The 72089-nt window shown below is 35.5% G+C and overlaps 2 protein-coding genes, 2 long non-coding RNA genes and 2 pseudogenes across 5 annotated transcripts; 3 read left to right on the top strand and 3 right to left on the bottom strand.

Moving 5' to 3' along the window:
- Window positions 1–12823: 12823 nt before the first annotated feature.
- LOC114406243 lies at window positions 12824–15204 on the top strand (annotated as a pseudogene).
- A 1298-nt stretch (window positions 15205–16502) lies between these two features.
- Window positions 16503–23064, bottom strand: LOC114405429. The gene is made up of 3 exons (XR_003665217.1): window positions 23032–23064; window positions 16855–16960; window positions 16503–16753 (listed from the first exon to the last, which is right to left on the bottom strand). It is a non-coding gene; the product is annotated as an uncharacterized LOC114405429 (long non-coding RNA).
- Window positions 23065–24167: 1103 nt separating this feature from the next.
- LOC114406242 lies at window positions 24168–31211 on the bottom strand. The gene is made up of 3 exons (XR_003665394.1): window positions 31170–31211; window positions 30747–30992; window positions 24168–24198 (listed from the first exon to the last, which is right to left on the bottom strand). It is a non-coding gene; the product is annotated as an uncharacterized LOC114406242 (long non-coding RNA).
- Window positions 31212–35874: 4663 nt separating this feature from the next.
- LOC114406241 (7-deoxyloganetic acid glucosyltransferase-like) lies at window positions 35875–49627 on the top strand. 2 transcript variants are annotated; one of them, XM_028368888.1, is made up of 3 exons: window positions 35875–36062; window positions 45725–46278; window positions 48607–49627. In XM_028368888.1, the coding sequence occupies exons 1-3, from the start codon at window positions 35956–35958 to the stop codon at window positions 49503–49505; spliced, it is 1560 nt and encodes a 519-aa protein (XP_028224689.1). In that variant the 5' UTR covers window positions 35875–35955; the 3' UTR covers window positions 49506–49627. The 2 variants fall into 2 exon arrangements, with proteins under 2 accessions (XP_028224689.1, XP_028224690.1); XM_028368889.1 differs by having other exon boundaries at window positions 35896–36033.
- LOC114406240 lies at window positions 36075–39184 on the top strand (annotated as a pseudogene).
- Window positions 49628–57304: 7677 nt separating the features above from the next.
- LOC114405004 (uncharacterized mitochondrial protein AtMg00810-like) lies at window positions 57305–58828 on the bottom strand. The gene is made up of 4 exons (XM_028367707.1): window positions 58817–58828; window positions 58050–58724; window positions 57821–57941; window positions 57305–57375 (listed from the first exon to the last, which is right to left on the bottom strand). The coding sequence occupies exons 1-4, from the start codon at window positions 58826–58828 to the stop codon at window positions 57305–57307; spliced, it is 879 nt and encodes a 292-aa protein (XP_028223508.1).
- Window positions 58829–72089: the final 13261 nt, after the last annotated feature.

Here is a 72089-nt window from a genome sequence, read left to right as displayed (position 1 = left end):
CGGTTACGGCGTGAAAGATCGGTTGAATTTTATTTTAACAGGGATTAAACGATATTACAACTCAAATGATCGGTGGAAATTCATTTTACTACTTGATTAGGTGAGAAAACGGCTTAAATAAATGGTTAAAGCATGTCAAAAGGGGGTACGAAAAACAAACGAAATGAAAGTAAAAGCATGCGAAACAAGTGGGGACCACTAAGGGCACATAGAATGAATTGAAAGGTTCGATTTTGGGAACTTACCGGTTGAAGACCGAAGAACGAAAAAGAACGATGAAGAACGGTGAAGAATCTTCACGAAATCGCTCACGGAAACATCTCGGAAGCGTTATGGAAGCACTTCGGCTTGGATTTTCTTCATGGAAAAAATTTTTCTCACTAATTTCAAGAGAATCCTAAATACCAGAAGGGCTGAACGAAATTACTCTGGCCTTTTTCCCCTATTTATAAGGGAAAAGAGGTGTCTTCTGGTGGAACATCCTGGAAGGTCCAAGTGGGCCTGGTTGCTATTTGCACCCCCTTTTTACTAAATACATCCCCTTTTGCCTTTTTTGCTGATTCTTTTTTCGTAACGTTACAGAACTTTATGGATTATGTAACGACACTCATTTTCTTTCCGTAATGTCGCGAAACCTTACAGATTGCGCAATAATCCCTTTTTTGACCTTTGGAATGTTGCGAAACTTTACGGATTGCGCGACAATGCTCCCTTTCGACTTCTGGCATGTCGCAGAACTTCACGTATTACCTAACAATAAGTGTTAAGTACCTCGAAGCGGTCAAGCAAAGGTTGCAGGCTATCAAACAATGATCCCCAGAGGAAATTAGGGTATGACAATCATCATGAATCAATCTTGATTCATCATCATGAAGCAATGAAGCTTGCTTCTACAATCTTCCCCTTTTTGATGATGACAACCCTGAAATCAAGAAACACATACACACACTCTTTCCTAGTTCACTTAATTTTCCATATTCTCCCCCCTTTGTTTTTGAGTTTATGCTTCACTTGAAATTAAGTTAAGTACTGATGTGAGTTCTTGATTTAATCCCTATTTCTCTCCCCCTTTGGCATCAACAAAAAGCCAAAGTGCATAACAAATATAAAATATACATACATTACTAATCATTCACAAGACATTCATTGAAAAATATAAACCAATCATCAAGCAAGAAACATGAATAGATCAAATATATATAAAAAAACCACATAGTCATATAACATAATTCATAATTGTTCAGTCATACTAAGCAAATAAAAGAAATACTAGATTTTTCAAATGTCATAATAATATAGATCATTTAGATAAGTCACTAGCATCTAGTGGTCCTAATTCTCTTCTAATAGTGTAGAAAGAATCTTTGTTTAGTGGTTTTGTGAAGATGTCTGCAAGTTTATTTTTTGTATCTACATATTCTAAGACAACATCACCTTTTAGGACATGATCTCTAATAAAATGATGCCTAATTTCTATATGCTTGGTTCTAGAGTGAAGGACTGGATTTTTAGATATGTTTATGGCACTTGTGTTATCACATTTTATGGGAATGTGATCTAATACAATTCCATAATCAGATAGTTGTTGTTTCATCCACAGAATCTATGCACAACAACTACCAGCAGAAATGTATTATGCTTCTGCTGTGGACAATGCTACACTATTTTGCTTCTTGTTATTCCAAGAAACAAGAGTAGACCCTATGAATTGACATGTTCCACTAGTGCTTTTCCTATCTGTTTTTGATCCAACAAAATCTGAATCTGAGTATCCTACTAAATTGCACAAAGAATTCTTAGGGTACCATAATCCTAAGTTAACTGTTCCTAATATATATCTTATGATTCTTTTTACTGCCATTAGATGTGAGTATCTTGGATTTGATTGAAATCTTGCACACATACATACACTAAACATAATATCTGGCCTACTTGCAGATGAGTAGAGTAGAGATCCAATCATACCTCTGTATTGCTTTGCATCAACAGGTTGACCGGATTCATCTTTGTCAAGATAACAACTGGTACTCATAGGAGTAGCCAAGTGTTTTGAGTTTTCCATTCCAAATCTCTTGATGAGTTCTTTGCAATACTGTGCTTGGTTGACAAAGATCCCATCATTTGTTTGTTTGATTTGTAGTCCAAGAAAGTAATTTAACTCACCCATCATGGACATCTCAAACTCACTTTGCATATCAATAGAAAACTCCTTGCACAAAGATTCATTAGTAGATCCAAAAATTATATCATCAACATAAATTTGTACCAATAAGATATCATTATCCTTTCTTTTTATGAATAAGGTGGTATCTACCTTCCCTCGAGTAAAATTCTTTTCTAATAGGTATTTACTTAATCTTTCATACCAAGCCCTAGGTGCTTGTTTTAAACCATAGAGTGCTTTCTTTAATCTATAGACATGATCTAATTTTTGTGAGTCTTCAAACCCAGGATGTTGTTCTACATATACTTCCTCTTGAATTAGACCATTTAAGAAAGCACTCTTGACATCCATTTGATATAGTTTAAAATTCATAATAGATGCATAAGCTAAGAGCATCCTAATGGCTTCTAATCTGGCTACGGGTGCAAAGGTTTCTTCATAATCTATACCTTCTTCTTGGTTATATCCTTTTGCTACAAGTCTAGCTTTATTTCTAACTACTATACCATTTTCATCCAATTTATTTCTAAATACCCACTTAGTTCCTATGATTGGATAGTTTGAAGGTTTCTCTACTAATTCCCATACATCATTTCTTTCAAATTGATTTAATTCTTCTTGCATAGCTATTATCCAATGATCATCTATAATGGCTTCCTTAAAGTTTTTAGGTTCTATTAATGAAACAAAAGCCATATTATTGCATAAATCTTAGAGAGAGTGTCTAGTTGTTACCCCTTTTGAGATATCTCTGATGATGTTGTCAAGAGGATGATTTCTTAAAGTTTTCCATTCTTTGGGAAGATTATCATCTTCTTGGGCTGTGTCATTTTGATCATCCTTGTTTTCTTCATCTCTCTTCCTTTTTAGATTTCTTTCTTCATTGTATGTATCTTCCAAAGAATCTGCAATATCATCAAGAAATTCCTTTCTCGAAGAGGTAATATTAGTTTCATCAAAAGTAACATGTATTGACTCCTTAATTGTCATGGTTCTTTTGTTGTATATCCTAAAGACTTTGCTATGTAAGGAATACCCAAGGAATATGCCCTCATCTGCCTTAGCATCAAATTTTCCTAGGCTTTCTTTACCATTGTTTAGGACAAATGCCATTGTTAATATCTTCCGTTAAATCCCCGTGTAAGAAAGCATTGTTAATATCTAGCTGCTCCAAATGCCATTCTTTGACTGAAGATAAATCCAGTACAATACGAATTGTAGTCATCCTGGCCACAGGGGAGAAGGTCTCCATGTAATCAATACCCTCAATTTGAGAGAACCCTTTTGCAACAAGTCGTGCCTTGTAGAGTTGTGACGTGAATCTTACGGGGTGGAACGTTTGATACAAGAGTGTTGACGAAGAGGGACACCACTTCCAGAGATGGAATATAAGTAACGGTGACGCCACAAGGAATCAACCTTGATAAGTCAGAATTTGGTTCAACAGAAACCCTGTGAGAAGCTTTCTCACATATTTGAAAAGAATGCCAAAAGTTCCTTCATTCATTTTGACGAAAATATATATAGTTCACCAAACCCTAAAACGAAATAAACTGGTGCAGTTGAAAAGGCATAGGTTTCAGTCACAACCACCAATTTATTTATTTAATTGCAATAATTGAATAATAATAAAATAAAATTAAAAATTATGGAAACATGGGCCTTCAATCATCATCAATGGCAGCTATACAAATGACTAGCCTTATCTCTATGACGTGTTGGGCCTGTTTAAGTTTGCCTCTGGTCATAGGCCCTTCAAGTGCTTCATGGTCCTTGCCCTTAGTTGTGTCCTCATCACTATGTTGGGCCTTTTTAAGTATGCCTCTGGTCATGGGCCCTTCAAGTTCTTCATGGTCCTTGCCCTTAGTTGTGTCCTCATCACGTTGAATACTACCATTAGCTCTGCGCATGATCTTGTAAACCCATTTGCATGGGATGAGCACACTTGGAAGATGGTTGCTCTGACAAAGTACTGATGGTTGCTACAAACAAAGTCATGAAGATGAGTGGATGGCTGAGGGATTTAAGTTGAATGTCGTGCTGGAGGAACGGATGGAGTGGATGAACGGATTGGGCTATGATTGCTGGTCGTGGACGAACTGGGCGAGGTGAGATGTGTATCGGGTGTTGATGTGTTAGATGAGGATGGCATGGTTGGTGCTAGAGGATTAAAATGTGAGGCGGACGGATTAGGTAAAACATCTAGAGAAATTGGGTCCGTATGAAGGTAAACTATTTGGGAAAAAGGTGTGGATGGTGTTGCAGGAACATATGAGGTGATGTTAGGAGAGAGGGAAATAGGCTTCTTGAAAGGCAAGATGGTTTCATGAAGGATGACATTTCTTGATAGGAAAATTTCTCTAGAGTCGATATCCAAGATAATATACCCCTTTGTTCCATTTTGAAACCCCAGGAAATTACACGTCTATATTGTGGGTCAAATTTTTTGAGAGGATGATGGGTGGAGGAATAACAGAGGGATCCAAAAACCTTAATAATGGAAAAATTAGGTTTTTGATTGAATAGTAATTCAAAGGGTGTGTTATTTTTTATAACGGGTAAGGGTATCCAATTTATGAGAAAGACAACATGTTTAATGGCATAGGACCAAAAATTATTTGGAATTTCAGATTGGAACATAAGAGCACGGGTAACATTAAGAATATGTTGGTGTTTATGTTCAACTCTACCATTTTGTTGAGGTGTGTAAGGACAACTTGTTTGGTGAATAATACCTTTGGAGGCATAAAAATTCTTTAAAGAAAATTCAGGACCATTGTCAGAACGAAGAATTTTTACTTTGGAATCAAATTGTGTTTCAACTAAGGCAATGAAATTTTGAACATTAATTTGAACTTCCGCTTTTGTTTTTAATAGAACAACCCAGGTAAATCGACTAAAATCGTCAACAATTGTAAGAAAATACTTGTGGCCATGAATGGAAACTTTAGAGAATGGGCCCCAAATATCCATGTGAATGAGATCAAATATTTTTGAAGCTCTACTATTACTAATAGAATAGGAAAAATGCTTTGTTTTAGCTAAGTGACAAACATCACATGATTCATTAGTATACTTTGAAATAAAAGGGAATTACTCATGTAAAACATTGAGTCTTTTGTCTGAAAAGTGTCCCAAACGAAAATGCCAAAGGTTGTTGTTGTTGATGGTAGAAAGGGAAATGTGGTTGAAAGAAGAGAGATAAGGAGTGAGGCTAGAATTGTCTTGAGTGACTAGGTGATAGAGACCTTGTTGTAACTTAGCCAAACCAACCATCTTCATTGTGCTCACCTCTTGTATTTGGCATAGAAATCCTGCGAAGGTTAATTTATGATTGTGACTTGAAAGAAATTTTGAAATGGAAAAAAGGTTGAATCTAAAATCTGGGACATGAAGCACATTGTAAATAATGAAATCTGGAGCAAAATGGACAGTGCCAGAATAATGTGAAGTGACTATAGCTCCATTGGGTAAATGAATACTGATGGGTTCTATTTTAGAAAATACTTGAAAATTTTTTAGAGAGCAACTAATATGATCAGTGGCTCCTGAATCTACAATCCAAGAGGAAGAATTATTTAATGAATTTAAAGAGAAGACATGAGAAGTTTGTGATGTGACATTAGGAAAAATAAAAGACATGTTACCATTGGGCCCAGAAAAATTGCTTGGGCCTTGTTGGATGAGGTTAGCCCAAGTAGGAGGCTGAGAATCATTACTGTTGGTAGTACCCAAAGCTTGTTGTGGTAAAGACAATAAATGTTGATATTGGGCTTGATTAAAATTCAGAGTTGATCCATGTTGTTGTGGTCCAGAATGCTGTGGCAGAGAAATTTGATCATCAGTAGTGATGGTGTAGTTAACAGAGGAATAACCGGAAGAAGAACCATTGTTAGGATTATGAAAACGTGGGTGGCCTGGGTATCGTGGGTGCCCGAGAGGATAGCCATGCTTGCTATAGCAAACATCAACAGTATGTCTTATTCTTCTATAATACACGCATACCTTCGTAGATTTGGGTTGCTGAACTCTGCCACCATCGTGAGTCTCACCAATGGATAAACATATGTCAGTGGTTTTAACTGAAGAAGAAACCTTGGAATCAATATTATTTGCAAATTCATTTGGTGCATCAAGAGGTGAAGCAGCAACAACATGTTGTCGTTCATTCTGAATGACCATAGAAAAGACCCTGTTAACAGAGGGCAAAGGATCCATTAGCAAGATTTGAGATTGAACAACATGAAATCTATCATCGAGGCCCTTGAGAAAATGAATGATAAAATCCTGTTCATGGTAGAGACGAGCTTGACAATTACAAGGTGTGAGGGGATGAAAATTGTCGAGCTCTTCCCAGGTGGCTTTCAAATTAGTGAAGAAATCAGTGATGGTGAGCGAACCTTGCTTCAGCACATAAATCTCCCCCTAGAGCTCCGCAATACATAGAATATCACTTTGAGAAAAGCGTTCTTGCAGATCATTCCAAACATCAATGGTCCAGTCCAAATAAATAATACTTTGCACAATCGAACGTGAAACAGAATTTATGAGTCAAGACACTAATAAGGTGTTGCAACGCTCCCATGAAGAATATGTGGGATCATCAGGAGTGGGAATAGGGATAACACCAGTGAGGAACCCAATTTTGTTTTTAGAGATGAGTGCCATGCGAAATGAACGAGACCAAGAGTGGTAGTTACCACCAGAAAGGACAGGTGAGACTAAAATAGAGGAAGGGTTCTCATTAGGGTGTATGTAGAGAGGGCTAGAGGGATTTTGGCTAGGATCATTAAAAGGATTAAAAGGGGATGGGTTTGAGACGTGGTCACTGCGAGGGGACTATGATTCAGGGTTGTCAGTCATGGTAGCAGGAAAAGAATATCAGAAGAGCTCCAAGTGGGATCTCTAATACCATAAAAGAGTAAAAGATAAATATGCAGAACAAAAATATGATGAAATATTCTCTACTATCTTGAATATCCCAACGAGGGTAATATATATACAAGGTGAAATCCTTTTGGATAAACACCAACAAGGACAACATAAAAGACAAAACAGAAAAATACAACTAATGTATTCTAGAACCTACTAATATTTACAGCAAACATAACAGAAGAAAATGAATCAGGAATTTGCTAAAGAATGAGGAACAAATTGGGCCAAGAAGGTATTGGGCTTCTTCTATTTTAAGAACCACGAAGACCAAAATTTTTTATGATAGTCATGGCTTTCACCACTAGTATGAATCTCCATAAGAATCACAAAAGAGGATTTATATTGCTTCATCATATCTTTGATCAGAATTCCAAACCCCCTAGAAATTGTTCCCCGACAATTCCAACTTATAACACTCAAAGAATTAGTGGTTTGGTTTGGTAACTCAGTATCCCTCACACCTTGAGATCCATACCCCCAAGTTGTGTGAGGATCAAAGTCCCCATCATCTGTAATCACGACATCCATGGGTGGTTTTGACTTATCTCGAGAAGGAGTAGCACCTTCATATAAATTACTTCTACTTGTAGCGTAGGCTATAACATCCTTATCTATCTGAACTTGAACACAAGGAACTATACCTCTTCCACTGTCAGAATTGGGAAAATTTGTATTTAGAAGTTAAAGGTTCTCGTCATAATTTCTTTTCTTCTTTTCCTCAACTGGTACTTCTTTCGCACTCACTGTGACTTTTATCACAACACCCACCTGCTCCTTATATTTTATTTTAGGAGTATTATTCTTCTTAAAATTTGCCTTCCCTTCTTTATTAAGTTCTTTTCCTTTTCCTTCTTGTGGATTCTTCCCGCCAAATACATTCCGAACCTTGACTTGTTTTTCATTATCTCCTTTGAAATTAGCTTGCACCATTTGAGATGCTAATGTGGGGCCATATTCTTTTTGCTTCCTAACGCAGCCAAAGACTCCTTCATGTGGGTAGTCTTCTTTCCAGAATTAACCTTCATGTGGCTGAATTATCCCCTGCATGGACTCTACACTTTGAATTAAATGCTGCTTCAATATCAACATAATTTATGGATTCAAAAACTTGTTTCCCATTATCGGAAATAACATCAAAGTGAGATCCTGAGGTTCTTGAATTTCCAGATTCCTTAGAGATAATAAGAATCTTTCTGTTATCAGTTTTTCTCACAACTACCTTCACAGGCTCCATTTTTTTTATCCCACATCCCTCTTTTTCTCCTAAGATTTTGTTGGGCAATCATCCATACTTCATAATGTCTATCATTATCATTAATTCCTTGATTGGACTTAATTGTATCCATTTCAACAACCTTTGTCACAATGATATCTACCTTTTTCCTTCAACTTCTCCAACATGTTCACCACTGTAACCCCTTCACTCATTGCCCATCTAACATCTTGTGTCATTGCCAACACTATTACCAAGTTTTTACAACTCCCTCTTCTATGACCAACACATCCGCACTGGAAGCAAATGGAATGGAGTCCCTCATATTCCAATTATAGCTTATAACCTCTAACATTTATGTGAGATTCCAACGGTTTTTCCAAGTCTAACTCAACACATATTCTTGCGAATTTTCCTCTTGAATGAATTAACATCAATCAATCAATCTTAAGGAATTTTCCCAAGCTTGAGCCAACTCTATTATACACTTCAATTGGAATCCTTTGTATTCTTATCCAAACTGCTACCTTCTTCATTTTCTTCGCATTCATAAGACAAAACAGCTTCCACCGTTGCACCAACTAGTGGTGATCAGCCACCATCCAATAAGGTCCCTCAAAGAGAGCAAAGTTGTAGTCCTTGTGACTAATAAAAACCACCTAGTAGTATCCATCACGAAGGTCAATAATCTGAATAGTACCACTTCTTTCCCATTAACGTTGAACCTTTTCTCCAATAATACGGAAGTTCACCTGCCTCCCCCAATACGTTCACAACTAACATATTTAGTGAAAAGAGAATACCAGTGTAAAAGTGATACATTAGACAAAGGGATGACCGGACCATCCTTCTCGTGAGTTCCAATACTTCTTTCTCCTTAGTAACTTAATTCATCACATCCTTATGCAAATTCATAGCCGTCTCCATAGACATGCCAGCCCGTCCCACAGGTTGAAGAATTTTATCTGCAAAGGACATAGAGGATCCCTTCATATAAACCTTTGCACCTTCCTTAATCTTCTTTGTACTTCTATGGAGAAGATCCTCCTCTTGACTTGTTGCCTCTGAAACTCTTATTTCGGAAACCCTAGCAAAGCTCACCATCATAGGACATATATTATTGAGAATGAAAGGAGAAACTATATCGATGTAATTATCACAACTTGTTCAAAATTCAACAACAATTAATTAAAGAAATGAATGGAAAAATATAACACAACGAATAACAAAGTTCAACAATGTGCTTATTGTATAATCACCAAGAGAATAATGATGTATTGCACCAGTCATATGCCGATCAGCTCAAGACTACCATCAATATAACCTTCTATCTACCGATTTTTGTCCATCCCATAAGTCACGCATTCATCCTTTAACAGTCAATTTTTGGACGACCCACCCCCACACTAGTAATGATCACCTTTATAACCTCGATAACATGGCAATGATTACCTAGGGAAAACCATTACAAGATATCCATATTAGTGATTTAAGAGGAATTAAGGGTGAAAGTAATCATTGCTAGGCTCAGAAGGAAGGTTGCGTATATAAGAACCCCAAGGCTAATCTAAGAAGGCAGATTACATTTATCTCAATTGAATGTTCTTGGGCTACGTCTTGTAAACCCTAGGTGAGACTTTGTTGCAGGAATAGAGGGATAAATGAAATCTAAACAAAAGGAGAAAAAAAGTAGAAAAGTAAAAAAAAAATCCATGGTTGATATTGAAAACCAATAAATCTAACAAACAAAATTTCTTTCCCACATTTAGGTCTCCCACGTTTGTTGTCATCATTGAATGTATTTTGTAGTACATTTCCCAATTTAATCATCGACATGTATCAAAATATGAAGACTAAAATTTGTGTTGTTGATCTTTCACAATACAATAATTTTATTCGATTCCTTGGCAATAATTAGTGTTTAGTTGTTTTACACTTTAAAAGGTTGCTTGAAAGTTGTGTACAACTAGGGTGTAAATAAAAGTCAAACGTTAAAAATTTAGGCTTGATTTGTGAAAAAAAATAGGTGATACAACTAAAATTTATACTAATCTAACTAAAAGCTTAGGTTTGACTGATTATAAAAAACTACAATTTGAGTTTTACTTGTTTAACTCATTTATAACTTATCATTTTTTTATTTTGCGAAAATTTATCTTAAACTTTCTTTTAAATCCATCAATTTTTGTATTTAATAAAAACAATTTAATACTCCATAATAATCTATAAGGATAATTATGTTTTGTCCCTAATTTTTTTCTTCCAAAATTAACTTAGTCCCAAAACAAAATATTTACCATTTGTGATCCCTATACTTTTACTCTATCACCATTTTTAATCTTTTTTGTCAAATAATAGTGTTAATTAATTAAGTAACAATCTCTTTGACAACCTAATAACCTGTCATGTTATCAAAAAATTAATTTGATAAAAGTCACGAATGATTTGTTTTTGTGAACTATTTTTTTAATTTTTAATTTGTTCACGTCGGAACCTAACCTAATCTTCGACCCCCAAGATCCAACTCCTTCGTCGGAAATCCCCCTCTATCAACGCCTTGATTCACCATGGTGTAGCACAAAAAAAAAAACTTTCCTTTGACTCGTTGGCGACTACTCCTTGATGTTTGGCATAATCATAATCACGATCTGGAGGGTGTTTGGCGATTAGCGATGATGGTGTTTGGCTTGTTGCATGTCTCCATTGGAAATGAGACAAACCCATTGTGCTCATGACAATTGTTGTGCATGCTTAGTTTTTGCACTAAATTTTTTGCACAACAATTATCTTAATTTTTCATATTTATTGACTAGCGAGAAGTCATTACTGTTACATCAAGAGTTTATTTGGTAGGCCAAACACCCAACAATCTAACCTAATATGCACTTATCTTATCTTGCACCCAGAGTGCTGGTGTTTTTGTTCATTTGAACATTACACTGTTTTATATCTTTGCTTGATCTAGACTTTAAATCTCTATGTTATGTTTAAAATCCAATCAACTCTTAGTTAACAACTCACATGATCAAGTTCTTGAAGGGGTACCAGACCAGATTCAAGAAAACTCACCCAGATCCATATTTAAATTTTTTCACAATACGAGACTAGACAATCCCTGTGTGAAGTTGATGTCGTTGGGTTATAGATAGGAGATAGAGAGAATGGTTTGTTGTTTTTGCTAAGAAAGGGGTGGGTGTGGGTGTGGGTGTGGAAGGATGATAATGGTAGATCTAAAATTTCTATGGTTGAGATGCGGGGATGGAAAAGACATGTGCCTATCTATTTAGGAGAAAAACAATTTTTGGCAATTTTAAACCACTAAAAGTTGTTAAATATACTTTCAGTCAAGTTCTTAACGGTTCAAAAATTAATTGTCATAAAATATAATTAAATAATAATAAAATTTATGTCACCTCATCATTTAACATAAGGTTTTGATGACAAGGACTAGAATCGTTAATGGACAAAAAAAACCAGAGATTAAGACTGGTCAATTTTTTATTCACAAATTAAAAGTAAAATCTCGAAGAAGTGTAGGCAAAAAACATAATTAACCTTTTATTTTTGTTTAATTTCGCACTAAATTTTTTTTATGCCATGCCTTGCATCATTAGGTAATACAACCAACAAGGCCTTGATTCAGATTGTTACTTCCTACCTTTTACTATTTACACTTCTTATTTTTGAAATATTCCAAAATTGTCCTTTCTTTTTGTAAGTTCCTGTAAACCTTGTTTCCCTTAAACTAACCTCCCCACCCACCTCCATTAAAGCTCTGCATAATACCTCCCCCAAAGCCTCCCCACCATAGTGTATTATCTAAAAAATTGAACACAATATTAATAACAAATCCAAATTAATTATCTTAAAATTTCAATTCTGGAATATTATCGGTAATCCAAAACTGTATTCCAAAATACTTGTTTTGGAATGTAATATTCTGGAACAAGTATATTAGAATACATTTCCAAATCACCGATCATACTTCAAGAAAAAGTGTTTTGTAAGTGTAATGGGTATTCAGAATAGGTATTCTGAATATATTTACAGAATACCCCATACACTCACAAAAGAAAATGAGGCAAAACAGCTTACATGCGATGACATCTTCAACGATAGGGTTGGGTTGTGGTCGCTAGGCAAAGACATAGAAAAAGGGAAAATTTGCAAGAAGATAAGGAGAAGAGAGGGAGTGGTTTCAGAGCATAAATGGAAAAGAGGTACAACAAGAGGACAAGGTGGGGAGGTGCTTTGCATGCTGTAATTGGAAAAAGAAAGGAATGTGCATGCTAGGGTTGGCATGTGATTGGGTGTCTAATGAGATTAGGCTAATCTTGTCCATTTGGGTATGTACATTTAACTACTGTAATAGTTATTCTGAGATCTCTGGATGTGTGTCGTAGGTGGTTACACAGAAGTTATCATTTATCTAAGACTGAGTCAGTATCTGACAGAGGGGATGCATGAGGTGACTTGGAGCTCGGTTGGCCTACTTTCGATGGGGTACATGATGTTTTCACTTTTTATGGGGTGCAGGAAGCAAAAGCCCTCCTCCTTTCAACGCCCATACCTATAAAGGCCACAAATTAAAACCCAATTCAATCCGAAACAGAGAGAGCGAGGACACCATGGCCAACAACAACGAAGAGGAAGAGGAAGCAGTGACGCCAATGGTGAAGTTGGGTTCTTACGGTGCTGAGGTTCGGTTGGTGGTTGGTGGGGAGGAATCCGCCGCTGAAGAGACCATGCTGCTTTGGGGTATTCAGCAGCCCACACTTTCCAAACCCAATGCCTTCGTCTCTCAAGCTTCCTTGCAACTCTCCCTCGACTCTTGTGGCCACTCTCTCTCCATTCTTCAATCCCCTTCCTCATTGGTATATCTCTCTCAATGCTCTGCTTAAAGCTTATTGATTAAAGCTTTGATTTTGATCATGTTTTGGATTCTAACTTGATGACCCGGTTTTGTTTTTTGCCCGAACTTGATTACTCATTTCATAAAATACCATGATGCTGATTGTTTTTGCTTAAAGTTATTAGCTTGCTATAGCCCCTGTTGATGACATGTGTTATTGAAGATATGAATTTTGAGAAAATGAACAATTTAACTTGTTTTTGAGTAATCATTAATATATATATATATATATATATATATATATATATATATAGTGTCTGGAGTGTCTTGGATGCTGTACACTTGTTTTATAGGAGCGGAACTTAACAGAATAAACTAACTTAAATTAATGGTTCTGTTGACATGGATAATAATTCACATTAGTGCTCAGATGGCTTCTGCTTTAGCTTGTGCCTTTTCTAATGATTGGTTTTTAGTCTTAAACAGTTTTGACATTTAGGACTTTTGTTTCAAGGGAACGCCTGGAGTAACTGGAGCAGTGATGTGGGACAGTGGAGTTGTACTGGGAAAGTTTCTAGAGCATGCTGTTGACTCAGGGATGCTTGTCCTTCAGGGAAAGAAGATTGTTGAATTGGGTTCTGGTTGTGGATTGGTTGGGTAAGTTCAATTGCAATCTCATCCCATTTGACCTGTTCATGCTAAATGGCTATAGTTTGTCCATAATTTCTTGGTTAGCTTTTGTCTTTTTTCACATGGATTTACTGAACGAGGAAAATAGAGTTTTGAGCTTTTGCATTGTCTTTTTTTACGAACAACAGACAGTTTGAATAAGCTTCTCAATAAGTCCTTTTTGTAGAAGAAAATATAATGAATTAAGAAGTTAATAACAATCAAATTTCTCCTTCCACAGCTTAAAATCTACTTTTCCACCTAAATTTTGCTATGAACTCTCATCTTTCTACTCCATTAGTTGTGTATAAGTTGATTTTATCTTATGGGAGAAGTTTGATTCATTTTACCTCCTTAATTCTTCTTATTTTCTTTTTCTTCAAGTGTTTGTTCAAAATTTTATCCAAACTAGCTCTAAGTTGTCTAACAAATGACGAGGAATTATTTTTAAGTTTGTTCTTACTCATTCTGTGATACACCTTTCTTATTTTTTCTTCCGTAGTTGCATTGCAGCCCTTTTGGGTAGTGAGGTCATTGTCACTGATCTGCGAGATAGGCTGAGGCTACTGAGAAAAAACATTGAGACCAACATGAAATGTGTTTCTCTACGGGGTTCTGTAACAGCAACTGAGCTCATATGGGGAGAAGATCCTGACCCAGAACTCATTGACCCCACACCTGATTTTGGTATAATAATTCTCTCCCTCAACTCCTTCAAGTGACAAGGAGCAAACAACATTCAATTACTGGCATCAGAAACTTTTGACGTTTCGCTGTGAATTGTGATTATTGTCATCATTCTAATCATAACTTTGTAGTTAATTGTATCCTTTTCTTCCTTTGACTTGCATGCCTTGTCAAATATTTGAATTACCTGCATCTCATATGATATTTTGCTAGCATTCCTTATTGATTCAATACTTCTTGTTTTCAGTGATAGGATCTGATGTAGTGTAGAGTGAGGGGGCAGTTGTGGATCTTCTAGAGACACTTATGCAGCTCTCTGGATCTGATACAACAATATTTTTGGCCGGAGAACTCCGAAATGGTAAAGAATACCATTCCTTTTTCTTTTCTTGTGGGAGCGCAATTTATAGCATACTGTTGAGTAGTGTTTTCTGATCTCAGATGCCATTCTTGAGTACTTCTTAGAAGCTGCAATGGATAATTTCACTATTGGGCGCGTGGAACAAACGCTCTGGCACCCTGATTATTGCAGCAATCGTGTTGTTCTTTATGTTCTAGTGAAGAAATGATTGTTGAGAATATGATGTTTAGTTGTCTTCTGTAACGCTAGGAACATGATGTCCATATTGTGCATCAAGAATTTAACCATATTTTCTTTGGTAGCCCTCAAGTATTTTGTTATTTTTTGTCCTTGTGAATTTGGTTTGGTTTGATGAGTTCCAAACAAAAGTTTGCCATATTGTGACATTTTAATGGGACGGAATGCTGATTTAGCTGGGAATTGGAACTCTGTACACCAAGACTTAGCTAAGCTGTGCTAATGTCTTTTAAGGATGCGTTTGAAAACCAATATTTAAATAATGCACTTACTGCCTCTTTTTTTTATATATATAATAGAAAAATGTTAACGCGTGAGAGCACTATATAAACAAATATCGAAAATACTTTATGCAAAAGTATTTATTATATTAAAAATATATTGACATTTAGTTTATGTAGTTAAATCATAAAAGAATAAAAAAGGTGTTTTTTAGGGATTTGTACCCAAAAAATGTTTAATCGTAACTCTTTTTGGCCCCTGTTGCTTTGACAAAATTATAAGCAAAATAACACCATGGGATATGCTTATATGCCAGAATATGGAAAAACTTCATCCAACTTGAATAAATTTCGCAAAATTTTTATTTATTTATTATTGCTAAATTTTGCTAATGATATTTTTATTTTATTTTGAAGAATTATTAACAATTACACTATTAATTGTTAGGCAACTAGTATTTTTTTAATAGATGCCTTGAAGGCACAGTAAAAAAAAAGCTTCCGCCTTCCTTGGTCATAATTAGACTCACATACATCCAAACAATTTTGAAATACCAATTTTCTCAAAAACAAACAATTTTATAATTTGTTCTTGTTTTTAAATAAAATCATTAAATACTTTCCTAAATTTTATTAGTTTGAATCAAAACTTGAAAATTCTCAGTAGCCACATAATTACTACAACATTCTTAATCCTACTAAAATATGCCAACTAACTCCGAGTCTTAGACAATGCATGCCTATCAACATTTGATGTTTAATGTGATTGATTATTGTCTTACTGATAAATCTTGAATTAAATGTTGCATTCTCAAGAGTATGCCTCCTGTTCTTTTATAAAAGCTAACGATGGTTGGTGGTGTGGTCGATTAGTCTACTAATGAATATTTCTTCGTCATGATTTCTGTTAAAAATTTATGAATGGATGGAGTTAAGCGTTTAACGACAGGTGCTTTTTGGCAGGCCATATTTCCTCGAATATTTGGCCATGAAGCATCAGGGTAATCTACTCTTAATTTCTACTTTGGATTAAGACAACATTGGGTCACTAGTGATCCTTAGGTTATTTTTGTTGAATTTCATAAGAAGAATTTTTGTATTTTTAAGAGTTACCCAATTGGGTAGTATGAGAATTTGATCAAATACTGATATGCCAAGTTGAGTTAGAGTGACAATGATCAGCTGAGAGTGAAGTATTACACTATGCATGGGAATGTGATACATTGTTGCATCAAGGACATTACTTTAGCTAAATCATTGCAAAAAGGTGTAATCTTCTCAGTAGATGTTTAATATTTGGTATATTTTTGCAGCATTGTTGAGAGTGTGGGACAAAGAGTGACTGAATTCAAAGAGGGGGACCATGTGCTAACAGGATTCATTGGAGAATGCATGTCATGCAGGCAGTGCACATCTGGAAAAAGTAACACTTGTCAAGTTTTGGGATTGGAAAGGATGGGTTTAATGCATAGTGACCAGAAGACTCGCTTCTCAGTAAAAGGGAAACCTGTTTACCATTATTGCGTTGTTTCAAGTTTCAGTGAATACACAGTAGTCCATTCTGGATGTGCAGTGAAAATCAGCCCCCTTGCACCTCTATGTCTTCTGAGCTGTGGGGTTGCTGCATGTAAATGTTTCAGCTGTTTATTATTAGTTCTAAAATTAGGGAATAGATTAATGGAGTTTCAGTAATCAACATTTTAAACTTAAATCCGTGTACTTAAATTACTTGAAATAGTAACAGGTTAATAGCCATTAAGCTGTCTGATTCTTTTTTCTTTTTATTTCCTATAAATGGTTAGAGGAGGCATGACTTCTGTCTGTGTGTTCATCAGTTTGAATGTCAAAGGAACACTATGGCCTTGGAAAATAAACAAAGGCAATATATATAATTGTGAAATCATCACAGGTGATCCTCTCAGCTGGAGGTCATCAAGTGAATTGGTCTGATTTTCTCTTAAATTAGTTAAAACTTAGAAAGATAATAACTTTCTTTTTTGTTGTTTTGCATTTTGACCAAACCTGTCGCGTATTTGAAACTGATTGATTGTCAAAGGTCACTGTTCTTTACAATTTAAATTGATTTTAGGGCATATAAGTGTTCCATCACCTGCCTCATAGATGCTTACCACATAAATTTACCCTGCAAAATGTCTCATATAAGTTTGATGGCTTGTGTTTTCTTGCATATGTGAGGAAAAACTCAAACAAACACGGGTTAGAACACCTCCAAGGAAAGCTTCTTTTTAAATTAAAAAATACTTTTAGAAATATTCGGAGAGAAAAACATCAACTTAACAAGTAAGCAACAAGGAATTTCAAGACTAAATTACAAGATATAAAAAATTATCATTAAATTTTAAAATAACAATATAATAATACAACTTAATTCCTATTAGTTGAAAAAATAACAGTATCAATACTTCTAAATTAACATGGATATGGTGGAAACTTTTTAATTTTTAACCCATAAAAAATGTATTTAAAATAGTGTGTCAAGATAATATCTTCCTAACATTTGTGGCTAATCCAATACTTGCTTATGTTATAATTGATTTTAGATAGAAAAAAAATATCATTAGAGTCAATACCTACCGCGCGGGAAATGCTAGGTGCACCCAGCAATTTATTGAATGGGCCATTTTGCCCTTCATTAAAAAAGTTAAATAAAAAGTTTAAAAAGCTTTTCCCTCTCCCGAAATCATTCACGCCTCTTCTTCTTGCTTATGCTTTTCTTCCCTCTTCCGCGAGCCTCTGCGTTTTCTCTTCTCCGCGAGCCCGGCTGCTGCTTGTTTTCGCTTGGACGCCATTTCCCTTCGAGGTAGGTGTCCCTAACCTTCCTTTTCTTTTATTATGCACTATAGATGTAGCATTTAGGGTAGGTTAGAGGAACCTTAGGGTAGAAGACGTCGGAAAAAATGGGGAAAGGGTGGTTACGGTGGCGCCTTCCGGAAGATCCTTTTAGGGTTCTTCCGGAACTTCCGGAAGAAGGTGTTCCGGAAGATTTCCGAAAGAAGGGTTCTTCCGGAAGTACTGAAAGGTCTTCCGGAAGAACTGGTCTTTTGGAAAGCTTCCGGAACACCTCTTCCAGAAACTCTCTGGATGAAGTAGTTCTTCCGGAAACTTTTCGAAAGAAGGGTTCTTCCGGATGACCTTTCAGTGCTTTCGGAAGCACTTTCCGGAAGAACCACTTCTTCTGGAAAGTTTTTGGAAGAACAACTTCTTCCAGAAGTTAGTTTTTTTTAAAATATTGTTTTTTAAAATTAATGTATTTTATTTATAAATAGAGTTGGTTATTTGTATAAATTAAGTTGGCTATTTTTGTTAATTGGTTTTGTTTTTTATATGATTTTAGTTGAGTATTTTACTATTTATTTATTTTTAAATTAGTTATGTATTTTTTTATAAATGAAGTAGTTTATTTTTATAAATAAAGTTGTGTGTGATTTGGAAAATTTTTTTAAATACTAATAATTTTTTATAAATGATATAAATTAAGTTGTGTATGTTTTGAAATTTTTTCCCATTTTTTTTTAATTTTTATATATAATTTTAGTTTTGTATGTTTACTAATTATATATTTTGAAATTAGTTGTGTTTTTTTTTATAAATAAAGTTGTTTATTTTATTATAAATGAAGTATTTTTTATAAATTAATTTGTGGATGTTTACTAATTAATTATTTTTACATTAGTTGTGTTTTTTTTTATAAATGAAGTTGTTTATTTTTTTTAAATTATGTTGTGGATGTTTAATAATTAATTATTTTTACATTAGTTGTGGTTTTTTATAAATGAAGTTTTTTTTTTAAAATTAAGTTGTGGATGTTTACTAATTACTTTTTTTTACATTAGTTGTGTTTTTTTTATAAATGAAGTTTTTTACTTTTTTTAAATTAACTTGTGGATGTTTAATAATTAATTATTTTTACATTAGTTGTGGTTTTTTATAAATGAAGTTTTTTATTTTTAAATTAAGTTGTGGATGTTTACTAATTAATTTTTTTTACATTAGTTGTGTTTTTTTTTATAAATGAAGTTGTTTATTTTTTTTTAAAATTATGTTGTGTATGTTTTCAAATAATTTGATTTAAATTAGTCTTATTTGTTTATAAATAAACTTGTTTTATTTTTATAAAGAAAGTTGTGTATATTTTGACCGAAAAAAATACGTGTTCGACATGATTTGTAGATCATGGCTAGAACATGAGGTTTAGGTCGTGCTATAGGTAGACTTATAGGCAGAGATAGACATGATGACCATGATCCAGCTGATGTTCCCGAGAGGCGTAGGCCTACTGCCTCAGCCCGTAGGCAACGGGTTCATCAGATGACTGCGGATGCACGTGATATGGCTGAGGATGTTGCTGACATGGCTGAGGATGTCCCTGATCTGGATTGAGGGGTCAGATGCTGATGATGTTGAGGGATTCCCTGGTGGGCCACGTGACCCGTCAGTGCTGACATCATTTGCGGACCATGTTGCACACGTTGCTTGGAGTGGACAGGTATTTTAATTTGTTAATTATTTATCATTGTTGATTTGTTTGTCATTGATTTTTTTTAATAATTGTATAATTTGTACTTCAAATCAGGAACGTCCTGATTTGAAGTTGGTGTCACATGGGAGGAAGGTGACATTGATTGGGAGGCCAGTGCCTGAGATTGAAGGACTGGTTGGTGCCACAAGATTAAGTCCGCTGGTCGATTGCTCAGTTGTTACTAGCAATCTTGGACTGATATCCGCATTTGTGGAGAGGTGGCACAACGAGACCAGCACCCTCCACCTTCCAGTAGGAGAGTTAACGATCACATTGGATGATGTGTCGTCACTCCTTCATTTGCCTATCACTGGCGCGTTGTACAGTTTTCATGCTCTTTCTATGGAGGAGGTGAGATTTTTGCTGACACAGTTACTTGAGGTGTCTACCGAGGAGGCTAGAGCCGAGACAGCACTGACACGTGGGGCATACGTACGACTAGGATGGGTTCGAGACATTTATGAGATGAGATGCCAGGCCCGGCGGTAGATTGTAGTAGCTCGTGCTTATCTGCTGCACCTGGTCAGTTGCACTCTTTTTGCTAATAAGAGTGCAATATACGTGCATGTGGTTCACCTAGACGTTTTTCGTGACCTCGGTCAGAGTGGTGGTTATGCTTGGGGAGTTGCCGCGTTGGTTCATACGTATGACCAGTTAGATGAGGCTTCTAGGACCACCACACGACAGCTTGCAGGGTACCTGACTCTATTACAGGTAAATTTTATGTTTTTTAATATGTTACGTTCGATTATGATTTAAACATGTTTTTATGTTATGTTAACCTCATTTTTTGTGTAGTGTTGGATCTATGAGCACTTCCCCAGTGTGCACCAATGCGTGATAGATGATACATACCAGGAGACGTCCCCACGTGCTTCCCGGTGGTTGACGTCGAAGGCGCACATGAAGGGAATCACAGGAGCACCTTATAGGGCACGTTGTGATGCTTTGACCGTCACAGATGTGTCCTAGTTGCCATACACTGAGCATCGGGGGGTTAGGGCCTTTGAGCTAATTTCATCATTCCAGGGTCAGGTGAGATGGGGTTCTATGGTGGTCACAGCTCGACCGGAGAGGGTGGTACGACAGTTTGGTTACATCCAGAGCATCCCTTCGCCGCCTGTTAGTGCACGATTGTCACATGATGATATAGATGACAGGTGGATGCATTTTGCGGAGCACGTACTACCTGCGGGTGAGCTTTGTCTAGTGCCTGGGCAGGTATCTGCGGATTACATGGAGTGGTTTTTCCGCATATCTCACCCATTCATGATACCCACCCAGGCAGGTGACCAGCCGAGAGATGCACCAGCCACAGACCCTGAGGAGTACATACAGCCGCCCAGCCCCCAGGTTCCAGTGGCATTTGACCCCCCTCCACATGTGGTAAGATTTTTTGCGCGTTTAGTGTTTGATGAGTTGTTATTTATTTTAAATTTTATAATAAATGTTTCTAATGACCATCACAGGATGATTACGACGGATATGAGGTGATTGCACAGAGGTTGGAGCGTGTGCTCAACCTTAGGATGATCACTACAGGCACAAAGTTATATGAAATTATGCAGGACTGCCTGACGATCGCCAGTGGGGGAGCCAGTGCTGATGGAAGTGTTAGGGCTCGTCAGAGACGCCGCACGGAGCATTGATTATTGTATTTATTTTTTGTCTTGTAGTTGACATGAATTTTTGTAATTATTACACTTTTTAGTTTAATATAGTTGACTTGTTTTGCACAGTTTATTATTTTATGATATTAATTGACGTATCGATTCTGATTCTGATCGTGGTCCTTAAGCGAAGTTTTCGTGTGTTCTAATTTTTTTTTTAAAAAAAGTGAAGCTAAAATCATGAGTTTTGTTCGTAACAATTACATTAAAAATAAATGTTTTTATAAAAGAGGCAGAATCCCACAGATCAACTTCACCATCCAACCTTCCCCTCCATGCACTGGTTTCCCACGAAGCCTGAAGGGACAACCACATTTCCTACTCCTAGTGTCTTTTCTAACGAATTCTTTATTCCTACACCGTAGAAACAAATGACTTTGGTGTTTTGATGATGATCATGATGATTTGATGCAAATGATGCAAATGGGCTTTTCAAGTTTAAATTCAAGATAATGATTCAAGAATACAAGCCACAACATCAAGATGATCACTAGTATTTTAGGAAGGGAATTCCTAATTGATATAGCAAAAGGTTTAGCCAAGTAATTTAAGTTAAAAAGTGTTTTTCAAGAGATTTACTCTCTGGTAATTGATTACCAGAGGATGTAATCGATTACCAGTGGCCAAAAATGATTTACAACAGCTACTAAATATTTGAATTCAAATTTTAGACTGTGTAATCGATTACACAATATTGGTAATCGATTACACAATATTGGTAATCGATTACCAGCAGTTAATAAACGTTTTAATTCAAATTTTTACACCTGTAATCGATTACCAGAGGAGATTTTTAGAAAATAACTTCTAAGAGTCACATCTATTCAAATGGTTTATGAATGGCCATCAAAGGCCTATTTCTATGTGACTTGGAAACACGAATTGAGAGAGAGTTTTGATTGCTCAAAAAGTTTTATCCTCTCAAAAGATTAAGAGAGTTTTTCTGAATTGAAATGTCTTATCCTCTCAAAGATTCTTTGGTCAAACACTTGCATATTCAATAAGGAATTGTGATTGATCTTTATTGTACAATCTATCTCTTTCAAGAGAGATTTCTTCTTATCTTCTTCTTACTTCTAAAAAGGGATTAAGAGACCGAGGGTCTCTTGTTGTAAAAGAATTATGAACACAAAGGAAGGATTGTCCTTGTGTGTTCAGAACTTATAAAAGGATTTTACAAGAGAGTGGAAAATCTCAAGTGGGTTGCTTGAGGACTGGACGTAGGCACGGGAAGTGGCCGAACCAGTATAAATCAAGTTTGCATTTCTCTCTTCCCTTAAACTTCTTTTATTTATTACTATTTATCTTTGGCTTGAAAGAAGTTTATTTTGAATTGTCTTTTGAGTAATTCATGTTAAGGGTGCATTGTTAATCTAAAAAGAGAGAGTAAAATTTTAATTGGGGAATAGTTCTTGTTATCTTAATTCAACCCCCCTTCTTAAGATAACTGAGGCCATTTGTCTAACATACACTTGTACGTACCACTCCTTTCACACCCAATTAAGACAAATGAACTTCTTCCTTTGCTACCGGTCTCTGTGTCAGACCTCATAATCACTGCAACAAATCCATTTTCATGGGCAACTATTCGAGCCCATTGCAAAACATCATCTCGAGTACCGAATACCTACAACGCAACCCAAACATATTAATTTTTATACAAAACATCAATTCAACCAAATGACTCAAATTATCTATGATTACCTGAGACGTATTAAAAGTATTTGAACAATCCACATGTGGTTCATTCACCCCACATTCTTCTTCATTATCATAATCATAATCCATATGAACTTCTTGTGATATCGCATAGTCATACCTCCATTGATCTTCGTCCATCTTAAGGACATATGCATCATACACAAGTACATTCAAATTATCATATAACCACATCCAAAAATTTACTACACATTAAATAACAAACATATTAACAAGACATATGCATCATACAGAAGTATATTCAAATTATCATATAACCACATCCACAAATTGACTACATATTAACTAACAAACATATTAACAACTAATATAAATATATTCTAAATTTATAACTACATTATTTACTTAAACTAAACTTAACACTATAATAAACAACTAATAAAAACATTTTTCTACTACAACAAAATACAATTATGTTACCTAAATCATTTAATATTATACCAAATCATTATACCTAATTAAACCAATAATCCACAATTGAATATATATATATATATATATATATATATATATATATATATATATATATAAATTTTAAAACAGAAATAAAAAAATTTGTTAATAATGTAACATTCCGGAAGAACTTCTTCTGGAAGTTGCTAAGGCCAATTCCGGAAGTGTCTTCAGGAACCACTTCTTCCGGAATTGAGTTTAGTAACTTCCAGAAGCAGTACTTCCGGAAATTCAACATTCTCATTTCGGAACTTCTTCCTCCTCTAGTTAAAATTTCTTCCGAAAATAATGTTTTTTGCTGTTTTTCTTCTCCAAAAACTAGCCAGAAAACGCAAAAAATACCCATAAATGTGTACCTCCGACGAAATAGGAAGACCAACGACTAACAAAACTTCAAATACGGAACACTTGCTTCACGGGACCACCAAATCTTCAAATACGAAACACCTACTTCACGGGACCACCAAATCTTCAAAGCTTTTTACGGAAGGATAGCAACAGCAAGAACATGAAAAATGAAGGATGCAGGTGAAATGGAAGGAATGAAAGGGTGTAAACAAAAAAGGAAGCGCAGTAAATTTAAAGAAAACTACACAGGGGCAAAATCGTCATTACATATGCATTAAATATTATTTTATTTTTACTTATTATTATAAAATGAAATTTATTTTTACTTGACATTGTTATAAATAATAATTATTTTTATTATTATATATTAAATTTTTGTAATATAAATTAAATGTTATCATAATAAATATTTTATATTTTTAATAAAATATATGAATTAATTAATTTTTATGATTTAAATTATATTAAATTGTCACACAAATTAATATTTACATTTACATGCGCGTAAAAAAAATTACAAATATTACTCATAATTATGTTCACTAATTATTTATGTATAATAATATTATTTATTTTATAATTTAATGTATTCATTAAAATTAAATAATTACAAAAAATACCATTTAAAAAAAAAAAACAATTTCCGGAAGACCCTTCTTCCGGAAGAAGAAGGTTGTCTTCCGGAAGAACCTTCTTCCGGAAACATTTCGGAACATGTTCTTCCGGAACGTATTCTGGAGTTCTTCCGGAATCACATCATCTTCTTCCGGAATAAGGTTCTTCTGGAAATTTTCCGAAAAAAGTGTCTTCCGGGATGATTCCGGAAGAAGGTTTTTTCTGGAAAGAGTCTTCGCGGAAGGGCATTTTCGCCCATTCACTGTTTGCTGGGTGCCCCAGCAATATTGCTGGGTGCACGTAGCAGCTCCCCTATCGCGCATAAAGAAAAGTTGCAACAAAAAGCTGAAAATATTGAAAAGTACAAGAACCCAAATCAACTTGTCTTTGATGGATGATAAATGGCTTACAATTTGTTGTATGATGGATACGTATAAGCTTAAATTACAAGATAATCCCAATTAAGACCTTGCAAATGCAACACCAAAGAAAATATGAGTAAGCCTTTCGGCACCATTTTGACATGCACTACACCCTACTTCCTCATTATGCAATAATATAAAAATATTTACACATTAAAAAGTTAAAAATAAAACTAAATGAATAAAAAGTAAGTCTTACTACTTTTATAATTTTTTTAATAAAATTTAGTTAATAAAAATGTGTTTATAATTTTAATTAATCATGTGTTTTCCTTCTATTGTCTTCTCTCTTGTCGTCACCTATCAGACTTCTATCAAGCTGAACACTACAGGGTGACCTCAGTCAAATGAACACAAGAAGAGGATGAGTCAAGGGAGAGGGGAAAAGGGTAAGACGGAGATATATTTTTTTAGGTGCGTCAAACAAATACGGATTGCACAAAGCAATTGCCAATACAATTAACATAATAACATAGGGCCTTTGTTTCAATGTCCAAACACACCCGAAAAGCTAATGACTTGTGGGTGTGCCTTAATGCTTTTATTATAAGTCAAGCAAAGTACAAGATAAGAAATTAATTTTCAAAAAATTCATCCGTGTAATGTATGATGTGTCCGCGTACACTTTAGTCTATTAATTTCGAGAAATGCTATAACCATCGAAAAGAATACTAGAAAAATTGGTCGTCCCATTAAATTTGGACCCGTGTCAACTAACTATTAATTAATTTCAAATTTTAAAATGTTTTTGAGATTAGAGAATAAACAATTAAATATGGACATGTAAAAAAAAAAACTAATGCATCTAGAAATTAAAATTTTTTTATAAAAAAGCAATTTTTAAAAAGAAGAATCTAAGGACAAGAAAATATATCGATGAAGTTAAACACATTATGATCATGTTTTGCTTTTGTCAGGTACCAAAATAGAAGATACCTTTGGCATTGCAATCAAAAGTCTAACATTTATTTAGTATTGGAATTGATTGATATTCTTAGGTGGTGGAATTTGTTTATGGACGGTGGTGGTAGATAAGGATATAAAAACCAAGTGTAATAGCATATTTATTTGATAATGGATGATACTTTTCATCCGAGCATGGTACAAAAATAACTATTTGAAAAAGTGTTTTTCTATTAGGATTATTTCAGATATTTTATATCGGTTATTAATAATTGTTGTAGTCAATATCATAAAAAAAATATATTGTTGATATAATGTTTTCATTTTTTCTTTTTATTTCTTTTTCATTTCCGAGCCCTCTTTTTTCTTTTCTCTAGGCATTATGACACACAAAGTTCATATACTTCCGAGTCAAAAAGTTCTTTTTGTTGGTAGTTGATTAGATGATAGTTGATAGTTGATAGTTTTAGAGAATTGTTTTAGAAAGAAGGCTATGTCATTGATTTCTTGGATTGATCAATTACAACATACCAATTGCCTATTTATAGGCTCAAGTCACTAACCTCTCAATGGTGGTGAATGTTTCTACATTACTTTAGGTCTTTCTAGAGTTTCATGATAGATTAGTATCATGATAGTTCTAGATTCTTCTATCTTATACATAGACTTATAGTTCTAGATTGTTCTACCATATTCATACACATTATAGTTCTAGATTGTTCCACCATATTCTATACATATTATATTTAAGAATATTTTAGAAATTTGTAGCAATTTCAACACTCCTCCTTGATGCAAATTTCTATGACTCCGAGCATAGCTCGTAATTCTTCAAATCCGTGTCTTGGCAAAGCCTTCGTGAATATGTCTGCAATTTGATCTTCTGTTCTGCAGTAGTCGAGTTTGATCTCTTTAGTTGCTTCAGCTTCTCTGATAAAGTGATACTTGATTGCTATGTGTTTTGTTCTGTTGTGATGAACTGGATTCTTCGCTATTGCAATTGCTGATTTGTTGTCGCAGTTGATTTTAGTAGGCTTATCTTGTTTTTCTCCCATGTCTTCAAGTATCATACGAAGCCATATAGCTTGACTCGTTGCTTTAGCAGCTACTACGTACTCTGCTTCTGCTGTTGATTGTGCTACTGTAGCTTGCTTCTTCGACGCCTAAGAGAACATTCCCGATCCTAGTGAGAAAGCATAGCCAGAGGTACTCTTCATGTCATCTGCTGAACCTTGAGACTTAATGTAAAGTGTAGGCTCACTCTTGCTCCTCCTGAATCCTCGATCCATGAAATACTGATCGATTCTGCTATACCATGCTCGAGGTGCTTGCTTCAAACCGTAGAGTGCTTTTCTTAGTTTTAACACTTTGTTTTCTTTTCCTTCAGACACGAATCCTTGTGGCTGCTCCACATAGATCTCTTCTTCAAGTACGCCGTTAAGGAAGGTGGATTTGACATCTAGTTGATGGATACTCCATCCTTTTTGTGACGCAAGAGCTATTAGAGCTCTTATGGTATCAAGACGAGCTGTTGGTGCAAATGTCTCATTGTAATCAATTCCGGGTTGCTGTGAGTAACCCTTAGCTATTAGCCTTGCCTTGTGTTTCTGTATGGTTCCATCAGGGTTGAGCTTTGTCTTATAGACCCACTTAACCCCAATGATATCTTTTTCCATGGGGACAATTTACTAACTCCCATGTGTTGTTTTTCTCGATCATCTGTATCTCTTCTTCCATTGCCTTGACCCATACTTCCTGCTTTGACGCTTCTTCAAAGCTTCCAGGTTCAAGTATGGCCAAGTTACAGGTTTCATATATGTCCACCAAAGATCTTACTCGTCTTGGAGTAGACTCTGGTGATGATAGTTCTTGATCTTGTTGTTGTGGTGGAGGTGAAGGTGGTTCACCTGGGTCTTCTTCCTCATCTTCTTCTTGAGGTAGTTGAGCGGGTATAAGAACGTTCTTCTCCACTTTTTCTTCATCCCAATTCCATGAAGCATATTCATCAACTTCAACATCTCGACTGATGACGAGTTTCTTAGTTTGCAATTTGTAGACACGGTAGCCCTTAGAGATATTGTTATACCCAAGGAAGATACCTCGTATAGTCTTGTCTTCAAGCTTGTGCCTCTTCACGTCTGGAATATGAATGTAGCATATAGATCCAAAGACCCTTAGGTGCTTTGCTGATGGCTTCTTCCCATTCCAAGCTTCAATTGGAGTCTTGTCTTTTACAGACTTAGTTGGACATCTGTTGAGTATGTAAACAGCAGTGTAGACTGCTTCAGCCCAGAATGTGTTAGGTAGTCCCTTTTCCTTGAGCATCGATCTAGCCATCTCCATAACTGTGCGATTCTTTCTCTTGGACACTCCATTTTTTTGAGGAGAATATGCAACTATAAGTTGTCTCTCAATGCCTTCATCCTCACAAAATCTTTCAAACTCGCGAGAGGTGTACTCTTTGTCGCAATCACTTCTTAGTACTTTTATCCGTTTTCCACTTTGATTTTCAGCAAGGGCCTTGAACTTTTTGAATACTCCAAAGACTTTTGATTTTTCTTTTAGAAAATATACCCATGTCATTCTAGAGAAGTCATCAATGAAGAGTATGAAGTACCTGTTGTTCCCATGTGATGGAGTCCTCATTGGTCCACAAACGTCCGTATGTATCAGCTCCAATAGATCTTTCGCTCTCCATACTCCACTTGTTGAGAAAGGAAATCGGTGTTGCTTACCAAGAAGACATCCTTCACACACTTCATCGTTCTCCTTTATGCTTGGAAGATCTCTCATCATGTTCTTCTCATGTAACAACTTCAAGGCATGTGAGTTGAAGTGACCAAATCTTCGATGCCATAGCCATGAATCATCAACTTGTACCTTCATGGCAATGTTTGATGCATATTTTAAATTTAGAGGGAAGCTTCTATTGCTCTCATTCATCTTTACTTGGGCTATCTCAGACCTTTTATTTTTGTTGTCTAAGATTTTGCATACACCTCCTTCAAAGTGAAGTGTGTAGTCTCTCTCCATCATTTGGCCAATGCTTAGAAGATTTTCTTTTAGGCTAGGAACTAGTAAGACATCATGGATGAGTCGCGTACATTTATATGTCTCCACCATGACAGTGCCTTTGCCTTTTGATTTAACCACACTTACATTTCCCAGTCGAACTTTGACTTTGACAGACTCATCAATACTTTTGAAAATAGTCTCATCCTTGGCCATGTGATTGCTACATCCACTATCCAAGTACCAGCTTCCTCCCTTTCCTTTTATTGAGTCTTGAGTGGCGTAGAACGTACATTGTTCTTGATCATGCTCCTCTGTGATATTAGCTTGATGCCTATTTTTGTTGCGACAATTTTTCTCTACGTGCCCAAACTTCTTGCAATGGTTGCATTGTGGCATATTACGAAACCAACAATTTTTCTCTGCGTGGCCTTGCCTTTTGCATATATTGCATGGAGGATTTTTATTTGTTTTGTTCTTAAGGAAATTCCTAGAACCTTCTCTTCTTCTAGAAGTTTCTCCATAATTTTTCTTTCCTCTATTTTCTTTGTTTTGGGGCTGAAATTTAAACTTTGACCGGAAGGCATTTTCAATTGTATCTTTTTTATGCCTATACAGTCTTTACTCATATGCTTCAAGAGAGCCCACAAGTTCTGTCTCTGATAGAGTGGACAGATCTTTGGTTTCCTCAATCGTTGTCACGATTGGGTCAAACTTTTGGGGCATAGTAATTAGAATTTTCTCAACAATTTTCTTGTCAAGAATATCTTCCCCAAAAGCTCTCATTTGATTAACTATTCCTTTAACTTTAGAATAGTAATCTTTAACTGTCTCGGACTCCTTCATCTTCAATAGTTCAAAATCTCTTCTTAGAGATTGAAGTTTAACGGCACGTACCTTAACACTTCCTTGAAACTCCTCCTGCAATGTGTTCCACGCTTCTTTGGCAGTCTTAGCTCCCATAATTCTTGGGAAAATTGGATCAGTCACCACTTGTTGCAAGGTGAACAACGCCTTTGAATTTTTCTGTTTATTTTTCTTCAACTCTTTTTCTTGAGATGCATTAAGAGCTGAAGTATCCGCGGGAATGGTGAAGCCTTCTTCTACTATGTCCCATAAATCTTGAGATGAAAAATATGTTTCCATTTTAACACGCCAAAAATCATAATTTTCACCATTGAAGATAGGGACAAAAATAGTTGACAATTGAGTAGTGTTATCCATAGCTTAGAAAAAAAATATTATTAGAGTGGGTTAATAGTACAAAGGAAATTTTTGAAGTAGTTGGGAGGATTTTGGAATGGTGGGTAGGTAATATAACTACGCCCAATGTATGACCGAACGTAGCTCTGATGCCACTGTTGGTAGTTGATTAGATGATAGTTGGTAGTTGATAGTTTTAGAGAATTGTTTTAGAAAGAAGGCTATGTCATTGATTTCTTGGATTGATCAATTACAACATACCAATTGCCTATTTATAGGCTCAAGTTACTAACCTCTCAATGGTGGTGAATGTTTCTACATTACTTTAGGTCTTTCTAGAGTTTCATGATAGATTAGTATCATGATAGTTCTAGATTCTTCTATCTTATACATAGACTTATAGTTCTAGATTGTTCTACCATATTCATACACATTATAGTTCTAGATTGTTCTACCATATTCTATACATATTATATTTAAGAATATTTTTGAAATTTGTAGCAATTTCAACACTTTTTTTACCTTTTTTGATTTCACTTGAAGAGCAACCCATGATGAGTTCCTCCAATCCAGACGCAGACCTTCCTCGCTCAAGCTTATCATGTTGTTGCTGCTACCATATATAGATGCATTTCCAAGGTACCTTATGACTAGCTAGTTAGAACTAACCTTCTTCCAATCTTTCCCATATTTACGGTAAGCTTCATAGAAATGTTCAAGCTCATCCTTATTCCATTGTGGCCCTAACATGTCAGCCCATCTTCTCTTCTGCAAATCATTGAAATTAAAAAAAAAAACAATTATAAGTTGAAATATAATCCATAATGTCTGACCAAGTTAACCAAACTTTTTTCAATACCTAAGTATACATTGACAAAATTCTAAAAAAATATTATAAAACTGGAAAATGAGTATGGAAGTACTCTAAATGAGGTCAATACTTACAGAGCAAAATAAGTATGGAAATACTCTAAAACTGGAAAGAATATATATAAAGATTGAATAAAAGCAATATTGAAAAGAATATATTAAAGAAAGAAAAAAAGTGGACCAAATAACAACATAATCCCATTCTTTTATTAGAAACCAGACAAGCCAATTAAGAGCTATATGGAGGTCCAACTGCTCTTACCCTCTGTGGAGAGTGCATGCACCATGATGAACCACAAGGGACAACATACCTTAACCCCTATGCTTTCCTTCGATCAAAAGTCAAGTAGGGATTCACTTCAATAAAATCTTGGGCAATTTTTAAAATTGCATAAATCAGTTTGACACCACCAAAGCTAGTTGGGGTAGTTGGAGAGCCATAACCTTATAAACTCCACTACTATAATCCCATACCTGACATTTTGATCCTAGCATCCCATCACACTCTGCAAGCTAATGTTGCAATGTCAAAGTCACCACTTGCAGCTTGTTTTCATTTGACAGCTATAATGAATAACTCTAATAGTAATACCAAAAAACAACTTATTATATTACCAAAAAATAGTAATGCCGTCTTTGAGCATTGAAACTACTTATTTTAATTTACTAGCGAATGCAAAGTCAAGTATAAACTAATCTCGTTGGCTAGTTTTAGGTTGTCATGATTAAAAAAAATGCGACTTTTCATTCATGAGTACAAAGGATCAATGTGAGAAAATAATTTTTTTTTAAATATTAAAATTAACTAATATGTGATTGATGGATTTAACGAATTAATTGGACCGGCCATATTTATGTGTATCAAAGTTTGACGTGGGACCAACACACTAATTATTTATAATAATAATAATAATAATAATAATAATAATAATAATAATAATAATAATAATAATAATAATAATAGTAATAATAATTGTTATTATTATTATTAGTGTTCCCACAAGCCATTTTTAAATGGCTTGATTTTCACTTCTAAGAAAGAGAGACGAAACAGAGAGATTTTCAATAAAGTTGATATGTCCATGTAAATGTAATAATATATATGTTCGGTACTGAGTGTAATTAACACTTATAAGTTTCATACTTATTCAAGTTTGATTTCGTAGACCCAACAAGCAGCCATCCACATTCATACTAAGATTTCATATCATGGCTTCGGGATCATGTTCCTCTTCCTCTTCCTCCAATTAGGATGTGTTCCTCATCTTCAGAGGGGAAGACACACGTCATGGTTTTACAGACACAACACGAACATGGACACGTGGACACCTGTAATGTCCAAAATGTAGGACACGAACACGACTATATATATATATATATATATATATATATATATATATATATATAAAATTAAATAAAATAAAACTACATAAAATTAAATATGAGTGATATGCATAAAAGACCTAAATTAAAAATCAAGATATATATATTCATCATCATCTAAAAAGAACTTTTCCTATGATAATGAGTCACAAAAGAATACTAAGAGATGTCATTATACAATTTGTACGCTTTGTTTCTTTACAAAAAAAAAATATAAAGCAAGATGATGAATTAGCAACTTCAAGTCTTCAAGAATTCCACAAACTAGCAATCATCATTGAAAAAGACACTTTCTAACTCTGGTTCATCTAAAGACAAACTAGCAATTTCAAGAATACCACAATCATCAAGTGATCCAAAATCATCTCCGGCTACATCCCACATTTTAGTTTCCTCTTGATGATATTATGGAGTATTCCTTGAGAGAAGTCGTAGGTTGCTATGAACAAATACTAACTCTTCAGCTCTATGTGGTGCCATCTTGTTTCTCTTTAAAGAATGGATGAATGAATATGTACTCCAATTCCTTTCACAACATGAAGATGAACAAGGTTGCGCAAGTAGCTTAAGGGCAACCTTTTGAAGTATTGGAGCATTAACGCCATGAACTAGCCACCAAGCTTTTGGATCCATTTGACCTCTATCATTTAAAGAATCAAGATCATCAAAACCTTCTCTTCCATCCGAGAAGTTGGCAAACTCAATATTCACTTTCCTCCTTACATCCACATCAAGAAAGAACTTCTTGAAGTATTTTAATCTTTCACGAGTGAGTTCTAAGTCTTGATGTGGAGGAACTCGATTAGAATCTTCACTTAGCCATTTATGACTATAATATCTATAATTAAAAAGAAATATATACATGATTAAAATTTATGTAATTCTAAAAAAAAAGGTAAGTAAAAAAGTATACAGTTAATTACCTTGGATTTAAGGAGTGAGCTAAACAATGGAGAGGAGTGCTACTCTTAGTCCAACGGTCAATTAATATGGACTGCACTACCTCATAAAAGGTTGATCCTTCACTCTCCTCCTTTCTCTCATATTGATATATGGCATTCTTCACCTTTTCAATCATTGAATCCCACATTTCATATACTAGATGGAGAGATGCAGCTTATGTATCAGTTCTTCTAAGAACATCATAGATAGGGCTAGTGAAAGAAAGAATATAATCAACCTTATCCCACCATTTATCATCCAACAAAGTATCTTTCACAAATTTAGCCTTTGCAACATCATCTTTCTTATAAGAAGACCATTGGTCACTAATGACCATCTCTTGGAGTCCTTTCTTCAATTGCTTGAATATCTTGAGCATTACAATAGTGGAGGCAAATCTTGTTGGAGCAGTGGATAGTAATTTCAATGAATTGAAAATTGATAGTCTCATAGAGTGACTCATGACAAAATTTTTCACAAACATTGCATCATCCGCAATTTGGGTGATCCAAGAACATTCTTCATAAATAACATTGTTTTTTCTATATTCTTGGCTGCACATATGTTCTTCAAAGCAAGATTTAATGTGTGGACAACACATGGAGTCCAATAGATGGAAGGAAACTCAGCCTCAATTATTAAACCTGCTGCTTTACAAACGGCTGCATTATCAGTTACTATTTGCACAACATTTGAGTGCCCAACCTCCATAATTACCTCCCTCATAAGTTTGGCAATGAAATCCTTGTCTTTGATCTCATTTAAACAATCGATGGCCTTTAAAAACATAGGTCCACTCTCTGTGATAGCCATGAAATTAATAAGAGATCTTCTTTGCGGGTCACTCCATCCATCACTAACAATGCTCACACCCTTCTGGCTCCATGCATTTTTAATTGGTTGTAACAAGTTCTCCACATGTCTCCTCTCATTTTGAAGTAATGTTGTCCTTAATTTATTATAACCTGGAGGTTGGTAACCACTGATCTGATTGTTGGTGGCATAGACAAACGCCTTCCTATAATGAGGATTTCTTGCTAAATGAAAAGGCAGCCCCGAAGAGTAAAACATCCTAGCAATTTCATGATCAAGTGTCTCTCTAGCTTGCAAATTAAAGACATTTTCTACAGTTGATGTCTTTCTCTTTTTTGGATCAACACCAAGAGTGTATGTATCCATTTGGTGTTGAGTAGAAACCGGAGGCAATGATATAGATTTTGTTTTTGACTTCTCCACCCTTAATGTTGCCTCATTGTCTATCTTCTTCAAATCTATAAATCTGTCAATTGTTACCTTTTGACAAACTCTAACTTCCTTTTCAGTCATCTTCAACAAGTGTGCCCTCACTCTAGTGTAAGACCCATTAAAGGTAAAATCACAAATATTATTATATTTTATCTCATAATTTCCACCACCACCTACACTTTTTATCTTTGTAACATAGGTCCATAAAGGTTTGGTATCATCATCTTATTCTTTAGCTTGACTAGGACTAGAAGCACTCATCTCTACAACAATTTAAAAAAAATTAAAAATCAATGTAAACAATTTCTAAGTAAAAAACAAACAACAAAAGCAATTTCTAATCAATGTTGTTCTTGTCTTATTGGCCATGTTCTAGCTTAATTTTATTCAAAATAGGACTATTCAAAATAATTTTAGTTTTTGTAAATTATATTTGTTTTATTTTTTATTTTTAAACAATTTAGATACTTTTTTAGAAAATAATTTTTTTAAGAATAAATAAGAATAAAAAAAATCACAAAACTCAAGGCTTTATTTTCTATTTGCTAACAAGCTACAATAAAATAATAAAAATTAAGGTAGGGGAAACTGAATAGTATAGTTCAATTAATGCCCCACACCTACCCGGACTTGTATAATAATAATCTTTGTGCTGTACTTTAAAGCTCCATTATTATTTGTGTTTTTATTTTCCATCTTCATTTATTATTTTTAATATTTTCTGTATAATTTTTTTAAAACCAAAAAACATATTTAAACTAATGTGACAATTTTATAATTAAAAAGTAAATAAAAAAATAAAAACACTAGTAAACCCTTAAAATTTTAATTGAAGAAAAAGTAAAATTTCAATCCTACAAAAATATGTTAACATCCATCCATTTATTTTATTTAGAAAATATGATAATTGTTGTAACGTGCTTGAGGCCACCTTTAAACGTTTGAATGTATCAAATGGCACAACTTTTATTTAGAAAATATAATAATTGCTGTAACATGCTTGAGGCCACCTTTAAACGTTTGAATGTATCAAATGGCACAACAAAACAAAAAAGTATCTAAATAAAATAATAAAAATAAACTCTCTTGTAACTATCAAATGGCATTGGGTAATGGGTACCACTGCACATGGAAAGAGAAAGAGAGAGAATACCATAAAACCAAAAACCATACAGCACAAAAGCATCAATTGAAATTAGAAACCATAAAACCAGGCAAAAGCATCAACGGGGAAACAAGAGAGGCGAGAGAGAAAACTCAGAAACATGGAGGCGATGGAGCAGATGAGATCATGAGAAAACTCAGAAAAGAAAGAAGGGCTTACCTGCAAAGGAGGAAACGGAGGCGGCGACATGGAGGTTTGCTTGCGGTAAGGAGAAGACGTGATTTTCATTTTAGGTATGTCTTTTTTTAAATAAATAATAAAATATTTGGTTGGGCCGCGTTTGGACACGTGTGTCCACTTGTTGGGCCACGTCCGATCACGCGTTTCCTGCATCCAACCGTGTCCGGCGACGGCGGCGGCAACGGACACCGCGTCGCACCGGAGTCACACCCGTTTGTGTGTTCGGTGCGTCTTCGACGCGGGACGCGGCACTTCGGCGACGTGTCCGTGCTTCATAGTTGATAATTGCTGAGAAGTTTGATTGTTTGTGTTTTCTTGCAAATGTGAGGGAAAAGTCAAACAAACACGGGTTAGAACACCTCCAAACAATCCTTCTTTCAGAAATACTAGGAGAGATGAACATCAACTTAACAAGTAAGCAACAAGGAATTTCAATCATACAGTCTAGGCTCATGGGAAAGAAGGTTCTCTTGATTCTAGATGATGTTGACATACACAAGCAATTACAAGCAATTGCTGGAAGACCTGATTGGTTTGGTCCGGACAGCAAAATCATCATCACAACTGGGAACAAACAGTTGCTAGCATCTCATGAAGTTAATAAAACATATGAGGTGAAGGAATTGAATGTGAATGATGCTCTTCAGTTGCTTACATGGCAAGCTTTTAAAAAGGAAAAAGCTTGTCCAACTTATGTGAAGGTCTTGAAACGTGCAGTAACTTATGCTTCTGGTCTTCCATTGGCGTTGGAAGTAATAGGTTCCCACTTGGATGAAAAAAGTATACAAGAATGGGAATCTACCATCAAACAATATAAAAGAATCCCCAAGAAGGAAATTCTAGATATACTTAAAGTTTTGATGCTTTGGAAGAAGAAGAGAAGAATATTTTTCTTGACATAGCTTGTTACTTCAAAGGATGGAAAGTGACAGAGGTTGAACATATACTTTGTGGACATTATGATGACTGCATGAAACATCATATTGGGGTGTTGGTTGAAAAATCTCTCATAGAGTTTAGTTGGGATGGTGTAGTTAACATGCATGACTTGATTCAGGACATGGGCAGGCGAATAGACGAACAAGAATCCTCAAAAGAGCCAGGGAAGTGAAGGAGATTGTGGTTAACAAAAGATATAATTCAAGTTTTAGAAGACAACTCAGTAAGTGAGAGTATGATTTCTTATCTTGATCGTTTTTTTTCCTATCTTATCTTTACATCATAGTCAAGTTTTTTCATGACAATTTGTAAATTTCTTTAAACAGGTGAATCGATGTCTTACATATAACTTGTAATGTGGTTGATTCGTATCTTTTTTGCATTAACAGGGAACTAGTGAGATTGAAATCATATGTCTGTATTTATCCTTATCCGTGAAAGAAGCAACAATAGAATGGAATGAAAATGCCTTCAAAAAGATGAAAAACCTTAAAATACTTATTATTAGAAATGGTAAAATTTCCAAAGGTCCCAATTATTTTCCAGAAAGTTTAAGAGTACTGGAATGGCACCGGTATCCTTCTAATTGTTTACCATCTAATTTTCATCCGAAGGAACTTGCCATATGCAAGTTACCTCAAAGTTGCATTACGTCATTTGGGTTCCATGGCTCAAGGAAGGCAAGTTTAAGGAGTATATTTTGTTCGTCTTGTTAATTAATAAATTTACTTCAAATTTATTCATTTAGTTCTTATTTCTTTTTTTCCATTATTTTTTCTTTTGCAGAAGTTCAGGAATCTAAAGGTTTTGAATTTTGACGATTGTGAATTTTTAACAGAGATACGTGACATATCTGATCTCCCAAATTTGGAAAAACTTTCATTTGATCGGTGTGGGAATTTAATGACAGTTCACCACTCAATTGGTTTTCTAAATAAACTTAAAATATTGAGAGCTAGATTTTGCAGCAAGCTTACCACATTTCCACCTCTCAACTTGACCTCTCTTGAAATACTTGAACTTTCACAATGTTCCAGTCTTGAGAATTTTCCAGAAATATTAGGAGAGATGAAAAACTTATTGTACCTTGAATTGGTTAACCTTGGCTTAAAAGAATTGCCAGTTTCATTTCAAAATCTTGTTGGACTCAAAACTTTATCCCTGCGTGATTGTGGAATTCTTTTGTTACCAAGTAACATTGTCATGATGCCTAAATTGGATTTTTTGGACGCTTCAAGTTGTAAGGGGCTGCAATGGGTGAAATCAGAAGAGGGTGAAGAAAAAGTGAGCTCAATAGTATGTTCAAATGTATATGGCTTCGCTGTCGATGATTGCAAACTGTATGATGATTTTTTTTCAAGAGGTTTCTTGCAGCTTGATCATGTGGTGACTTTAAACCTAAGGAACAATAATTTCACATTCCTTCCTGAATGCATCAAAGAATTGCAATTTTTAAGAATACTTGAGGTGGGTGGTTGCTTGCATCTTCAGGAAATTAGGGGGGTTCCACCATTCTTAACATATTTCACGGCAAGAGAATGTATATCCTTGTCTTCCTCGAGTTCAAGGATGTTGTCAAATCAGGTATTGTCTTGTTTTTAACGTATATGATTTGATAATATAATGCACACTTGATGTTAATAAACTTATGACTTCTTTATGGATTATGACTAACAGGAATTGCATGAGGCTGGACAAACTAAGTTTTGGTTTCCAGGAGCAACTATTCCAGAGTGGTTCAATAACCAAAGTAGGGGACATTCAAGTTCTTTCTGGTTTCGTAATGAATTCCCTGTCAATGTTCTTTGTCTTCTTCTAGCACGTGTGGAACGCATAGATGTAGATGATATTTTCATGCCTGCGGTGTTCATCAATGGCAAACTTCATAAAAATCCCTCTCGGGGCACTAAAGTAAGAAAGGTGAAATTGGATTATACATATCTATTTGACCTAAAATCAGCTTTGGAGCTTAATGATATATCTGAAGTGGCTTTAGAAAAGGAACGGAACCAGGTGGAAATTACATACGCAGGTCTGATAGAGACCTCACTGGTTAAAGCAACCGGAACCCATGTATTCAGACAGGATGATATTCGATATGATGATCCTTATTATGGTAAGAGAAAATTAGAGCATGATCTCAACAGTTGTGAATCACGTGTTGGAAATAAGACTTTTTATGTTTAGGAAAAGTGTTTAGGAATATTGGAGACTTTGAATAGAAACTTGATAGGAAGGAGAATTCTTTATGGAGGAGAGAACTTTGTATTTTTGCTTGATACAAATGTGTAGGATTACATCTCTATTTATACTACTCTAAGGAGAACTCTAGACACACTAATTCTAGAGAGTTCTCAACTCTAGAGATCCAAAGAGTATTCTAGAGAATATTAAAATCATAAGAAATATCTAGACACTCCAAACACTACAAGAATTCTCTAGAAACATGACCCATAATTACTTAAGCCCAAAATAACTAAGTCCAAGGAACCAAATAATTAATTTGGGCCCAAATCAAGTTTATATTTCAACATCCCCCCTTAAACTTGATTTGTGACTCCAAGCATACTCCTTAGCTTCACGAAAGTTTCCAACTTAAGTGGCTTTGTGAAAATGTCGGCAGCTTGATCTTGAGACATCACATACTTCAACTTTACCTCCTTTTTCTCAATGCATTCTCTTATGAAGTGGTAACGGGTGTCGATGTGCTTACTTCTTTCATGAAAGACTGGATTCTTTGCCAAAGCGAGTGCTGATTTATTGTCAACACATATTTCCATAGGTTCTTCTTGTGGCATTTTTAACTCTTTCAACAAGTTCCTTAGCCAAATTGCATGACAAACGCATGATATGGCAGCGACATACTCAGCTTCACAAGTTGATAGTGTGACTATTGGTTTCTTCTTTGACATCCATGTGAAAGCAGTATCTCCCATAAAGAACACAAAACCAGTAGTGCTCTTTCTATCATCCAAGTCTCCACTCCAATCGCTATCACTATAGCCAACAATGTTATAATTGTCAGAAGAGTAATAGTGCAAGCCAAAGTTTGTTGTACCTTTGATGTATCGAAGGATTCTCTTTGCCGCCTTGAAGTGAGTTGTGGTTGGAGCTTCCATGTAGCGACTTACTACTCCTACAACATAGAGAATATCCGGCCTTGTACATGTCAAGTAACGTAAACTTCCAATCAAACTTTTGTAAAGAGTTGGATCCACATTCTCTCCTTTTTCATGCTTGCTCAACTTGCTGCCAAATTCCATCGGGGTGCCAACTAGATTGGCGTCATCCATCTTGAACTTCTTAAGGACTTCTTTGGCATAGCCTTCTTGGGTGATGAAAATTCCTTTGTCTTCTTGTTTTACTTCGATGCCGAGATAATATGCCATGAGCCCCATATCCGTCATCTCAAATTCATTTGACATATCTTTCTTGAACTCTTCGAACATGCTTGGATTGTTCCCTGTAAAGATCAAGTCATCTACATACAAACACACAATCAAAATATCTCCACTTTGCGCTTTGATATAGAGTGCATGCTCATATGGACACTTGATGAAGTTCTTGTCTTGAAAGTACTTGTCGATTCGAACATTCCAAGCTCTCGGTGCTTGCTTGAGACCGTACAACGCCTTCTTCAACTTCAAGACTTTTTCTTCTTGCCCTTTTACTTCATAGCCCAGTGGTTGCTCAATATAGACTTCTTCTTCGAGAAAACCATTCAAGAAGGCTGACTTCACATCCATTTGATAGATCTTCCATTTATTTTGGGCTGCCAAAGAAATGATTAGTCTAATAGTTTCAAGACGAGCAACAGGAGCAAATACCTCATCATAGTCAATTCCTTGTCTTTGACTATAGCCTTTAGCCACCAATCTTGCTTTGTATCTCTCCACTTCTCCTTTAGCATTCTTCTTTGCCTTGTACACCCATCTTACTCCAATTGCTTTGTGTCCTCGTGGAAGTGTAGTAAGTTCCCACGTATCATTCTTCGTGATTGACTTGATTTCTTCGTCCATGGCGTCTTTCCACTTTATGTTTTCTGCCGCTTCTTGATAGCTTAGAGGCTCACAATCACCAAAAAGACAAAAGAGGTTAATGTCGTTTAGGTTTGTGGTTACCTCATAAATCTCTTCAATGCTCTTTAGTCGCGGTGTCCTCTCACTTGAACTTGTTTCATCCAGCCTTGGTGTCGGTGAGGCAGGTGGTGTAATATGTTCCTCTATGATTGGTTGTTCAATTTCATCATCTTCTTCAAAATAAGGAAGAAAATCATACTTATCTTCTTGAACACTCCAATCCCAACAATCTTCTTCGTTGAACTCCACGTCGCGACTTATGACGATCTTTTTACTATTTGGATTATAGAGCTTGTATCCCTTGGATCTTGAGTCGTAACCCACAAACACGTACTTCTCACTTTTATCATCGAGCTTTGTCCTCTTTTCGTTTGGAACATGGGTATAGGCAATGCTTCCAAACACTTTGAGGTGAGAGATCCCAGGCTTCCTTCCACTCCATGCTTCTTGTGGTGTCTTCTCATGCACGCTTCTTGTTGGGGAACAGTTTGTTAGGTAAACTGCACATGCCACTGCTTCAGCCCAAAACTCCTTCGGCATCTTCTTGCTTTTGAGCATGCTTCGCACCATGTTAAGTATGGTCCGGTTCTTTCTCTCTGCTACTCCATTTTGTTGTGGCGATCTTGGCATTGTCAGTGGGCGACGGATTCCATGGTCTTCACAATATTTGTTGAACTTATTTGAAGTGAACTCTCCTCCTCGATCAGATCTCATGGCCTTGATGGAAAGACCACTTTCTTTCTCCATGAGGGCTTTGAACTTCTTAAAGTTTTCAAACACTTTTGATTTCTCCTTCAAGAAATAAACCCAGGTTTTTCTGGAATAATCATCAATAAAGAGGAGAAAGTACTTATTCTTACCAAATGAATTGGGTTTGATTGGTCCACAGACATCGGTGTGTATGAGCTCTAGCGGCTTTGTTGCTCTTGTTGTTGATTCCTTTGGAAAACTTTTACGAAATTGCTTCCCAATTAGACATCCTTCGCAAAGTTGGTCTGGGTGGTTGATGCTAGGCAAGCCTCTCACCATCTCCTTCTTCGCTAAACGTTCTAGACCGTCGAAGTTGAGGTGCCCGAACCGTAGATGCCATAGCCACGAAGAGTCGATATAGAAAGCCTTGAGACACTTTGCCACATCATTTTGAATGTTCAAGAGGAACATTCTATTCTTTGACATAGGCACCTTAGCAATCAAGTTATGTCTACAATCTCTTAAGAAAAGACTATGTTCTTTCAAATGGATGTCATAGCCTTTCTCTAATAATTGTCCCAAGCTCAAAATATTATTCTTCATGTTAGGCACATAGTAGACATTGGATATGAATTGATGACTCCCATTCTTCAAACGTATGAGAATTTTACCTTTGCCTTTGACTGGTATCTTTGAGTCGTCTCCAAATGAGACATCGCCAGTTGCCGCTTCATTGATCTCCACGAACATGCTTTTATCGCCGCACATGTGGTTGCTTGCGCCGGTGTCGAGGTACCACTTGTTTCTTTTCTCTTCAAATTTGTTTTGGCACGCGAGTAGCAAAGTTTCTTCTTCTCCGCCTTTTTCTTCTACAAAGTTAGCTTTCTCTTCAACCTTCTTTGAGAATCTACACTCGGATGCGTAGTGACCAATCTAGTTGCAATTGAAGCACTTGATTTGTGATTTGTCATACCTCGACCATGAATTTCCTCTTCCACGATCTCTTGTTACTTGTGGATTCCAACTTCTTTCTCCATTGTTGAATTTGTTGAAGTGGTTGTTGTAACCACCTCTTCCTTCTCCTCCATGTCCTCGTCCACGTCCACGATCTTGGCCGCGACCTCATCCTCTTTGGCTCTTGTAATTTGCATAGTTTGCTTCCTTTACGTTGAGTTGTAGTAGTTTCTCCGTAGCCTCCTTTTGTTTAATTTTTCTCTTTTGTTTTTCTTCGTATGCTTGTAAGGAACCCATGAGTTGCTCAATAGTCATGGTCTTTAAATCCTTGTTTTCTTCAATGTTGGTAACAATGAAGTCAAAACTTGGATTTAAAGTTCGAAGTATTTTTTCCATGACCTTCACCTCATCAATATCTTCACCATTTCTTTTAAGTTGATTGACTACGGCCAATACTCGAGAAAAATAATCAGAAATTGACTCGGACTCCTCCATAAACAAACGCTCAAAGTCACCTCTAAGAGTTTGAAGACGAATCTTTTTTACCTGCTCAACTCCTTTGTTGCAAGTTTGAAGCTTATCCTATGCTTCTTTGGCCGTCGTTGCGTTGGATATCTTCTCAAATGTATCTTCATCCACCGATTGATAAATGAGAAAGAGAGCTTTCTTGTCTCTCTTTCTTGACTCCTTCAACGTCTCCTTTACACCTTGGCTTAGCGAGGCTTCATCTTGTTCCTCGAAGCCATTCTCTACGATATCCCACACATCTTGAGCTCCTAGTAGCGCCTTCATCTTGATACTCCAATTATCATAGTTGTTCTTTGTGAGCATCGGCATTTGGAAAGGAAAACCTCCATTCGCCATCTTTTGAGGATCTTGATGCTCTGATACCACTTTGTTGGAAATAAGGCTTTTTATGTTTAGGAAAAGTGTTTAGGAATATTGGAGACTTTGAATAGAAACTTGATAGGAAGGAGAATTCTTTATGGAGGAGAGAACTTTGTATTTTTGCTTGATACAAATGTGTAGGATTACATCTCTATTTATACTACTCTAAGGAGAACTCTAGACACACTAATTCTAGAGAGTTCTCAACTCTAGAGATCCAAAGAGTATTCTAGAGAATATTAAAATCATAAGAAATATCTAGACACTCCAAACACTACAAGAATTCTCTAGAAACATGACCCATAATTACTTAAGCCCAAAATAACTAAATCCAAGGAACCAAATAATTAATTTGGGCCCAAATCAAGTTTATATTTCAACATCACGATCACTCATTAAAGAGCCTAGGTATGTGGACAAGAAAATTTCATAATTATCTTATATATGAAAATTATAGTGTTAAATTGAAATAAAGTAAAAAATAGCAATCTTATAAATATAAAGTGAGCATATGAGAGGGTTGCTAGAAGTGGTGTGACTGAACAGAAGATATAGTAGGTTGTTTTGCAGGTTATCGAGGTGGGTTGGTCCTGAAAGAATTATAAATATTCTGGGGAATGCTGCAGATGGAGCTTTGATTACTAATGCCGAGAGGAGATATAGGCATATTTCTATGGACTCCTCTTGTCGGTGGAGACATGCCTGCATGCTCTTCGTGATTGTCCAAAGGTGGCTGCATTTTGGAGAAGTGTGTTACCTAATAAATTAGCACCAAAGTTTTTCAAAGGTGATGAGACGAACTTGTGTTCTATGACTATGGCGGTCGGGACTATTTTTATGTTTACGGTCTCAGTGGTATGATAGATATTGTCTTTAAGCGTTATAAAGATTATATGAGAGCCCATGCTTCTCAAAATTTGATGACGAGGAATCTCTTGAACTGGAGGAGGCCTTTGTCACTTTCACATACGGATTGGTTGTTGAGGCTAAATGTGAGGGGTGCCTATGATCCCTCTTCAGGTACTGCTGCATGCGGAGGTATACTCAGAGACTACCGTGATAGATTCGTGCTTGGGTTTTCGGTTAATTAAGCTTGGGGAATGTTTGTCAATTGATGAGGCTGAAATTTGGGGTATTTATCATGGTATGAAGATTGCAAGGAAGTATGATATTTGGGGTATTTATCATGGTATGAAGATTGCAAGGAGGTATGAAATTTGGGATTTATATCGTGATATTCTATGGCAGCATAGCATTCGAAAAAGTCCTAAGATTGCAAGGCAGCATGATTTTGGTAAAATTGTAGTGGGATCGGGCTCTGAGGAAGCCATTGGGTTTGTGTTAGATGGATGCCCTACATCTACATCGGTGCAGCATTGTTTCCCACTCTGTCATGAGTTGAAAGCTCTAACCTCTGCTACTAATCACTTATACTTCTTTCTCACACCGCACGATGCGGCTGCTGATTCCTTCGCCGAATTCGGTTTATCCATGAAACAGCAGGCCGCGTCAATTTTTTCTGCTTGTCCCTCCTTTTGCCAACCTTTTATTAAAAAAAATACAGATAAATGTTAAATAAATAAGTACCTCAATATAATATTTATTTCTTACTTTTTTGTTTAGTTTTAGATTTGTACTTACAATTTCTACTGTATAAACAATTGAATTATATTTATGTAATTTATTTGTTGCATATTTATTTAACATTGTATTTTAATTTTAATTTTATTTTATGAACATTAATTAGCATATGTGAATTAAACGTACGTTTGCAAATTTTAATAAAAAAATATTTGAATACTAACTAATTTAATTTTTTGTATTTTAACAGATAGTATATATCTCAATCTTAATTATAGACAAATTAAACATAAAACCTTTCGTAAATACATGGTCTTTTAAATATTTGCAAATTTTAATAATAAAATATATTTGAATACTTACGAACTAATTTATTTTTTTGGTATTTTAACAGGCAATATATATTTCAATCTTACAAACACTAAGTTGTAACATTATAAGGACATTATTAGTTAACAACAGAAACTAAAACTATCAACATAGGAAAAGTATAGAAACCCCACTTTCTGTGATATACATTCATATCCACTTCATGTACTTCTTGCCTATGCTTATCCATATCTAATCTCACTGCTGAATTCCAGCCTCTCCATTGAACAAAACATGGAGCACTCAGATACACCTCACATATTAGCTATACCCTTTCCAGCAGAAGGACACATCAAACCCATGTTTAATTTAGCCAAACTTCTTTCCCATAGAAGCCACAGAATCACCTTCGTGAACACACATCACAACCACAATCGCCTCCTCCAATTCACAGATTTACCCTCATTCCACACTCAATTTCCCGATTTCCTCTTTGCATCCATCACTGATGGCATACCCTCTGACAATCCTAGAAAAGGTGCCCTAATAAACTACCTTCCAATGCTTATCACTCCTAGCGCCAGATCCTTAGTTGCCAAAGAGTTCCGAGAATTGTTCTCAAGACTTCTCGAGAAAAATGGTGATCAGTGGCAGCAACCATCTTGCATCATAGTTGATGGACTCATGTCAACGATTGTCATGGGAGTTGCACAAGAGTTTAGGATTCCAGTGATTGCTTTCCGAACCTACAGTGCTACTTGCACTTGGGTCACAATCTTCATGAGCAAACTTGCCAAGGAGGGAGCACAACAGCTTCGGAGTAATCAAGGTGAGTAAGGACGTTTAATTTAAAGCTTAAATATGTTTGAAGGTTCCTTCTCATAAATAATCAAATTTTATTCTAAGTTCCTGATAAATTTTTTTGTTACGTTTTGTTCGTAATTTTGATGTGAGTTTATCTATTATAGGTGACATTTGTGAATTTGTGGAAATTAATAGATAATCTTTTGTAATAATAATTGATCTATTATTATGTATGATAAAATCGTGTTCTAGGATCATTTTTTCTTTAACAGGTCATAAGTCTACCACATCTGCTTTATTTATAAAAATTTTATTATCAAAAATTTTACAATTTGTGGATAATTAAATGGTGAAATTTTGTGTTTCTGTATCATTTGTTATTATGTCTCTAGACATTGTTCTAGTTTTAGTTATTATATTACTTTTGAAGTAATTGTGTTGAGGTACAACACTTTGACATATAGAAGTAAAAGAACAACTCGTGTCTATCAAGGCTTACAGAATTATTTTTGTTTGGTTAAATTTATTTATTTTAGGAAAATTTATTTTAACCAAAATATGTAGACTTTTGTTTTTCTCTTTATTGCAAATTATGGGGATGCAATCTTTGTTTTGTAGTGTCATAAACTCACTAGTATGTTCTACAGAAAGGTTTGGATTTTTACCTTTTTCAAAATTTTCGTAAAAATTTTTTACTGTTTTTTCTATTTGATTTAACCTGATCTCCAAAGTGGAAATCCGATTATTCATAATTTTATTTCCAGAATCATTTTCTTTCTTGGAATCAGGAAATTCTATTTTCAAAAGCCATGTCAGGAATCTTCACTATTGCATAGATTATGACATTGAGCTTATCTACAAAACTTTATTTGTAAAAGACAACCCTGTAACAAAGTAAATGAACAGTAACTTTACTGTTCTTGACGGAAGGGATTTTTATATTATTCCGTCAGTTTTCTTTATAAAAAGGGTGTAGGAGTTCAGTTGAACACACACGCTGAACGACATTAGACCCAATAGTGAGAGAAAGACTTAAGGAAGAAAAACTTGTAATAGTTGTCTGTGCAATAATATCAAGTTCTTTTCTGGATCTTTCCCCTTTTCCCCCCAATTTTTCCTCTGAAAAACTGTATGTATGAATCTTACTATGTCTGGCTAATCCTTTTGAAGGCACCCTCAAGGGGCCTTAGTTATCTCTATTTGAAAAATGCGAATATGATTTAGAACCCAGTTGTTGTAAACAGTTTTTTTTTTTTTTTTTTACTTTTTCCTTTCTTTCTGCTTGTTTTTCGAAAACCTGAGATTAGTAAGCCTGTAAAGGTGTGCCCCTGATAGCTGTTTTTGAAAAACTATGAAAGCCCTTTTGGGTTAGGTTGGTGCTTGGAGGAAAATAAGATCAACGTAAGACCCAAAGAAGTGTGGGCAGTTCTTAATCTTCAGTACTCGACTTAATATCCAGAAAACCGATAAGGACCTTGTAGATTAAAAAAAAAGTATGGGTTCATCATATTTTATATTTTTCTCAAATAAGATAACTTACGGTGTCCACTTGGGGAGTGCCCTCTATCCATCTAATTTGATCTTTTCCTTCCGCTTATCGCTTATTCTCAACTGTTATTAATTATCCTTAACTGTATAATAATTTGTGTGTACTAATATAATATAAATCTAACTAGGAGGCTCTGTCACCTTTGCTAATCTATATTATATTATTTTTACATATTGTTTTTGTGATCTACTTTTTACTATTTACTATTTACTTTTTACCTTTTAGGGGTTCTTGGTTCCTTCTCATAAATAATCAAATTTTATTCTAAGTTTCTAATAATTTTTTTGTTGTTTTAATTTGAATTCTAAATATATTAAAATTTTTGTTTTAATTCTCTGTCATAATTAAATGATGATGTGTCACCTTATAAATTGATATTTTAAATATCATTAATAGTTGTTATGATACTACGTCATTAGATAACTAACTGATAACAAAGACTTAAAATAATGAAAAAATTTATCAAGAAACCTAAAACAAGATTTGATCATTTATCAGAAATTTTAAACATATTTAAGTCTTAATTTAATCATCAATATTATAGACATAGAAATACACTAATAAAATTACATGACTTCAAACATAAAAAGTTACACATGAATGGTAAAAATTAAAAGACACAAGTGTAGTGAAGTTTTAAAAAGGTCATGAAACTCTTTTAGTCACACAATTTTAAATCTTAGTCGATGTATATACAGTCTATGATTATTATTTAGTCTGAGTTATTACGTTCTAATTAAAGACAATTAGATTTGCTAGAACAATACTCTTATCAAGTTTTGACAATTTCACAATTGACTTCAGATGCAGAAAATTTGAAAAGTGCATCCGCCAACATTCCAGGATTAGAGAATTTATTGAGAAACTGTGACCTTCCACCCGATTCCGGGACTAGGGACTTCATTTTCGAAGAAACCTTAGCCATGACCCAAGCTTCAGCTATTATACTCAATACTTTTGAGCAACTTGAACCCTCCATTATCACTAAGCTTGCTACTATATTTCCCAAAGTGTATTCTATTGGTCCTCTTCACACTCTCTGCAAGACCATGATCACAACCAATAGTACTTCATCACCCCACAAAGATGGTCGTTTGAGAAAAGAAGATAGAAGCTGCATAACTTGGCTGGACCACCAAAAAGCAAAGTCAGTTTTGTATGTTAGCTTTGGTACTGTGGTGAACCTATCATATGAGCAATTAATGGAGTTTTGGCATGGTTTGGTAAACAGTTTGAAGCCTTTCTTGTGGGTCATCCAAAAGGAGTTAATAATCCAAAAAAATGTACCTATAGAGCTTGAGATAGGGACTAAAGAAAGGGGTTTTTTGGTAAATTGGGCACCTCAAGAAGAGGTTTTGGCCAACCCTGCTGTGGGTGGGTTTTTAACCCATTGTGGATGGAACTCTACATTGGAATCTATTGCCGAAGGAGTGCCTATGCTTTGTTGGCCGTCGATTACTGATCAAACGGTTAACAGTAGGTGTGTGAGTGAACAGTGGAAGATTGGTCTCAATATGAATGGGTCGTGTGATAGATTCGTTGTAGAAAACATGGTGAGAGATATAATGGAGAATGAAGATCTCATGAGATCAGCAAATGATGTTGCTAAAAAAGCTCTTCATGGTATCAAAGAGAATGGTTCTTCTTATCATAATTTGGAGAATTTGATCAAGGACATAAGCTTAATGAAGGTAAGGAACTAGTATAAGAGGTTGAATGTATTTCCTGGTGCATTTCCGAATTTAAACATCTTCATGTATCAAAATTTGTAGACTTAGTTGACTCTATCTATGCATTGAATTCACTTTCATCCATTTTTTTTATAGACTTGCTCCCTCTTTTTCCAAGAATTAATGCACTTCCCCTTGAGTGTGTTTAGGGCAACGGTAAAAATTAGATTAATTTAATAATCAATTATATGTATAATCGATTATAATTAGAATTAATTTTTTTGATAAGTTTGTTAAAAGTGATTATAATCAGAATCAAATTCGTTTGGATGCAAATAAAAAATAAGGTTTTATGTGATAAATTACGAAAAGGGGTATACAATTATTTATTTGTATTAATAATAAATAGGATTAATCTGGAGATATACAGTTGTAGAGAAGAAGAAATATTGTTGTAAAATAATCAAATAGCTAACCTTTCTTGATGCCAAAATCAGCTTTATATATATGTAGTCGGTCTTTCGTAGTATAATAATTTTTTTATTCGGTTCCTTATTAATTTGCAATTAGTTGTTTTACGTTGATTTACACTTAGAATATCACTTGAAAGTTGTTTCCAACTATTAATTAGTTGTTTTACACTTAGAATAACACTTGGAAGGTGTTTACAACCAGATGTATAAACGAGATGAACATTAAAAATTTAGACTTAGCTCATAATAAAAATAGATAACTCAAGCTTGATTTGTTTTCATAAACAATCCAAACTAAAAGTATGGGCATTATTTGCTTAAAAAAAATAATTAAAGCTTGAGTTCATCTTGTTTAACTTATTTGTAACCTATTGTTGTTTGTTTTGTGAAATTTTCCTTAAGCAGTTTTTAACTTTATTAATTTCGTATTTAATATAATAATTTAATAATAGATAATAATCTATAGGACTAATTATGTTTTTGATTTTTATACTTTTTTTTGCAAATTAAACTTTTAGTTTCCAAAGGAAATTTATAACATTTTTGGTCCTATATTTTTTCTCTATGAATTATTTTAGTTTTATTGTCAAATAAAACGTATAAACTAATAACATTAAAATCATATTAACAATCTAATGACTTATCACATCTTTAACAAGTTTGATGAAACATTCACGTGTAATTTATTTTTGAGCAAAATATATTTTTAATCTCCAATTAATCATGGTTTTTATGTTTTAGTATCTAAACTAAAATTTATTTAATTTTGATTCCCAAATTATTTTTTCATTTGGTTTTGACTTTTGTCATCAACTATTTTACTTAAATAATGTGACATTTGATCTATCACGGTACCTTTTTTTATTCGGGCAGTTGGAATTGCTTTTGCTCAGAGTAAATGACGCATATTGTTGATCAAATTAAAAACCAAAAATGCAACCAGACCAACAACACCTTACAAGGATTCAAGTTTCGACTAGGCTCGGGGGAGACCTCTTTGTGGTTCAATAACTAGTCTGCTGCTGGTATTATGTGCCAAAAAGTTAGTTTTGTCATTGAAGACATTGATTTGTGTCTCAAGAACCTCATTCATGAGGGCCATTGGAACATAAACGACCTTCACACTCGAGTCCCTCAGAATTTTGTGGAGATGCTGGAGGCAATTGACACTAATATTCATCCAGACATTCACGATTATTGGATCTGGAGTAGCTCCTCGAATGGTGATTACTCAGCTGCTTCTGGTTACAAGTGGCTATCTAACTCCCTCCCCAGCTCTACAATTGACCACTATGCAGCTTTTAAATGGCTCTGGAAGCTTAAAGTCCCAAGAAAGATTCGCATAATGATCTAGTTGATCCTTCAGAACTCTCTGCCCACCAATGCAGTGGGATTTAGACGCAACATGGACAATAATGTTGCGTGCCCAACCTACTCCAATCTCATTGAGGATTTTCTCCACTGCCTTCTGGATTGTTATTCTCTCCCAATATTTATCCTTGGCTTAGATCACAACTCATAGGTACTAATTGATATCTCTTTGTGGCTAGCTACCATTTGGTGGATTTGGAAATGACGTAATAATCATATTTTTGAAACAGACATCTGGGGTATCCAACATGTTATTACGAATATACAATACTTTGATGATGATTTAGTGTAACCTTTGTTTCTCTTTTCATAAAATAAAAAAAAAAGACCAACAACACCAATATAGCCTATGTGCCAGTGACAATGACTCCACCAATCGGTGTGATCAACGTGTTTTTGGTTCCCGATGACTTCAAAGAAATTGATTCCTGCACTTGGTGGAGGATCTTAGTTATGATATGACATAAGGTATTAGAGACACTGGGTTACTTGAATTCCAGGACAAGAGGCCTCCTCAAAGGGAACAATAAAAGTAAGGAAAATTTCATTCATTTGTTCGGCAAAATATATATATATATATATATATATATATATATATATATAGTAGAGTACCCATAGCATGTTGGTCCTCTGTCACTACAATGAGAAGAATGTTATGGAAAAAAGGTAACAGTTATGCCAGCTCATGATTATCCACTCCAACAAACTTAGATTCTGCTAACAATTTCAGAATCTTCTAATAAACTCTATTTCTAATCCTTGAAACGTATTGGTTCCTCTTGGGCCTATTGTAATTGATTTCCTCCTCCCCTTCGTCTATTAAATTGTCATTGTTGGCAGCCTCGGTGTGGTTAGTCGCACTATCATCGCCATTCCTTGGAAAAATCACCTTGTCCTCAAGGTGAAAAGATTGTGAAAGCTCATCCCACCTTTCCCAAGTGGCATCTTTAGGAGATAGACCCATCCATTGTACCAGCACCCACTAAATGGGGGGAGAAAAAGCCTGGCCCCATTTAGATTGCAGAATAGTGAGTGGTTGGATCAAGGGATGATGATCATGGAATGTGGGAGGTAAAGCCTCTAGCTAGTCCAAAGGGGGACCTTTGTGTTGTTCAAGCAATGCACAATGAAACACTGGATAGATTTTGGAATGGGAGGGTAATTCTAATTTGTAAGCAACAACCCCAACACGTTCAATGATCTTATATGGCCCATAGTAGTGTTTGGCGAGCATGGTATATGTAGTACCAAAAATCGATAATTGTCGATAAGGTCGTAGATGAACATAGATCCAATCTCTAACATCGTAAGAGACATCCTTGTGTTGCTTTTCAGCCTGTGTCTTCATAGCAGCCTAAGCCTTAATGAGCCTCCTATGAAGAGCCTACAACATAATTTGTCGTTCTAAGAGTAAGTGATCAACAACCTCAACGGAAGAGGACCTGTCAAACCCTAATTTCATCCGGGGACCATTATTTATCAGCATGCGACCTTCATTTGACTACTTCAAAATATTTAATACCCATTGTTGTGGAATCTGTAAAGTTCCGGGACGTTTTGGAAAGAAAATGGCCAAAAACACAAAAGTGGGAGGGTGAACTTATCAAATATGGGGGTGCACTCAGGAAACTTCATCTAGAACATTCTAGAAGGGTTTGAACTTATCAAATATGGGGTGCGCTTAGGAATCTTCCTCAAGAAGCCTCTAGGCGGCGATCACCTCTATTTTGTTAAAAAATGGCATCTGGGGCTTCCGTAATGCTTTCGTAAAATTTCCGAAAACCTTGGGTTGGCATATTTCACTTAATATTGGTGAAAGGGAAGAGAAAAAAAGAGGAAAATCAAGTTCGAAACGCTTCCGTAAGGCTTCTGTAACTTTTTCGTAAAGTACAAAAAGGGAGGTGAACTTAGTAATTGGGGTGCGCTTAGAAATCTTCCTCAAGAAGCCTCTGGGCGGCAAGCACCTCCCCATTTTGGCTATAAATAGGGGAAGGGGGCTGTCTAAATTTATCCCTGACCCCTATGTTATGCATTTCAATTGTTTTAGGTGAAAAAACGTGTTTCTGTAAAGAAAATTCAAGTCGAGGTGCTTCCGTAATGCTTCCGAGACATTTCCGTGAGCAAATCCGTGAAGATTTTCCGTCGTTCTTCACCGTTCTTCATTTGTTCTTCGTTCTTCAACCGGTAAGTGTTCGAATCCGAGACTTTTAATTCATTTCTTGTTTTGTTTGCTTTCATTTTCATCTCGTTCACTTTCGATTTTCTTTTCTTCCGCTTTTAACAAGCTTTTTATCGTTTTTTAAGCCGTTATCTCGCCTAATAATTGATAAAATGAATTTCAACCGATCATTTGTGTTGTAATCTCGTTTAATCACTATTAAAATAAAATCCAACTGATCGTTCACGTTGTAACTTCGGTTAAATAAAAAAAAGCAAAATAATAATAAAATAATCAAAATATTTAGAAAAAAATAATAATAAAATAATCAAATAAATAAATCGGACGTTTTTCTTAGAAAGTTTCCTTAAATGAATTGACTAATAATCAAAGTGAAACTAAGGCTAAAATCAACTCACAAACCAAGTTTTGTCCGCAAAAGTCACTCCAAACCGTTTTAAGGTCCAACACCTTAAAACGGTTCTCTTTGCTTTTATTGGTTAAAATGGACCATTCAAAGCATAAAATTAACACATAACTTTCTCACTTTTGCAAGAATTACGTAGGTCTGATTTCCTCATCGCAATTGAGGATACGTAGGAGCAAAAGCCCCGCTTTTGTCGACCACCCCAAGAGATCGTTAATGGTCCAATGCCTTAACGTTTCTCTCCTTTCAAAAACAAGAGAACGTTAATGGTCCAATGCCTTAATGTTTCTCTCCTTTCAAAATCAAAAGATCGTTTAATGGTCCAACACCTTAAATAACCTTTGTTCAATTAAAATCTATCTTGCAAAAAAAGATAAAAACAACTTAACCAACGTTTAGTTCTGAAAGAACTACGTAGGTCTGATTTCCTCATCGCAATTGAGGATACGTAGGAGTGAGGGAAACAGCCTTGTCGACCACAAAAAGATAAAAAATACAAAAAAAAAACATCAAAAAGGGGAAAAATACATAACAAAACAAAAAAAATGGGAAAATACGTAGTTTTGAAGTCATATTTGCACACTTGATTGAAGGTTGTCGTCCCTTGTGACAGACGTGTGGGGTGCTAATACCTTCCCTGTGCGTAAAAACAACTCCCGAACCTTTCACACTTGAAGTTCATAGACTACACGTTTCGGTTTTTCCGACGTTTTCCTCGAATAAATGTTGGTGGCGACTCCGCGCGCCTTTCTCCCTTGGAAGACGCACCCGTGAGCCTTCGCGTCGCCCTCCCGCTGAAGGGTAGGTTGCGACAGTTGGCGACTCCGCTGGGGACTGCTTTTTAGAGAGTTAGGCCAATCAATCAGTGTGCAACATCTCATCATGACTTCTTTATTTATGTTCTCCCTTCTCTTTTATCTTTGGTTTTTGTCCATATTTGTACATAACCTTTGCTATGTTGTTGTGTTTGGTGTGTTTGTTTATCAATTACATTCATAGTTAGAAATACCATTTTTCTACACACACATGACACCTACACTTCACACACACATTGAGATACTAGGCCCTACACTTGGGTCCATGGGAACATAGGAAGTGGAGGTGAATCTGTGGTCATGCTAAGTCTCAGACTTGCTTGATGATAGTGAAACCTCATCTAGAGTTTTTCTCTTCGATGATATATTATCGCTAGTAGTCCCTATCGCCACAATGTTGATATCAAGGGAATAATATCTCTAGAAACCGTTTAGGGAGATATGACTACCTTGAGAATTATCACTAAAATCCTTTTAGTTCCTCCCATTTAGGTTCCTAAAATAGGGGCACGAAGCAAACACGTTGTGTGCCTTGTAAACACTGCCATGCATATAACCTAAATGTCATGTACGCCTTTGCTGTATAATTATTTGTGGATATTGCCATGCTGTGTACCCATTTCCTCGTTTGATTACCCATCTCCTTGCTCGGTTGATTCCTGTGCGACACTCAAACATTCTTAGAGAAATACATACGAGATTTCTCTAAGCTAATCTTCTGACCAGAACTCCTGCAAAATAAATTTAAAATATTTTGAATCAAGTGGACTTACTCCAGAGAAGCTTCTGCAAACAAAAGCAAGTCATCTGCAAAGGCCAAGTGCGAGATAGGGGATCCATGTCTGGTCAACTGGATGTGCTTCCAAGTACTCTAATTAAGAGACAAGCTAACCAGCTGAAACAGTTTCTTAATATATAAGACAAATAAATACGGTGAGAGAGGGTTTCTCGAATGAATGCCCTTAGAAGGGTTAAACTCATCCCATGCTTCAGCTTTCCACAAAACCATCATAGAATTAGATGGTATACAATTTCATATTAGGTCCACAATCTCCTCATGCATTCCTATATCCTGCAAGGTGTCTCAAATGAATTTCCAATTAAGCCTATCATAAGCTTTTTCTAAATCTAGTTTGATAGCCATCCAACTTGTTCTTCCTTTTTCCAACTTGTCCTCCTAGGCTACAATAATATTATCTCCACTATGTCGATCAGGAACAAAACTAGACTAACAAGGTCCAATCAAATGGGTCATATACGATCTAATTCTTAGGGAGAGAAGCCTAATAATGACCTTATACACCACATTACATAAGTTGATAAGTCTAAAGTCTTTCATAAAACTCACATCTTCTTTCTAAGGAATGAGTGTTATAAAAGTCTTATTTACCTCAACAATTGTTTGATGATTTTGAAAAACCCCTTGCATGAATTTATAGAAGTCCTTTCCAACCACTTTCTAGTTCTTATGAAAAAACACCGCTTAGAATCCATCAGGGTCAAGAGCCTTGAGACTCCCCATCTGTTGGATAGTCTAATAGATTTCTCCTGGTGATGGCATCCTCCTTAACTCTTCTCTGGCCTCATCCCCTTATTTTGGAAACGCATGAGATATCACAAAAGGAAGATATACGAAATCCTCTATATACAAGTCTTCATAGAGCTTAGTAGCCATCTCCTCCAACTTCTCGGGATCCACCACCCAATTACCATCACCATCTTTAATCATATCATACCTATTCCTCCTTCGATGGATAATAGTTACACCATGAAAGTACTTGGTGTTGGGATCCCCAAATGAAGCCATTTAGCCCTAGATTTTTTATACCAATGAACTTCCTCCTTTGCTAGGACTTGCTCATACTCCTTCCAAATACTACTGTATTTCGAATCAAGAAAGGGATTAATCCCAACACCTCTCCTAATATCCAACTTGTCAAGCTCATTTTTCAAATAAGCTTTCCTTTTCCACAAGCACTCAAAAGTCTCCTTATTCCATATCTTTAATTGGTATGAGAAATTATAATATTTCTAGACCAATTAGAAGTTTCATGGACGTGCTCCTATTTCTTCCTAACAAAACCTAGAAAATCTTCATGCATTAACCATGCTGCTTCAAATCAGAAGGGCCTCGTATGCTAGTTCCTTTTGGTATGAGAATCCAACCTCAAGAGAGGAGGCATGTGACCAGACTTCATCCATTCAAGATGGACTATCATAGCATCTTGGAACATAAGTCTCCAATCAAGACTAATAAGGCTTTTGTCCAACCTAACACCCATTCTACCATTCCTCCAAGTTATACTATCACCTTGGTATCCCATGTCTATCAAATTTATGCGACAAAGGAAATAACAGAAATCCTCAGTATCACGATAGCCCCGAGAATGTGCTCTCCCTATGCTTTCACTAGGAGTTAGAGTCTTATTAAAATCCCAAATTATAGCCCAACCACCTAACTAATCATTACTAACATCATATAACTCGTCTCATAACAATTGTCTCCTTGCAAATTGAGGAGCCCCGAGCACACCCACTCTCGAGAATTCCTCCCATTCGCTTTCATATGAACAAACTGAGTTGAGCTTCTAAGAACCCCCATAGTCCAATCCTCTCATTTCCATGAACACCAAATACCTTCGGAATGCCCATTGGCATCCTGAATAAAAGAACTAAAAGAGTAAAAGATAAATATGCAGGACAAAAATATGATGAAATATTCTCTACTATCTTGAATATCCCAATGAGGGTAATATATATACAAGGTGAAATCCTTTTGGATAAACACCAGCAAGGACAACAGAAAAGACAAAACAGAAAAATATAGCTAATGTATTCTAGAACCTACTAATATTTACAGCAAACATAACAGAAGAAAATGAATCAGGAATGTGCTGAAGAATGAGGAACAAATTGGGCCAAGAAGGTATTGGGCTTCTTCTATTTTACCCCCCTCCCCCCCCCCCCCCCACAAGATGAAGGTGTGTGAATGTCATGCAACTTCAGCTTGGATAAATTGATAGTAAATAGGTGAGGAGGAAGAGCTTTTGTAAACATGTTAGCAAGCTGGTTGGAGGAAGAAATAGGTAGCAATCTCATGAGACCTGTTTGGGCTTTCTCGTGGACAAGATAATAATCAATTTCCAAATGTTTGGTACGCTCATGAAAAACTGGATTAGCAGCAATATGAAGCGCGCTTTGATTATCACAATAGAGGATAGGTTGCTATGAACAGGAAATCCAAAGATCAGAGAGTAAATAAATGAGCCATTGTAACTCACAGGTAGTGGAAGCAAGTGCCCTATATTCAGCTTCGGAAGAAGATCTAGATACAGTATGTTGTTTCTTGGTTTTCCAAGAGACCAAAGAACTGCCAATGAAAAGGCAATATCCCATAACAGATCGACGAGAATTAGTGCAGGTAGCCCAATCTGCGTCACTAAAACCCAGAATATGAACCGAAGAATCACGCCTAAAAAGGAGGCCTTTGCTGGGATAACCTTTAAGATATTTAAGAACACACATCGTAGCCTGGAAGTGAATTTGGGTTGGGTTGGCCATAAATTGACTTAATTTTTGGACCAAAAAAGAAATGTCTAGACGAGTGCTTGTGAGGTATAATAAACGACCAATCAGACGTCTGTAAGAAAGAGGATCAGGCATTGCAGCACTTGAATCTTGATGAAGACGAAGTGAGGAATCCATTGGAGTAGTAGATGGCTTGCACCCCAACATACCGGATTCGGATAACAAATCTAAGCAATACTTCTGTTGGCAAATAGAAATCCCAGCATCTGATATGCTGACTTCCAGACCCAAGAAATACTTAAGAGGCCCTAAATCCTTAATGTGAAAAATAGAGTTCAAGGCCTGCTTAATAGTATGAATTTCATGCAAACAATTACCAGCCAATACTATATCATAAACATACACTATCAGGGCTGTAAACTCAGTTCCATTGCTTTTGGTAAAAAGGTTGTGATCTGCCTGGGCCTGCTGATATCCACACTACAGAAGAAGAGGAGAGAGTTTCTCATACCAACAACGACTAGTCTGCTTTAGCTCATATAAAGATTTTCAAAGTTTACAACAATGTGAACTTGAATAGCCATGAATGCCAAGAGGGATAGTCATGTAAACATCTTACGTTAAATCCCCGTGTAAGAAAGCTTTGTTAATATCTAGCTGCTCCAAATGCCATTCTTTGACTGAAGCTAAATCCAGTACAACATGAATTGTAGTCATCTTGGCCACAGGGGAGAAGGTCTCCATGTAATCAATACCCTCAATTTGAGAAAACCTTTTTGCAACAAGTCGTGCCTTGTAGCGTTGAATACTACCATTAGCTCTACGCTTGATCTTGTAAACCCATTTGCATCCGATGGGTTTAACATTAGAAGGAGTCACAACAATGTCCCAAGTCCGATTTAAATTCAGAGCACCAATTTCAGCTTTCATTGCCTCAATCCAACAGGGATTTTGAACAGCCTCTTTGTAAGTGGAAGGTTCAGTCTCAGAGAAAAGGGACATGACAAATTTATGATCAGAAGGAGGTAAGTGAGAATAAGAGATTACCTATTGAATGGGATAAGCACACTTGGAAGATGGTTGTTCTGACGAAGTACTGATGGTGCTGCAAACAAAGTCATGAAGACGAGTGGATGGCTGAGGGATTTGAGTTGAATGTCATGGTGGAGGAACGAATGGAGTGGATGAACGGATTGGGCTATGATTGCTGGTCGTGGACGAACTGGGCAAGGTGAGATGTGTATTGGGTGTTGATGTGTTAGATAAGGATGGCGTGGTTGGTGCTAGAGGATTGAAATGTGAGGTGGACGGATTTGGTAAAACATCTAGAGAAATTGGGTCCGTATGAGGGTAAACTATTTGGGAAAAAGGTGTGGATGGTGTTGCAGGAACATGTGAGGTGATGTTAGGAGAGAGGGAATTGGGCTTCTTGAAAGGCAAGATGGTTTCATGAAAGATGACATTTCTTGACAGGAAAATTTCTCTAGAGTCAATATCCAAGATAATATACCCCTTTGTTCCATTTTGAAAGCCCAGGAAAATACCATGTCTATATCGTGGGTCAAATTTATTGTGAAAATGATGGGTGGAGGCATAACAAAGGGATCCAAAAACCTTAATAATGGAAAAATCAGGTTTTTGATTGAATAGTAATTCAAAGGGTGTTTTATTTTTGATAACGGGTGAGGGTACCCGGTTTATGAGAAAGACAACATGTTTAATGGCATAGGACCAAAAATTATTTGGAATTTCATATTGGAACATAAGAGCACGAGTAACATTAAGAATATGTTGGTGTTTACGTTCAACTCTACCATTTTGTTGAGGTGTGTAAGGACAACTTGTTTGGTGAATAATACCTTTGGAGGCATAAAAATTCTTTAAAGAAAATTCGGGACCATTGTCAGAACAAAGAATTTTTACTTTGGAATCAAATTATGTTTCAACTAATGCAATTAAATTTTGAACATTAATTTGAACTTCCGCTTTTGTTTTTAATAGAACAACCCAGGTAAATCGACTAAAATCGTCAACAATTGTAAGAAAATACTTGTGGCCATGAATGGAAACTTTAGAGAATGGGCCCCAAATATCCATGTGAATGAGATCCAATATTTTTGAAGCTCTACTATCACTAATAGAATAGGACAAATGCTTTGTTTTAGCTAAGTGACAAACATCACATGACTCATTAGTATACTTTGAAATAAAAGGGAATTGCTCATGTAAAACATTGAGTCTTTTGTCGGACAAGTGTCCTAAATGAAAATGCCAAAGGTTGTTGTTGTTGATGGTAGAAAGGGAAATGTGGTTGACAGAAGAGAGATGAGGAGTGAGGCTAGAATTGTCTTGAGTGACTAGGTGATATAGACCTTGTTGTAACCTATTGTTGTTTGTTTTGTGCCTTATTTGATTAAAAAATAATTAAAGCTTGAGTTTATCTTGTTTAACTTATTTGTAACCTATTGTTGTTTGTTTTGTGAAATTTTCCTTAAGCGGTTTTTAACTTTATTAATTTAGTATTTAATATAATAATTTAATAATAGATAATAATCTATAGGACTAATTATGTTTTTGGTTTTTATACTTTTTTAATTGAAATTTAACTTTTAGTTTCCAAAGGAAATTTTTAACATTTTTGGTCCTATATTCTTCCTCTATTAATTATTTTAGTCTTACTGTGATGGAAGCTTGCTTGTGGGGCTTCTATGGAGGCTGGATCTTTGAGCTTCAATGAGGTCCTTCAATGGTAATTTTACACCATGGAGATGCAGCGGAAGGCAAAGGAGAAGAGGAGAGGGGAGGCACCATCCACTAGAGAATAAGCCAAGGAAGAAGGAGCTTCACCACCAAGAATTGCCTTGGATAAGAAGCTTGAAGAGGATGCTTTAATGGAGGAAAAGAAAGAGGGAAGGGGGGAGCACGAAATTGTAGGAATAAAAAAGGGAGAGAAGTGGAACTTTGAAGTGTGTCTCATAAGACTTTCATTCATCAAAGTTACAACAAGTGTTACACATGTTTCTATTTATAGACTAGGTAGCTTCCTTGAGAAGCTTTCTAAAGAAAACTTCCTTGAGAAGCTAGAGCTTAGCTGCGCACACCCATCTAAAAACTAAGTTCACCTCCTTGAGAAGCTTCCTTGAGAAGCTAGAGCTTAGCTACACACACTCCTCTAATAACTAAGCTCACCTTCTTGAGAAGAGAAACTAGAGCTTAGCTACACACCCCTATAATAGCTAAGCTCACCCCATGAAAAAATATATGAAAATACAAAAAAAAAGTCCCTACTACAAAGACTACTCAAAATGCCCTAAAAACAAGGCTAAAACTCTATACTACTAGAATGGCCAAAATACAAGGCCCAAAAGAAGGAAAAACCTATTCTAATATTTACAAAGAAGAATGGATCCAACCTTGACCCATGGGCTCAAAAATCTACCCTAAGGCTCATGAGAACCCTAGGGCCTTCTTTAGTAGCTCTAGCCCAATCCTCTTGGAGTCTTCTATCCAATACCCTTGGGGGGTAGGATTGCATCATCCCCTCCACCTTGGAAAGGATTTGACCTCAATTCCCGAGGTTCTTCATACTCTGGGCTCCTTCCCTAGACACCTATAAAAAGAATAAAAACATATGTATTAGTGGTGTTGGGTATGTTAGAGTAGGGTAAGGTCTGAAAACTCTTTTCATGGACATCTTCCCATGAGGGAACATGGTTCCTCACCAACTCAATGAGTGGTGCTACAAGTATAGAAAAATATGGGACAAACCTTTTGTAAAAGTTTGTTAAGTCATGGCAGCCCCAGATTTCCCTTATACTTGGTGGAGTGGGCCAATCAGGAATGACCTTTATTCTCTTAGGGTCTATGGGAACCCCTTGATCACTATTTAAAAAATTAAGGAAAGTAATGCAATAAAGCATACCTTTTTCTGTATTTTTATGTTGATTATTCCTACAAAAAAATACGACAAACCTAAGGTGTCCCATATGAGCACCTAAGTTTGTATTAAAACCAAAAATAAGAACAAACCTACCTAATGAGTCCCTATGTACACGAATCATGAAGACATTGGGTGCATGACTGATTTTACAAAAGAGGGTTGCACCACTCAAAACATTCATCGTACCACCTATTTTAGGGACTTGGTGCCTAATAATACCTATTTTGGGCACCAACAAAGCACAAGGATTTAAGTTCTTTCAAACCAAACCCTCATCCAACAACTACTTTAGTTGAGGAATAAACTCAAGCCCAAGAGGTGTGGCAATGCTAGCAAGTGTCTTTTTACAAAAGAGAAAATGTGGAGGTTGTCTAAGAGGGAAAGTTTCTCTAATGTTTGTTTTTATTGAAAAATAAGTTCCCTCCTTAGCTAAACTCTTGGAGGAGACACTTACCTCCTTACACTTCTCTTTAACCACTAATGGTTGTCCTTCTTCTTGGGGGTAGATTTCTTCACTAGATTTTTCCCCTTTTGCTTCTTCACTTTCACTAGAGGAAGGTGAAGTAGTAGCCTCGTCTTGGCCCCTCATAATCATGGTTTTCATGGTGGGGCATTGAGAAGTAATGTGTCCTCTTTCAAGACATTTAAAGCACTTTATAGAGCTAGTTTTTGTTGAATCAATTGACCTCGGAATAATTAAGAAGAGGGGAGGTTGAATTAATTATTAACGAACCTTTACTAATTAAAAATCTATCCTTCTTAATGTTACCGAAAGTAAAGGCAATAATTAAAGTGCACAGCAGAAATTAAAGAGTGTAGAGAAGAAGACAAACACACAAGATTTTTATGTTGGTTTGGCAACAACCCGTGTCTACATCCAGTCCTCAAGCGACCTGCGGTCCTTGGCATTTCTATTCAACCTTGTAAATTCCTTTACAAGCAAAGATCCACAAGGGATGTACCCTCCCTTGTTCTCTTTGAATAACCTAGTGGATGTACCCTCCACTAGAACTGATCCACAAGAGATGTACCCTCTCTTGTTCTCAGTCACAACAACCCAAGTAGATGTACCCTCTACTTGTACCACAAAGGATGTACCCTCAAATGTGTTAAGACAAAGTTTTCAGGCGGTTAGTCCTTTGAAACTTTGTGAATGGGGAAACAAAATAATTCTCAGGCGGTTAGTCCTTTGCAATCTTTTGTTTTAGGAAAAGGGAAGAATCAAAAGAATTCTTAGACTGTGTCATTTTGAATTCTTTGACAAGGGAGAAGGGAGACACAAAAGAATTCAGGCGGTTAGTCCTTCATTCTTTTGAAAAAGGGAGAAGAGAGACACAAAAAGAATTTAGGCGGTTAGTCCTTGGCGATTTCTTTTTGGCAAAGGGAGAAGGGAATGAAAAAGATGAATAGCACAAGTTTTGTTTTCAAGGTTTGGAAAACCAGAAAACATAAGAAAGCTTTTGACAAAAGAAGAAGAAGAAGAAATTCAAGAAGATGTTCAAAGAGACTCAAGGGTTGTAAAGGATTGAAATCAATGTATTCAATGTGATTTTTTTAAAATGCAAGTTAAGGTCTTGCTTTTATAGACTCTTCATATCTGGTTAAGAAAACCATTTGAAGAGTTATAACCTTTAGAAAAACTTGAAAACCTTTGGAAGAGTTACATCTTTTGATTTTTGTTCAAAACTTATCACTGGTAATCGATTACCAAATCATTGTAATCGATTACACAAAGCATTTTTGTGAAAGCATGTGACTCTTCACATTTGAATTTGAATTTCAACGTTCAAACACACTGGTAATCGATTACCAAATCATTGTAATCGATTACACCATTTTGAAATCAATTGGAACGTTGTAAATTCAGTTGAAAGCTTTTTGAAAACAATCTTTGCTACTGGTAATCGATTACAATAAACTGGTAATCGATTACCAGAGAGTAAAAACTCTTTGGTAAAAGGTTTTGTGAAAAATTCATGTGCTACTCAATGTTTTGAAAAACTTTTTAGTACTTATCTTGATTGAGTCTTTTCTTGATTCTTGAATCTTCAACTTGATTATTCTTGATTCTTAATTCTTGAAACTTAAATCTTGAAACTTGATTCTTGAATCTTGAAATCAAATTTCCTCTTGATTCTTGAAGTGTTCTTGATTCAATCTTGAACTCATTCTCTTGAGCTTTTTGTCATCATCTTTGTTATCATCAAAACTCCTTGAATCAATCTTGATTCAACATCATGAAGCTTGCTTCTACAATCTCCCCCTTTTTGATGATGACAACTCTGAAATCAAGAAACACATACACACACTTTTTCCTAGTCGATCACTCACTTAATTTTCCATTCTCCCCCTTTGTTTTTGAGTTTATGCTTCACTTGATATTAAGTTACTTATGTGAGTTCTTGATTTAATCCCTATTTCTCTCCCCCTTTGGCATCAACAAAAATCCAAAGTGCATAACAAGTATAAAACATTCATATACTATCAATCATTCACAAGACATTCATTGAAGAATATAAACCAATCATGAAGCAAGAAGCATGGATAGATCAAATATATAAAAATCACATAGTCATATAACATAATTCATAATTGTTCAATCATACCATGCAAATAAAGAAATACTAAATTGTTCAAGTGTCATAATATAGCCAAATACACTTAATCCATGTTGTCTTAGAGTCATGTTATAGTAATTGTCACATTATGTTCTAAGTTTATGTTGAATTTTTATTTTGTTGATTGAATTCTAGATATGTTTGTTCATGTATTCTTGTCATTCTTAGCCTATCTTTTGAATTTTGAGTCTAATTCATGCATGTTATTTAGTTCATAACATGTTCTAAATCAATTCCTAGATGTAGTCTTGTTGTTGAACTCTTTTTTTTTGTTTTCTAAGTTTCCTACATGATGCCTATGATGAAGTTGAGTTGTGGTGCTGAGTTGTGGCTGGATTTGTGAATCAAAATAAGTCTTAAGCTCTCTTGAATTGTGTTAATCAAGATAATTGAGTATAAACAAATAAAAATTGTAACTATCCAAGCCTTAAGCAACATAAACATTACTCTTGATTTCTAGGTTGAAATCGCTGGTGTTGGCAGCTTGAACATACGGACTTGTATAAATTACTGGGAATTGGTCACTACGCGTTTTGAGCTGAAATTTTTACTGAATTTTCTAGACATCTGGACCAAAATTATGAAAAAGAACCAAACGATTTGGATTAAAGGAAAAAGTAAGAAAAATCACACAAGTTGGCAGAAAAATCAGTGTCGAGGAAAACAAGTGAAAGGGAAGTGTGCTTGTTGTTTTGGCTCAAAATTTGTTCTATAATTGGTGCCTATTTTATACCAATCCTAGTTATGAAATTTCAATTGAAAATTAGTGTGAAAAAAAGTTTCAAAACTAGAGGTTTCTTGAGTCTTTTTATTTTAGTTTTTTTACTCTACTCTAAAGTCATTCTAAGTTTCTCTTTGAGTCCCAGCTTGCTTTTATGTGCTTTTCATTGCTTTAATTGTTGAAAAATCCCTGAAAATTTGTCTTGTTAAAACTCTATTGGTTTAGCTTTCATTTCATTTTTTGAGTCTTTGGTTATTTCTTGTCTCTTTGTTTCCTTGTTTGTGAGTTGCCATATAGGGAATTGGAGAGGAGGATTGGTGGCATCCCTTGAAGAATGAGTCAAGAAGCAAGGGGAAAACCACCTTAAGAGCTATTGGACTAAGAAGCACTCCAAATTGAGTGAATCACCAAAGAGAGAACAACCACCAAAATTGAGGACCTTGTTGTAATTTTGTAATTGACAATTTACTTACTTTCATTGCTTTCAAATTTTGTAACAAAAAGGCCTTTCATTGGAAGTAAGTTGGGAGCCTCCAATAGGTCACCCTACTTCCATTTGTGTGTAATAATTTTAGGCAATTTTCCCTTAGGATTGTGAGTGTTTTGTTGGGAACCTTAAATGTGGTCATCTAAACACTCTTAGGATTTGCCTAGTTTACATTTCTTGCTTACTTTCATAGCTTATTTCCTTTACCTTCCATTGTCAAACCGCCTAGATAGCTTGCCTTTTACCAATTAGTTTTTACCTTATCTTTCACACATCTTTTAGTGCTTATTTTGCCTAGTTTCAACCATAGTTTTTTTTTACCTTTTGTTTTCAAACCCCCAACAAGAAAGAAACACAACTTAGGAACCAACATGAGTCTTCATTCTTCATCTAGTGTTAATGGTGATGATTCTACTCCTAAGGACCCCTTGTATAAGATATTAGATGAGTTGAGATCCCTTAAGTTGTGGAAAGAAAAAGGAAAAAAAAGGAGTGGAAGAAATAAGTCAAGATGAAATAGAGAAAATAAGAGAGGAAGAAAGAAGAAAAATAATGAAAGAAATGAAAAGAGAAAAACATGTCTCCTATAGTAGTCATAACTCTTGCAAGAGCCTAAGTGAAGAACTTTGTGACTATTATGAAGGAATGCATAAGTCACATCTTAGACCTCACTCCCATAGGAGAGAAAATGAAAGAAAGCCTCAAGAGACTAACATTAACCTCTCATACTTCCATGGGAAGGACAATGTAGAGGCTTACTTAGATTGGGAAATAAGGATAGAGCAAAAACTTAAAAGAAAGTTTACATTAAAATCTTATGGATCTCATTCTTATCCAAAGAAAGACCAAGGTCTAGGCATCTTAGGGGCAACACCTTCTAAGCCCAAAGATGATAAGGGGAAGATAATAGAAAAACAACCCGCTAAGGCTAGTATGCAAGAAAAGACTAGCTCTATAAAGTGCTTTAAATATCTTGGAAGAGGACACATTACTTCTCAATGCCCCACCAAGAAAACCATTATTATGAGGAGCCAAGACATTTATAGTAGCCAAGATGAGGATACTACTTCACCTTCCTCTAGTGAAAGTGAAGAAGCAAAAAGGGAAGAATCTAGTGAAGAAATCTACCCTAAGAAGAAGGACAACCTTTAATGGTTAAGGAGGAGTGTAAGGAGGTAAGTGTCTCCTCCAAGAGGTTAGCTAAGAAGGAAAGACATTTTGAAATAAAGATAAATATTAAAGAAATTTCCCCTCTTAGACAACCTCCACATTTTCTCCTTTGTAAAAAAAGACACTTGTTAGCATTTCCACACCTCTTGGGCTTGAGTTTATTCCTCAAGTAAAGGAGTTGTTGGATGAGGGTTTGATTCGTAAGAGCTTAAATACTTATGCTTTGTTGGTGCCCAAAATAGGTATTATTAGGCACCAAATTCCTAAAATAGGTGGTATGATGTATGTTTTAAGTGGTGCAATCCTCTTTTGTAAAATCACTCGTGCACCCAACATCTTCATGATTTGTGTACATAGGGACTCATTAGGTAGGTTTGTTCTTATTTTTAGTTTCAATACAAACTTAGGTACTCATATGGGACACCTTAGGTTTGTCATACTTTTTGGTAGGAATAATCAACATGAAAATACAGAAAAATGTATGTTTTATTGCATTAATTTTCTTAATTTTTTAATTAGTGATCAAGGGGTTCCCATGAACACTAAGAGAATAAAGGTCATTCCTGAGTGGCCCACTCCACCAAGTATAAGAAAAATTTGGGGCTTCCATAACTTAATAAACTTTTACAAAAGGTTTGTTCCATATTTTTCTATACTTGTAGTACCACTCATTGAGTTGGTGAGGAACCGTGTTCCTTCATGGGAAGATGCCCAGGAAATAGGTTTTCAGACCTTACCTTACTTCAACATACCAAACACCACTAATATATATGTTTTTGTTCTTTTTATAGGTGTTGAGGAAAAAAGCCTGGAATTTCAAGAACTTCAAGATTTGAGGTCAAATCCTTTCCAAGGGGGAGGGAATGATGCAATCCTACCCCTCAAGGGCATTGGATAGAAGACTCCAAGTAGATTGGGCCAGAGATGCAAGAGAAAGTCCTAAGATTCTCATGAGCCATAGGGCAGATTTCGAGTTCATGGGATAAGTATGAGCCCACTTATCTTTGTACATATTAGATTAAGGTTTCATTATTGCTGGACCTTGTATTTAGGGCTCCATAATGTAGGTAAGGTACCCTAAAAATGTAGGATTTTTTAGCCCTTATATTTTAGGGCACCTAGACTAGTTTTTGTATTAGGGGTAGTTTTGTAATTACATATACATTAAGTGAATATTTGATATGTGTGTTGGAAAATAAATTTAATTGAATTGGGAGAAGTCCAATCCAATTAAATTTTAGAGGGGGAGGTGAACATTTGTTTGCTACACCCCATTGGCACATCATATAGTCACGCTTTGTGCATGTTCTTCATGTTTTACATGCCTCATGCCACCTAAGCGTACTTAGTGGAGAATCTTGGACTTGATCTTGAATTAGTGGGTTGAACCATAGCTAAAATTCACTAATCATACTTAGTGAAAATTAAACTTCAAATTTCAGAGCTCTTTTAGAGCACAAAATTTGTGCTCCTCTCTTCCTCTCCCTTCATTCATCTCTTTCTTCCTTCAAGCTCTTATCCATAACCTCCTATGGTGGTGAGCTTCTTTTAGACTCATCTTCTCCTTGAAGTGGCATCTCCTCTCTCTCTTCCTTCTCCATTCCGCTGTCATTCATCTTCCAAAAAGCAAAGGAATCCATTGATGAAGAAGATTCAAGGCCTACAAGCTCCAATGGAGCTTACATCAGCAGTGCTTACAATGATGATTAGGGCTAAATTTTTCATCGCAATTGTAGCATAAGTCCTTCTCACAGCGGTCCGCAATTGGGCGTGGGTGAGGGTCAACGAGAGCACCAATTTGTTAGGGACACTAGGTTAATTGAATTTGAGGACAAGAGGCCTCCTAAAAGGGAACAATGAAACTAAGGAAAATTCTTCTCTATATATAGCATGTTGGTACTCTCTCAATACAATGAGAAGAATGTTATGGAAAAAAGGACAACACTAACGGTTATACTAGCTCATGATTATCCATTCTAACAAACTTAGATTCTGCTAACAATTTTAGAATCTTCTAACAAACTCTATTTCTAATCCTTGAAACGTGTGGTCAGTCGCATTATCACAAGGTTATGTTATTGAATGAGTGTGATTTTTTTAAAATATAGTTATTTATTCCTCAATTGTAAAAAAATTAAGTTATTTAAAGAACACAGAAACTTTCAAATTTTAAATTTAATGTTTTCTTGCAATTTTTTTGGAAAAAATATAGATAGCTTTTTATAAAAAAAAATATTCAGTTATAAAAGGGATAAAGGCATGAAAATATCATAAGTGTTATTAATAAATTAAAAAATAATATCATAAAATTAAATCATTCAAGAAAATAGTTAATATATAAATAATATCATTAAATATTTAAATTTACACCTTAGAAATAATATCATCAACACTAAGAAAAGATTGAAAAAAATAAAAAGATGAATAGAAAAACTTATATTTAAGTTATAAATTATAATTTTAACTAGATTGGTTCCTCCAAGTATTTATTTTAAGCCCGCCACTGCCTGCACCACACCATAGCTAACTCCATAAATTAGTCGTATTTTTAAAATAAGATTTAGTTATGTCTAATTACGCTATAGATCCATTAAGACCTTCTTCCTTTTATCGTTTTCATCAAGAAAGTCGTTATTTAAATTCTATCAGGCTTTTTCACGTTGTTTAATTTAACATCAACGTATTTTTGGTATTATGAAAAGGCAATTAGAACAGAATGAGAGTAATACCTTTGGAACAAACGAGATTAATTAAGAGGATGGAATGAAGAGGGAATAATATATACATATTTATCAAAAAGTTAGGGATGAGAGGGAGAGAGAGGGAAATGGAGCAAGAGAAGAGGGGGTTTCTACGAAGGAAGAATAACGGTAGAACCTCCTCGGTTCTATTTATCCAAATTTCCAAAATCATTTAGAGAAGTGGATTTGTGGAATATTTTTCGGTGCTATCACAAGGTGTGAAAAGTATACATTGCTGGAAGAAGAGATAAGGGGGAGAAGAAATATAGCTTCGTGAGCTTCCTTTGACATTGAAAATGTGTTTGCACTAGAGAAAATGTTGGATCAGATAACCATAGGGAAAGTGAAAATGAATGTTAACATACCCAAATTTGATATAACAGTGATGGGGAGTGAAGGAAACACATGTGTAATTAGAAGGCTTGGAAGGGAGGCGTCAATTTGTTCCTTTTGGAGGCACATAGATCAGAGGTTGCTATGGATAAAGGAAAAGGGATTGTAGGGGTGAAAACGTATGTGCATGTGGTTTAGACAACAAAGTAGGATGATGGTATGAAATGGAAAGAAAAGAAGGGGAACACATGAAAAAAGAACATAAAAAAACATAAATGGTGGGGAAAGGAGGTATGTGTGACGCAGAAAAACAGATTGGTTGCAACATAGTCGGGTAGTCAGATAAAGGGATATTTGCATATTTGACGGATTGGAAGATGTTTTAGTGTTTGAAGAAAATGGAAAAGTAAAGTTGAAATATGTTGGTGATGATATGGTATTAATAACTGGGATATCGGAGGCATCTCTAACAGAAAAGTTTGGGGAAGAAGAAGAGGGAATATTTTCAATTTTTTCATTTGATACAAAAACAAGAAGCGGGAGTCAACTCAGGAAATCAATTAGCTTGAATATGTGTTTATGGAAACTGTTCACAGACGTGGGGTGACAAATGTTTCTCATCTTTGGTGAACCCATTTGGGGTTTATGTGTCTGCAGACAAGGCAACTTTGGATACGGATAGAATTGATGTAGCAAGGCTCTTAATTAAGGTTTCCTCCCCCTAACACACATGCTATGATGAAAAGGTGAAAATCAACAAGCATGTGAACGCTATTTGGACGCTGGAAGAATCTCCAACTCAGGTTCAAAAATGTGGTTGTTGGAGGTGGTGCGAAAGAAGCAGTGCTTCTGGAGAAGACTCATTGGAAAGCGTGATAGGTCTAGAAATAAACTCTTCTAATTCTGATAATGGAGAGGTAGACAATGACTCTACGAAAGATGAATTGGAAGGAGAAAAAACTCAAGTAGCAAACCACGATGAGCGTCGAATGACAACGATAATAGAGGCTTCCGAATGGTGCTTTAAGGAGAAAAGCCATCAGTTATTTCAAAATATTAGTGGGCAAAAGGAGTGTCCAGTGGAAAAGGAGAACATTGTAATCAACCCACAAACTCCTAAAAGAGATCAGAATGATCAAGTGGATAAACATGTGTTTCTTGTGGAGTGGGGAGGCACAGGGTCGTAGTAGGGCATAAAAAGGAGAGAAAAAGTGCAGTTAATGAAAGGCACATGGAAAATACTATTGGATAGGTTGGGCGATCAATACCGCATAAGGAAATTCAACAGCATGCTTTAACCCAAAATCTTAAGGCTAAAATTTATGGATCTTTTCATCATTTATATGATGCTCAACCTTATCACTTTTATTCGATGTGAGACTTCACCTCAAACTTGTATTCCAACACGATCACTAATTAAAACCCATTCCTTTGAGTATGAAGGTGTGTGGCTCCAGATATTCTCTTAGCTGAAATGGGTCATAGCTGGCCCAATATTCTCTTAGTAAAGACACTAGTATATGCCAAAAAAATGAAGAGATTTTGGCCTTTAAAGGGACATGATCGAATAAAAAGGCAAGCCAAGAGGGAGGCAATATAAGTAAGGATGTTGGCAATGACAAGGTAGGGATAGGAATCAAGCTTTTACTTTACTCATTTGTTTCTAATACAATTATTAGCTTAGTGTTGATGTTAGAAGACAACAAGAAACAAACGTCGATATATTATACAATAGGTTGTTGCAAGGGGCGAGAAAAAGATACCAGATGATTGAAAAGTTGATGTTATCTTTGCTTTCTCATCCCAAGGATTCCACACCATGCACAGATAAAATA

This window comes from Glycine soja, chromosome 3 (genome assembly GCF_004193775.1).
Source record: "Glycine soja cultivar W05 chromosome 3, ASM419377v2, whole genome shotgun sequence".
Lineage (NCBI taxonomy): Eukaryota > Viridiplantae > Streptophyta > Magnoliopsida > Fabales > Fabaceae > Glycine > Glycine soja.
The sequence above is the reverse complement of the archived record's forward strand: the minus strand, read 5'-3'. Positions and strand labels throughout refer to the sequence as shown.

What these genes read in the sequence shown, in the direction of transcription:
- LOC114406241 (XM_028368888.1), top strand. Translation starts at nt 35,956, where the DNA reads ATGAGAAAACTCAGAAAAGAAAGAAGGGCTTACCTGCAAAGGAGGAAA. An exon ending in AGACGTGATTTTCATTTTAG is followed by an intron (nt 36,063 to 45,724) that starts GTATGTCTTTTT and finishes GCTGAATTCCAG; the next exon opens with CCTCTCCATTGAACAAAACA. An exon ending in ACAGCTTCGGAGTAATCAAG is followed by an intron (nt 46,279 to 48,606) that starts GTGAGTAAGGAC and finishes AATTGACTTCAG; the next exon opens with ATGCAGAAAATTTGAAAAGT.
- LOC114405004 (XM_028367707.1), bottom strand. An exon ending in AAACCAAGAAACAACATACT is followed by an intron (nt 57,942 to 58,049) that starts GTATCTAGATCT and finishes TCCTGTTCATAG; the next exon opens with CAACCTATCCTCTATTGTGA. An exon ending in CCACGAGAAAGCCCAAACAG is followed by an intron (nt 57,376 to 57,820) that starts GTCTCATGAGAT and finishes TCTTTTATTCAG; the next exon opens with GATGCCAATGGGCATTCCGA.